Genomic DNA, 72,089 nt, shown 5'->3' with positions numbered 1-72,089 from the left:
ATATCCGCCAGGCCAGCCATGGCCATAGACCAACTTAGGCAAAAGCCTAAGCTTGGGGGAGTACGTATTTCTCACCGACATTACATTTATGTTCACACACTCATTGCTAAGATATCGGTGCTCATACTTTTTTCATTGTATCATCCATGCTAGTTTATTTCCTTTTTATGCTTTCTTCTTGTGTGTTTAATAAACCTTAAGAAAAATAAAAAAAATTAGTTGTAGCTTTTAATTAGTTTACTTTCCATTGTTGTAGTAGTAATTAAAAAGAAAACCCAAAAAGATTTCCTGTTCTTCTTTTGCTTGTTGGGATCTTTCCCGTGTAAATAGTTTTATTTCTTTTCTTTTCTTTGGGGGTCGATAGGAGAAGACCATAATTAAATTGTTGAAATAGCTCTTATATGCATTATTGTTGATCTGACAAAAGATCTCATATTACCTTGTCTTCTCCTGTTTATTGAATGCTTGCAGATTCCAGCTTAGTCCCATGCACGCGCACTATTATTATTATTTACATCATTCGGTCGCGCAAGTGAAAGGCAATTATGACGATATAAGATGGACTGACTGAGATGAGAAAAGCTGGTATGAACTCGACCTCTTTTGTTTTTGTAAATATGATTAGTTCATCGTTCCTGATTCGGCCTATTATGAATAAACATGTTTGCAATGACAACTAGAGATCATAGTTTATTGCGCCATGCTTGATTAGCTATGAGTTATAATGGTTTACCTTGCGTGCCAACATGCTATTAAAATGGTTGTGATGTGGTATGATAGGGTGGCATCCTCCTCTGAATGAATTAAGTGACTTGACTTGGCGCATGTTCACGCATGTAGTTGAAACAAAATCAACATAGCCTTCACGATATTTATGTTCATGGTGGATTATATCCTACTCATGCTTGCATTCGGTGTTGATTAATTTTAATGCATGTTCAAGACTGTTGTCGCTCTCTAGCTGGTCTCTTCCCAGTCTTTTTGCTAGCCATCACCTGCACTAAGCGGGAATACTGCTTGTGCATCCAATCCCTTAAACCCAAAGTTATTCTATATGAGTCCACTATACCTACCTATATACGGTATCTACCTGCCGTTCCAAGTAAATTAGTATGTGCCAAACTCTAAACCTTCAAATGGATATCCTGTTTTGTATGCTCGAATAGCTCATGTATCAACTAGGGTTGTCTGTATCTTCCATGTTAGGCGGGTTATTCTCAAGAGGAGTGGACTCCGCTCCTCACTCACGAGAAAGTGGCTGGTCACCGGGATGCCCAGTCCCATGCTTTATGCAAACTAAATCAAAATAATTGCAAATAGAACTCCCTGTGACGCCCCAAGATCGGAGCTTCAGATGCCTTCCAGGGTTTCCGGGTTTCGTCGTGTGTTTTGTTTGGTTCATTGCATTCATCTTTGCATCATGTGCATTCCATCATGCCATCATGTCATTTCTTTTCATAACTCAACTAAATAAATGGCATGGATCTTTGATCCATTTAAATCGAGGGAATTCACATGGTGATTCTCTTTATAACATATCCTCCCGATATTAGGGAGCTATATTAAATATTCCATCTTTGGAATCACCCATAACACACGTGCAAAATATTTTCCATGTCTATTCCTCTTCGAGTTTGATCTTCAAACCTTGCCAATATTTTCTCATCCCTTTTATCAAGGCTCCTCTAAAAATCTCAGCCCATTTAGAGTCCTTTCGAATGGGTTTCAAAATTCAAACATGTTGAATTAAATTCAACATGTGCGAATCTATTGTTCTCCAAAAATCATCTTGCCATTTTATTTAAATTCCTCACATTTTTGTGAGTCCAAGAAAATTATCCGCTTGTCCAATTTCTTCCCCTAACACCTCCTTCCTTTTTCTTCTCTTCTTTGTTATTTTTTTCCTGTTTCAGATATGAGAGAGAGGAGTTCAGCCTATCTGGCCTTTTGGGCCTCTCAATCATCCGTCAGCCCACCTAAGCCCTCTCTCTCTACTAGGCCTCCCTGGCCCAAGGTTTTCCCGCAGCCCCAGTTCAAACCCTAGGCCCATATTCCTCTAAGGCCCAGCCTCCTTTTCCCTAACCCTAGTCTTCCTGAGCCCGATTCCCTCGATGCCCATCTCTCTCCCTCGACCCTTTCCTTCGCCGCCGCCTCCTAGCGATCCCCAGCGCCCGCGCCAGATTCCCTCGAGCCCTACTCGATCCCCTCGCGCACCCCATCTCCCTCGAACCCCCCCTCCTCCTTCGTCCCTTTTCCCTCGCACCGCCAGAAGCTCCCTCGACCTGCCCGCGCCCCTGCCGGCCCTCCTCCGACCTCATCCTGACGAGCACGGCCGCCGGGACGCCACTTCGCCGGTCCCCGTCGCTCCGCCTCTCCAGGAGCCAGCAGGTGCGCCGCCGCCTCGCCAGGAGATCGCCGCATCGTCGGAGTACGCTGAGCGCCACCACCCCGTTCGGCTCCCTCACCGGAGGCCGCCACCGCGACCCTACCGGCGCCCGCCGTCCTCCACGAGCAGCCAAGCCCCGCCATGGTCGCCCCCATCCTGCTGCTTCACCTCGCCCGGCCCTGTGCCACCTCGTCCACATCGCTCTTCAGTTCGTGGCCGTCGGTGACCACCTCGTCTTGTCGCCACCTTGCACCAGCGCCGCGACTTGCTCCTCTCCTTGCGAGTCCCTGCTTCGCCGCTGCGCCTCCCCTGGCCTCGCTGCAGTGTTCTTCCTCGAGCCACCCCTTCATGGTTCCTCTTTGTTGTGGACCACCAAGTACCACCACCCCGAGTCTTTGTCTTTGCTTCGTTTTGGACTGAAGACCAAGACGAGACCTCCAAGATGCATCCTGGTGTCGCCGAAGACACGTGCACGACTACATGACAACCCGCCAAGACCGACTACGATGCCTGAACGAGCACTGTTTTCGCGGATGGCGCCAAGTTCCACTACCGTCGACCTCGAAGACCTCGGATTCACCAAGTTCCCACGACGACAAGTGTGACCCTTCGGATGCGCCAAGTTCGTCTACACAAAAATGCCTCATGTCGGCAAGACCCGCAAGTCGGACCCCGAACGATCGATGTCTCGTGGACCATGTACAACTACCGTCTTCGAAGACCCGGATAGCAAAACTTCAAGTACCTATGACCGAAGAACGCCATGTACCTCTCCGAAAAACGAACATGTACCACTACGTCCGAAGACCTCGAACACGTCAAGTCCGACAATGATTGTGCACAACTACCGATGACGTGCATGTTGCCAAGTACCCTCTCCGGATCGTCATGTTCCACTACCGTCGCCGAGATCGCGAGAACTGCAAACGTCGACCCTAGAGCGTGTGAGAACGTCTACTTCCACTACCGCCGTCGCGAGAACGTCTACTTCCCTCTACGAACAAGAACCGTCCCCTTTGCACGCTCCGAAGGTATAACCTCGAGACGACGTCCGTGAACGAATACTTGCGATGTTTGAGATGCTCGGGTTTTGAACCGTGTCCAAATTGTCACTCGTTTCCTTGTCGCCAACTCATGGGACACCCGGTAACCGGGATCACCCCACCATCTTTTGCACGCTCCAGCCACACTTTCTTTTGCACCGACGTCTCAATGAGTTGTCGGAACCGGAACGTTGCCGTGGTACCGTTTTGTTATCGTCGTCGTGGCACCCCTTTTGTTTCCGCCACGATGACAAATGCCTCATCTCTTATCATGTTAACTTTTAATAAAACTTGCATAAAACTTGAACATGTCATCCGCATCATGTTAACAACATTTGAATGTTTAAAATTGTTGTCGCATCTAAATGCTAAATGCATATGGGGATTTACCGGATTTGTTGTTTGTTATATCCGGCCCCATTTAAATTGATTAGATGGTATAGTTTTTGTTATATATGCTTCACCTCTTGCCATGTTAACCAACATTTAATATTGTTGAGTACCTAAACGAGAGAGAACTAAATAATTGATGTGGTGTTCCGTCAATATGCAACCCGTTGCATATTGAGCTCCACTTAATTTGTAGTATTGTTTGTTGCACTTTGCCATGCCATGATTCTTTAAACCGGACATGCTTCATACTTGGTTGTGCATCATGCCATGTTTAAGCTTGGTTGTTTACTATGTTGTTTGCTTCTTTCCGGTGTTGCTTCTTCGGGTTAGATCCGGTAACGTTGCGTTTGTGAGGATACGTTGGCTACGTCCGTTTGTCTTCTTCATGGACTCGTTCTTCTTCCTTGCGGGATCTCAGGCAAGATGACCATACCCTCGAAATCACTTCTATCTTTGCTTGCTTAGTTGCTCGCTCTATTGCTATGCCTATGCTGCGATACCTACCACTTGCTATATCATGCCTCCCATATTGCCATGTCAAGCCTCTAACCCACCTTGTCCTAGCAAACCACTGTTTGGCTATGTTACCGCTTTGCTCAGCCCCTCTTATAGCTTTGTTAGTTGCAGGTGAAGATTGGAGCTTGTTCCATGTTTGGAACATGGATATTTGTTGGGATATCACAATATCTCTTATTTAATTAATGCATCTATATACTTGGTAAAGGGTGGAAGGCTCGGCCTTATGCCTGGTGTTTTGTCCCACTCTTGCCGCCCTAGTTTCCGTCATATTGGTGTTATGTTCCCGGATTTTGTGTTCCTTACACGGTTGGGTTATAATGGGAACCCCTTAACAGTTGACCTTGAATAAAACCCCTCCAACAAGGACCAACATTGGTTTTACCATTTGCCACCTAGCCTTTTCTTTCCCTTGGGTCGGCCGGCTCAAGGGTCATCTTTATTTTAACCCCCCCGGGCCAGTGCTTCTCTAAGTGTTGGTCCAACTGAGCGATGTCCGGGGCTACCAGGGGCAACTCTGGGCTAGCCTACCCGACGTCTTGCTCATCCGGTGTGCCCTGAGAACGAGATATGTGCAGCTCCTATCGGGATTTGTCGGCACATCTGGGTGGCTTTGCTGGTCTTGTTTTACCATTGTCGAAATGTCTTGTAACCGGGATTCCGAGCCTGATCGGGTCTTCCTGGGAGAAGGAATACCCTTCGTAGACCGTGAGAGCTTGTGATGGGCAAAGTTGGGACACCCCTGCAGGGTTTGAACTTTCGAAAGTTGTGCCCGTAGTTATGGCAGATGGGAATTTGTTAATGTCCGATTGTAGAAAACCTGAAACTTATCTTAATTAAAATGCATCAACCGCGTGTGTAGCTGTGATGGTCTCTTCTCGGCGGGGTCCGGGAAGTGAACATGGTGTTGGAGTTATGCTTGACGTAAATAGTCTAGGATCACTTCCTGATCATAGATTCTCGACCGTGCTTTGCCTTCTCTTCTCGCTCTCATTTGCGTATGTTAGCCACCATACATGCTAGTCGCTTGCTGCAGCTCCACCTCATACCTTTTACCCTACCTATGAGCTTAAATAGTCTTGATCGCGAGGGTGTGAGATTGCTGAGTCCCCGTGACTCACAGATACTTCCAAAACGAGTTTGCAGGTGCCGATGATATCGTGCAGGTGACGCAACCGAGCTCAAGGAGGAGCTCGATGAAGATCGTGTTCATTATGTTGTTCCATTTCTAGTTGATTGGTAGTGGAGCCCAGTCGGGACGATCGGGGATCTGTGTAGCATTTGGGGTAGTCTTCTTTTATTTTGGTTCCGTAGTCAGACCTTGATTGTATCTGGATGATGTAATGCTTTATTCATGTATTGTGTGAAGTGGCGATTGTAAGCCAACTATGTATCTCTTTCCCTTATGTACTACATGGGTTGTGTGAAGATTACCTCACTTGTGACATTGCTTTCAATGCGGTTATGCCTCTAAGTCGTGCTTCGACACGTGGGAGATATAGCCGCATCGAGGGCGTTACACTCCCCCTGGGACTCTTGTTAGTTGGAGGCACTCGTTCTTTCGAGCAAGCCATGGATTGATGCTTGTTGGTGGAAGGGGGAGTATAAACTTTACCATTCTGTTTGGGAACCGCCTATAATGTGTGTAGCATGGAAGATATTGCCATCTCTTGGTTGTTATGTTGACAATGAAAGTATACCGCTCAAAATATTATTCATCTCTATTTCAAAACCGAGCTCTGGCACCTCTACAAATCTCGGCTTCCCTCTGCGAAGGGCTTATTGTAAGTGCATCTAGTGCCCCTTAGTGATTTTGGTGTATTGAAGACTTATAGGTTAAGGGACTAATGCGTTTGTGAGTGTACACAGGTCTATAAGTCTATGAGGAGTTTGATATTTACAGAGAAAGTCGACCCCTAAAAATGAAGTTCTTCGACTGAAAACTTTAAATCTCTGAAGACCTTCTGAAGACTTTGAAAGTGAAGAAATTGGTGTGACCTTGAAGACTTGGTATTCATTCGAGGAACATGAAGCGTGAAGACTTTTGTTTTCGTAGTTTCATTTTCTCTTTCTTGAGTAATAGGAAACACCGTACTGTTAGAGGGGGTCGAGGAAATACTAAGGAAAAATTTCCATGTGATGCTCAACTCAAAATCCTACACCTACCAATCCCTTCGAGTGAAGCCATTGGAAATCTCATACAGTCCAGTCATATTCTTCAGCGACAGAGACGAAGTTCTTCTGGTCTCCGAGGAATTTTTTCTGACTGAGGAGTTAGGAATTCGCCAGTGCAGATTTCCTACACAGTTAGGAACATGATAGCCCTGAGGATTTTGCTACTCAAAATTCCGACTGTTGTTGTTCTATGCGCCAGCTGTCCCAAAATATCTATCCATCTAACGGTCATATCATTCAAGGGCATTTATGTCTTATCATGTCGGGCTGCTCCCTAGGCTATAAATAGATGCCCCCTACAACCACTAGCTGGTTGGCTGCTTCAAGAGAAATTGATACTTGTCATTTGAGAGCAACCCATCCTCCGAGGACTTTGAGCGAAAATCATCAAGTGAGGAAAAACCCAAAACTCAAACACCTACAAACCCCAAGTGATTGAGCATCACTGAAGAGATTGATCCTGCATGGATCCGATGCTTGTTACCTTTGAAGATTGTGCTTCTTCCAGACGGTAGGTGTCATGGTCTAGAGCTTCCAAGAGGAATTGTGGATCGCCGAGTGACCAAGTTTGTGAAGGTTTGGAAGTCACCTGAAGACTTACCACGAGTGATTGGACGAGGTATGTGTGACCTTAGTTCAAGGAGAATACGGTGAGGATTGGGTGTCCTGAGCTGCGTGTTCAGGACTGGGTGTCCGGGACTGTGTGTCCTCGAGTTTAAATACTCGGCTGCTCCAACCAGACATACAACTGAGACAGCAGTTGGAACTGGTCTACCAAATCATTGTCTTCACCAAGCTTACTGGTTCTATTTCCTCAACTCGTTCATTTCCTCATAACTGTGTTGTGTGTTTGTTCATATCTGTGTTTGAAGACTTTGACTGAAGACTTTCTCAATTTCCTCAGTTCAATTTCTTTAGTCTGTTTGTCTTCATCCTGTGTTATCCTGTGCTTACGCTTCCTGTACTATGTGCCTGTCTTCATTTCATCATGATGACTATGCTTGTATTCTGTTATGTTTACTTTTGAGTACTTATTCCGCTGCTAGTAGTTCTTCGCTAAGGAATTTCCTCACCGGCAAATTCCTCAGTGAAGAATTTCATAAAAATCGCCTATTCACCCCCCCTCTAGTCGATATAACGCACTCTCACTTATCTATTTACTTTTATGCTGAGTCATCATCCTCTTATTAAAAAGCGCCAGTTGGAGAGCACCGCTGCCATTTGCATTAATTATTGTTAGCTTACATTGAGTATGACTTGACTGGATCTCTTTTACCATGAATTACAATGTCTAGTCAGTCCTTGATCTTTGAAGGTGCTCTGCATTTATGTTTTGCTGTCTCAGAAAGGGCTAGCGAGATACCATCTTGTTATATCATATTATGATTGTTTTGAGAAAGTGCTGTCATCTGAGATTTATTATTATTGCTCGCTAGTTGATTATGCCATTGATATGAGTAAACTTGAGACCTAAGCGTTATTGTGAATGTGGTTAGTCATAATCTTTGCTGAAAACTTGAATGCTGGCTTTACATATTTACAACAACAAGAGCAAACAGAGTTTGTAAAAGTTTTTCTTTATCACTCTCAGTTTATCAACTGAATTGCTTGAGGACAAGCAAAGGTTTAAGCTTGGGGGAGTTGATACGTCTCCGTCGTATCTACTTTTCCAAACACTTTAGCCCTTGTTTTGGACTCTAACTTGCATGATTTGAAAGGAACTAACCCGGACTGACGCTGTTTTCAGCAGAATTACCATGGTGTTATTTATGTGCAGAAACAAAAGTTCTCGGAATGACCTGAAACTTCACGAAACAACTTTTCAGAAATAATAAAAAATCCTTGGAAAAGATGAAGGCCAGGGGGCCCATTACCTGTACACGAGGGTGGGGGCACGCCTTCCCCCTAGGGCGCGCCCCCTACCTCGTGGCCCCCCTGGAGCTCCTCCAACCTCAACTCCAACTCTATATATTTGGTTTCGGGGAGAAAAAATCGGAGAGAAGGATTCACCGCATTTTACGATACGGAGCCGCCGCCAAGCCCTAAAACCTCTCGGGAGGGCTGATCTAGAGTCTGTTTGGGGCTCCAGAGAGGGGAATCCGTCGTCATCGTCATCATAAACCTTCCTCCATCACCAATTTCATGATGCTCACCGCCGTGCGTGAGTAATTCCATCATAGGCTTGCTGGACGGTGATGGGTTGGATGGGATCTATCATGTAATCGAGTTAGTTTTGTTAGGGTTTGATCCCTAGTATCCACTATGTTCTGAGATTGATGTTGCTATGACTTTGCTATGCTTGATGCTTGTCACTAGGGCCCGAGTGCCATGATTTCAGATTTGAACCTCTTATGTTTTCATCAATATATGAGAGTTCTTGATCCTATCTTGCAAGTCTATAGTCACCTATTATGTGTTATTATCCGTTAACCCCGAAGTGACAATAATCGGGATACTTACCGGTGATGACCATAGTTTGAGGAGTTCATTTATTCACTATGTGTTAATGCTTTGGTCTGGTACTCTATTAAAAGGAAGCCTTAATATCCCTTAGTTTCCGCTAGGACCCCACTGCCACGGGAGGGTAGGACAAAAGATGGCATGCAAGTTCTTTTCCATAAGCACGTATGACTATAATCGGAATACATGCCTACATTACATTGATGAATTGGAGCTAGTTCTGTGTCACTCTAGGTTATGACTGTTACATGATGAACCGCATCCGGCATAATTCTGCATCACTGATCCATTGCCTATGAGCTTTCCATATATTGTTCTTCGCTTATTTACTTTTCCGTTGCTATTGCTATCATCACTACAAAATACCAAAAACACTACTTTTGCTACCATTACCTTTTGCTATCGTTACCACTACTATCATATTACTTTGTTACTAAATACTTTGCTGCAGATATTAAGTTTCCAGGTGTGGTTGAATTGACAACTCAGCTGCTAATACTTGAGAATATTCTTTGGCTCCCCTTGTGTCGAATCAATAAATTTGGGTTGAATACTCTACCCTCGAAAACTGTTGCGATCCCCTATACTTGTGGGTTATCATTGACATACACCAACTCATTAATGGGACCATTAAGAAATGCACTCTTCACATCCATTTGTTGCAACTTAAAGTTATGATGAGAAGCATAAGCAATCAACATGCGAATGGATTCAAGGCAAGCAACGGGAGCAAAGGTTTCACCGTAGTCGATACCCTCGACTTGGGGGTAGCCTTGTGCTACAAACCGGGCCTTGTTGCGAATGATAATTCCATGAGCGTCTTGCTTGTTCTTGAATATCCACTTGATTCCAATGACATTGTGGTTCCCTGATGGCCTTGGCACCAATCTCCACACCTTGTTGTACTCGAAGTTGTTGAGTTCTTCATGCATGGCATTGAGCCAATCCAGATCTTCGAGCGCCTCATAGACCTTTTGGGGTTCAACACAAGAGACAAACGCGTGATGTTCACAATAGTTTGCCAATTGTCTACGAGTGCTTACCCCATTTCAGATGCTTCCAAGCACATTTGTCATGAGATGGCTCTTGGTTGTGAGCTTGGAAGCGATCTTGGCGGCACGACGCTCCAATTCCTCCTCAGGGGTGAGTTGAGGAGTGGTGACTTGATCATCTTGAGCGCCGTCTTGAGCTTGTTCTCGATCTTGAGCTTGCTCTTGAACTTGCTCGGAGGAGAGAACTTGACCTTGGGCATCACTTGATGATTCAACACCGTCTTGAGATTGGTCTTGCCCTTGGTCTTGTTCATGATGTTGAGGGCCTTCACATTGTTCTTTGGAAGCGTGTGGGCCTTGGGTTTGGTGATGGCTCCACTTGAGTGGAGCATTGTCCTTCTCCTTCAGCCACAAGAGGTTCCTCAATGGGTAGGATAAAGCCAACTCCCATTCTTCTTATGGCTTGGGGAGGAATTTCATCACCTACATCACAAGTGCCACTTTGCTCCACTTGGGAGCCGTTATTCTCATCAAACTCCACGTTACACGTCTCCTCAATGAGTCTCGTGGACTTATTGAGGACACGGTACGCATGAGAGTTGGTAGCATAACCAACAAATATGCCCTCATAATCTCTAGCATCAAATTTAGACAAACGAACACCTTTCTTGAGAATGAAACGCTTACACCCGAATACCCGGAAGTACTTGAGGTTGGGCTTCTTACCGGTGAGTATCTCATAGGGAGTCTTGTTCAAGCCCTTGCAGAGGTAGAGCTGATTGGATGCATGACAAGCGGTGTTCATGGCTTCGGACCAAAAGTTGTATGGAGACTTGAACTCTGCCATCATGGTCCTTGCCGCATCCATCAACGTCCGATTCTTCCTCTCCGCTACACCATTTTGTTGAGGGGTGTATGGTGCGGAATATTGATGCTTGATCCTCTCATCACTAAGGAACTCATCCATGGTGTAGTTCTTGAACTTGGTGCCGTTGTCACTTCTTATTGTCAAGATCTTTGCATTGTGTTGTCGTTGGGCTTCATTTGCAAAGTCAATGATGGTTTGTTGGGTCTCGCTCTTCCTCTTGAAGAAGTATACCCAAGTGTATCTTGAATAGTCATCCACAATCACCAAGCAATACGTTCTACCCCCAAGACTATCAAAGGATGGAAGCCCAAAGAGATCCAAGTGAAGGAGCTCCAAAGGCCTCTTCGAGTAGATGATAGTCGTGGGAGGGTGAGCCTTTTCATGAAGCTTTCCTTCGATACAAGCACTCCAAGCACGATCTTTAGCAAAACTAACATTTATTAGTCCACGGACATGGTCCCCCTTGAGAAGATGCTACCTCTTGAGCACTACGTTGGTTTTTCCCCGAAGAGGAAGGGATGATGCAGCAGAGTAGCGTAAGTATTTCCCTCAGTTTTTGAGAACCAAAGTATCAATCCAGTAGGAGGCTATGCGTGAGTCCCTCGCACCTGCACAAAACAAATAAATCCTCGCAACCAACGCAATAAGGGGTTGTCAATCCCTACACGGCCACTTACGAGAGTGAGATCTAATAGATATGATAAGATAATATTTTTGGTATTTTTATGATAAAGATGCAAAGTAAAATAAAAGCAAAGTAAATAACAAAGTATTGGAAGATTAATATGATGAAGATAGACCCGGGGGCCATAGGTTTCACTAGTGGCTTCTCTCAAGAGCATAAGTATTCTACGGTGGGTGAACGAATTACTGTTGAGCAATTGACAGAATTGAGCATAGTTATCAGAATATCTAGGCATTATCATGTATATAGGCATCACGTCCGAGACAAGTAGACCGACTCCTGCCTGCATCTACTACTATTACTCCACTCATCGACCGCTATCCAGCATGCATCTAGAGTATTAAGTTAATGAAAACAGAGTAATGCCTTAAGCAAGATGACATGATGTAGAGGGATAAACTCATGCAATATGATGAAAACCCCATCTTGTTATCCTCGATGGCAACAATACAATACGTGCCTTGCTGCCCCTACTGTCACTGGGAAAGGACACCGCAAGATTGAACCCAAAGCTAAGCACTTCTCCCATTGCAAGAAAGATCAATCTAGTAGGCCAAACCAAACTGATAATTCGAAGAGACTTGCAAAGATAACCAATCATACATAAAAGAATTTAGAGAAGATTCAAATATTGTTCATATATAAACTTGATCATAAACCCACAATTCATCGGTCTTAACAAACACACCGCAAAAACAAGATTACATCGAATAGATCTCCACAAGAGAGGGGGAGAACATTGTATTGAGATCCAAAAAGAGAGAAGAAGCCATATAGCTAATAACTATGGATCCGTAGGTCTGAGGTGAACTACTCACACTTCATCGGAGGGGCTATGGTGATGATGTAGAAGCCCTCCGTGATCGATGCCCCCTCTGGCGGAGCTCCAGAACAGGCCCCAAGATGGGATCTCGTGGATACAGAAAGTTACGGCGGTGGAATTTGGGTTTTGGCTCCGTATCTGATCGTTTGGGGGTATGTAGATATATAGGAGGAAGGAGTACGTCGGTGGAGCAATAGGGGGCCCATGAGGGTGGAGGGCGCACCTGGGGGGTAGGCGCGCCCCCTACCTCGTGGCCTCCTCTTTTGTGTCTTGACATAGGGTCCAAGTCTCCTGGGTCTTGTTCGTTGAGAAAATCACGTTCCCGAAGGTTTCATTCCGTTTGGACTCCGTTTGATATTCCTTTTCTTCAAAACCCTAAAATAGGCAAAAAAACAACAATTCTGGGCTGGGCCTCCGGTTAATAGGTTAGTCCCAAAAATAATATAAAAGTGGATAATAAAGCCCAATAATGTCCAAAACAGTAGATAATATAGCATGGAGCAATCAAAAATTATAGATACGTTGGAGACGTATCAAGCATCCCCAAGCTTAATTCCTGCTCGTCCTCGAGTAGGTAAATGATAAAAATAGAATTTTTGATGTGGAGTGCTACTTGGCATAATTTTAATGTAATTCTTCTTAATTGTGGTATGAATATTCAGATCCGAAAGGTTCAAGATAAAAGTTCATATTGACATAAAAATAATAATACTTCAAGCATACTAACTAAGCAATCATGTCTTCTCAAAATAACATGGCCAAAGAAAGTTATCCCTACAAAATCATATAGTCTGGCTATACTCTATATTCACCACACAAAGTATTAAAATCATGCACAACCCCGATGACAAGCCAAGCAATTGTTTCATACTTTTGACATTCTCAAAACTTTTTCAATCTTCACGCAATACATGAGCGTGAGCCATGGATATAGCACTGTAGGTGGAATAGAATGGTGGTTGTGGAGAAGACAAAAAGGGAAAAGATAGTCTCACATCAACTAGGCGTATCAACGGCTATGGAGATGCCCATCAATAGATATCAATGTGAGTGAGTAGGGATTGCCATGCAACGGATGCACTTAGAGCTATAAGTATATGAAAGCTCAACAAAAGAAACTAAGTGGGGTGTGCATCCAACTCGCTTGCTCACGAAGACCTAGGGCAATTTGAGGAAGCCCATCATTGGAATATACAAGCCAAGTTCTATAATGAAAAATTCCCACTAGTATATGAAAGTGACGAAATGAGAGACTCTCTACTATGAATATCATGGTGCTACTTTGAAGCACAAGTGTGGTAAAAGGATAGTAGCATTGCCCCTTCTCTCTTTTTCTCTCATTTTTTTATTTGGGCCTTTTTCTCTTCTTTTTTATGGCCTCTTTTCTTTCTTTCTCTTTTTTTCGTCCGGAGTCTCATCCCGACTTGTGGGGGAATCATAGTCTCCATCATCCTTTCCTCACTGGGACAATGATCTAATAATGATGATCATCACACTTTTATTTTCTTACAACTCAACAATTACAACTCGATACTTAGAACAAAATATGACTCTATATGAATGCCTCCGGCGGTATACCGGGATATGCAATGACTCATGAGTGACATGTATGAAAGAATTATGAACGGTGGCTTTGCCACAAATACGATGTCAACTACATGATCATGCTAAGCAATATGACAATGATGGAGTGTCATAATAAACGGAACGGTGGAAAGTTGCATGGCAATATATCTCGGAATGGCTATGGAAATGCCATAATAGGTAGGTATGATGGCTGTTTTGAGGAAGGTATATGGTGGAATATACAAGCCAAGTTCTATAATGAAAAATTCCCACTAGTATATGAAAGTGACGAAATGAGAGACTCTCTACTATGAATATCATGGTGCTACTTTGAAGCACAAGTGTGGTAAAAGGACAGTAGCATTGCCCCTTCTCTCTTTTCTCTCATTTTTTTATTTGGGCCTTTTCTCTTCTTTTTTTATGGCCTCTTTTCTTTCTTTCTCTTTTTTCGTCCGGAGTCTCATCCCGACTTGTGGGGGAATAATAGTCTCCATCATCCTTTCCTCACTGGGACAATGCTCTAATAATGATGATCATCACACTTTTATTTTCTTACAACTCAACAATTACAACTCAATACTTAGAACAAAATATGACTCTATATGAATGCCTCCGGCGGTATACCGGGATATGCAATGACTCATGAGTGACATGTATGAAAGAATTATGAACGGTGGCTTTGCCACAAATACGATGTCAACTACATGATCATGCTAAGCAATATGACAATGATGGAGTGTCATAATAAACGGAACGGTGGAAAGTTGCATGGCAATATATCTCGGAATGGCTATGGAAATGCCATAATAGGTAGGTATGATGGCTGTTTTGAGGAAGGTATATGGTGGGTGTATGATACCGGCGAAAGGTGCGCGGTATTAGAGAGGCTAGCAATGGTGGAAGGGTGAGAGTGTGTATGATCCATGGACTCAACATTAGTCATAAAGAACTCATATACTTATTGCAAAAATCTACAAGTTATCAAAGCAAAGTATTACGCGCATGCTCCTAGGGGGGTAGATTGGTAGGAAAAGACCATCGGTCGTCCCCGGCCGCCACTCATAAGGAAGACAATCAATAAATAAATCATGCTCCGACTTCATCACATAACGGTTCACCATACGTGCATGCTACGGGAATCACAAACTTTAACACAAGTATTTCTCAAATTCACAACTACTCAACTAGCACAACTTTAATATCGCCATCTTCATATCTTAAAACAATTATCAAGCATCAAACTTCTCATAGTATTCAACACACTCATAAGAAAGTTTTATTATTATTCTTGAATACCAAGCATATAGGATTATTTAAGCAAATTACCATGCTATTTAAGACTCTCAAAATAATCTAAGTGAAGCATGAGAGATCAATAGTTTCTATAAAACAAATCCACCACCGTGCTCTAAAAGATATAAGTGAAGTACTAGAGCAAAACTATATAACTCAATTGATATAAGCGAAGCACATAGAGTATTCTAACAAATTCCAAATAATGTATGGCTCTCTCAAAAGGTGTGTACAGCAAGGATGATTGTGGTAAACTAACAAATAAAGACTCAAATAATACAAGACGCTCCAAGCAAAACATATATCATGTGGTGAATAAAAATATAGATCCAAGTAAAGTTACCGATAGAAGTAGACGAAAAGAGGGGATGCCTTCCGGGGAATCCCCAAGCTTTGGCTTTTAGGTGTCCTTAGATTATCTTGGGGGTGCCATGGGCATCCCCAAGCTTAGGCTCTTTTCACTCCTTGTTCCATAATCCATCAAATCTTTACCCAAAACTTGAAAACTTCACAACATAAAACTTAAAGTAGAAAATCTCGTGAGCTCCGTTAGCGAAAGAAAACAAAAGGCCACTTCAAGGTACTATAATGAACTCATTCTTTATTTATATTGGTGTTAAACCTACTGTATTCCAACTTCTCTATGGTTTATAAACTATTTTACTAGCCATAGATTCATCAAAATAAGCAAACATCACACGAAAAACAGAATCTGTCAAAAACAGAACAGTCTGTAGTAATCTGTAGCTAGCGCAAGATCAGGAACCCCTAAAATAAATTTCTGGACGTGAGGAATTTATCTATTGATCATCTTCAAAAAGAATTAACTAAATAGCACTTTCCAAATAAAAATGGCAGCAGTTCTCGTGAGCGCTAAAGTTTCTGTTTTTTATAGCAAGATATCAAGACTTTCCCCAAGTCTTCCCAATGGTTCTACTTGGCACAAACAGTAATTAAACACAAAAAACACAATCTAAACAGAGGCTAGATAAATTATTTATTACTAAACAGGAGCAAAAGGCAAGGAATAAAAATAAAATTGGGTTGCCTCCCAACAAGCGCTATCGTTTAACGCCCCTAGCTAGGCAAGCAAAAGTAATCAAAAGGGCTAAATTTAATGGGGCAAAACTCCCCAAGATCAACCTTGGGAGGTATAGGTTCCTCCTTTGGTCCTTCGTATTGCACAACCAATTCATCATTATAAGCATTCTTTTGACAGAACTTTGTGAGCCTATATTCAAGAGAATATCCTATTTCATTATTTCGAATGGCCAAATCATCATTAAGCTCAGAAATTCTATCAACTAAAACATTGGTAGGAACCCTTTTTCTAAGATTTTCATTGAAAGCAACATAGTCTAGAGATTGAAAACGCATTATTTCTTCTATATCAAAAAGGATAACCTCTATGGGAGGACGGCAAGCGTCTACCCTATAATGCGCAAAGATTTCTTTGGCTTCTCTTATTATGAATCTAAACTCATGAGCCAAAAAGATAGTAGCGGCATGCTTAACAGAAGAATGCTCAATATTAGAAAATTCTAGGAAAATCCTTTGAATGCAAGGATGCAAGTGCATGAATTGTCTTTCAAGTTCAACTATAAGCATGGCAATAGCGTCTGCAAGACTACTAGTTCTATGAAGGATAGAACTACCCATAGAAGGTAAAGCACCGTCACAAGTAAAGAAATCTTGAATAACTCCTTTTCCAATAATATTACCACTACCAACACAGAATTTTTTTTGTATGTAAGATGGGGGGTTCTTTAGCAGGAGCATCAGAATTTTTCATGACATTATTATTGTCCATATCGACAATAATTTCCCCTATTTCAGACATAACGGCAGAAAGTGCAAAGGGCAAAAAAAGGCAAATAGAGAAAGAGAGGGAGGATAGAGAGAGAGGGCGAATAAAACGGCAAGGGTGAAGTGGGGGAGAGGAAAACGAGAGGCAAATGGCAAATAATATAATGCGGGAGATAGGGATTGTGATGGGTACTTGGTGTATTGACTTTTGCGTAGACTCCCCGGCAATGGCGCCAGAAATCCTTCTTGCTACCTCTTGAGCATTGCGTTGGTTTTTCCCCGAAGAGGAAGGGATGATGCAGCAGAGTAGCATAAGTATTTCCCTCTGTTTTTGAGAACCAAGGTATCAATCCAGTAGGAGGCTACGCGCGAGTCCCTCGTACCTGCAAAAAACAAATAAATCCTCGCAACCAACGCGATAAGGGGTTGTCAATCCCTACACGGCCACTTACGAGAGTGAGATCTGATAGATATGATAAGATAATATTTTTGGTATTTTTATGATAAAGATGCAAAGTAAAATAAAAGCAAAGTAAATAACAAAGTATTGGAAGATTAATATGATGAATATAGACCCGGGGGCCATAGGTTTCACTAGTGGCTTCTCTCAAGAGCATAGGTATTCTACGGTGGGTGAACGAATTACTGTTGAGCAATTGACAGAATTGAGCATAGTTATGAGAATATCTAGGCATGTTCATGTATATAGGCATCACGTCCGAGACAAGTAGACCGACTCCTACCTGCATCTACTACTATTACTCCACTCATCGACCGCTATCCAGCATGCATCTAGAGTATTAAGTTAATGAAAACAGAGTAACGCCTTAAGCAAGATGACATGATGTAGAGGTATAAACTCATGCAATATGATGAAAACCCCATCTTGTTATCCTCGATGGCAACAATACAATACGTGTCTTGCTGCCCCTACTGTCACTGGGAAAGGACACCGCAAGATTGAACCCAAAGCTAAGCACTTCTCCCATTGCAAGAAAGATCAATCTAGTAGGCCAAACCAAACTGATAATTCGAAGAGACTTGCAAAAGATAACCAATCATACATAAAAGAATTCAGAGAAGGTTCAAATATTGTTCATATATAGACTTGATCATAAACCCACAATTCGTCGGTCTCAACAAACACGCCGCAAAAACAAGATTACATCGAATAGATCTCCACAAGAGAGGGGGAGAACATTGTATTGATATCCAAAAAGAGAGAAGAAGCCATCTAGATAATAACTATGGACCCGTAGGTCTGAGGTGAACTACTCACACTTCATCGGAGGGGCTATGGTGATGGTGTAGAAGCCCTCCGTGATCTATGCCCCCTCCGGCGGAGCTCCGAAACAGTCCCCAAGATGGAATCTCGTGGATATAGAAAGTTACGGCGGTGGAATTTGGGTTTTGGCTCCGTATCTGATCGTTTGGGGGTATGTAGGTATATATAGGAGGAAGGAGTACGTCGGTGGAGCAACAGGAGGCCCACGAGGGTGGAGGGCGCGCCTGGGGGGTAGGCGTGCCCCCCTACCTCGTGGCCTCCTCTTTTGTGTCTTGACGTAGGGTCCAAGTCTCCTGGGTCTTGTTCGTTGAGAAAATCACGTTCCCGAAGGTTTCATACCGTTTGGACTCCGTTTGATATTCCTTTTTTCGAACCCTAAAATAGGCAAAAAAAATAGCAATTCTGGCTTGGGCCTCCGGTTAATAGGTTAGTCCCAAAAATAATATAAAAGTAGATAATAGAGCCCAATAATGTCCAAAACAGTAGATAATATAGCATGGAGCAATAAAAATTATAGATACATTGGAGACGTGTCAGAAGACTTTGCAAAGATCTCATATTGACATGGGCTAAATGACGATGCCAAAGCCATCCCACGTCAACTTTAGCCATTAGGCATGTCGCAGTCTTAGTTGGTCGCTCCGAAAAGTTAATCACATAGAGACCATTCTCGACATGCCCAACAAAGGCTACTTTAAGAGTCTTGCTCCACAAGAGGGCCACGGTATCAACATCAAAGAAAGTGGCAAAGCCCATGAGTGCAAGTTGACGAACGGAAAGTAAATTGTATGAAAGGGACTCAACAAGCATGACCTTCTCGATCGTGAGATCATGAGAAATGACAAACTTGCCAAGCCCCAATACCTTGGAGGACGAGGCATCACCCCACTCGACATTGGTGGGCATAGATGGAATCTTGTGAACATCCACCACCAAGTCCTTGCTTCCGGTCATATGATTAGTGGCTCCACTATCGAGCAACCATGATCCCCCACCGGAAGCAAACACCTACAAGAGATCAATGTTTGGTTTTAGGTACCCATTTAGTAATGGGTCCTTTGATGTTAGTAACAAGGGTCTTAGGAACCCAAATGGACCATTGAATGTACTCATAAGAAGAGCCAACAAATTTGGCATAAACATGTCCATCACTAGCACGGCACAACACATAAGAAGGGTTAAAGTCGCCGGCTTGGTTGGGAAGGGAAGTGTTGCCCTTCTTGGCATCACCACCCTTCACGGTGTTCTTCTTCTTCTCCTTAGTAGCACCCTCTCCCTCCTTCACAAAGGTTTGCTTGAGAGGGGGAGGTCGTTTGGCCTTATCATTCGTCTTCTTGTTCTTGGACTCGGGTGCGTACCCAATCCCTTCCTTGGCCACAACTCCCTTTTGATTGCTCAAAAAGTCATTGAGGTTTTTCTCGCCTTGTATACAAGAAACAAGGCATTTCTCAAGTCGCTCCTTCAACTTAGCATTCTCCTCAGCAAGATGCACATGCTCACAACATGGGTTAGTAGCATTTGCATTATCAATTAACACCATATGAGGAAATATGGCTTTCTTCTTGGTTAGCTTTACTTGAAGTTGATCATGAGACTCTTTGAGGCTAGCATGAGTACCCTTCAAGACCTTGTGAGCCTTGTCAAGTAGGTCAAACTCCTCTTTGAGTCTAGCAAGGTCAACCCCAAGCTTGGCCTTCTCGGAGTTTAGCACACGAGAAACAACAATAGCATGATCAAGATCTTTCTTTAAATTAGCGTGATCATCGTTTGTGACTCCTCAAGAGCCAAACGAAGACCACGCTCTTTCTCAAGAGCATTGGAAAGATCCGAAATCTCATCGGCATAGTCACGACTATGCCCCTCCATCTTAGAGATGGTATCTTCGTGAGCCTCGATCATGTCATTGGCTTCACCAAGTTGTTCCAAGAGAGGAACGAAGTGCTTTTTGGATTTACCCTTGAGTTTGCCCATAAAGGACTCAAACTCATTCTCCTCCACATTAGGTCCATCATGTTCATCATTGCAATCCGTCAAAGAAGGATTACTAATGATGGTAGTTTTGATGTTGGGGGTTACCTTGTTGGTGGCCTTAGCCATGAGGCACTTGGCGGTGATGCTCTCATTGGGTGAGTAGAAGAGTGACACTCGTGGAGTTGTCACAATGGCAACGGAGGCTATGGCAACCAACTCACCCTCATAATCCTCATTGTACTCTTCTTGTACCACCAACGTTTTGGGAGGAGTCTTCTTGGTGAAGTTGCTCTTGTTTGGGAAAGACTTGGCTTTGTCCTTTCGGATGAGCTTGCCACCATTGTCTTCCGTCTTCTCATACGGGCACTCCGCAACAAAATGGCTCACATTGCCACAATTATAGCAAGTCCTCACACGTTGCTCACAGGATTTTAGGAACAGTCAATTCCAACGCATCCCACAATCCGAGTGTAGCTCAGTTGGCCAGCTAGGTGGGGTGGGGTGGGTGGGGCGGGGGGTGCTCGTTGGTTCAATGGGAGACCATGTTTCTGTCGACCATGACACAACGACACGTCTTTGATGACTGTCTATTTTAAAATATCCCATTCAGTTTTCTGAATATGCTCTTAAAATTAGAGTGCGCGCGGATACATTCACATGAATGGTGAGTATCTGAGCATCCGTGTGTTTATATTGTGTTTCTTGAAACAAAAATGGCAGGTATTCCTACTACCTAATGTGGGATGAGCAACATGTAAATAGGGCTGCAAGAAAAGCTCGAGGCTCGTGAGCTGCTCGAGGTCGACTCGAAAATAAACGAGCTGGGTTTGAACACTTTATATAGCTGGACCGAGAAACAAGCCAATTTTGAACCAATGCTAGCTCGCTCGATAGATCGATATAATATCATTATGTTAAATGATCATGCCATTATTTTATGGAAATAAGACTATTTATTACCCATATATTCTATCCACGATTTTTCTCCATTTTATTTACCAGCAAACATGGAAGATTAATTAAACTAGTAGAATGCCCGTGCGTTGCTACGGGCTACAATGCATATAAATAAATTAGACAAATAATTAAGGTCAATCCTCAATGCCGAAGCTCATTCTTTTCTAGAACGCCCGAGTGTGTTTTGACATCAAACAGTCATCTGGACAGTCCTGTCAACCTTCTATCCAGACCAGGGGGCCGGGGTTGTCGTTTTCCAAACTATCCTCCATGTTATCTCCAACATGCGAGCACAACACAAAAAGCCCTTCCCTTTTCGTGTGTGACCCTCCCCTTCTCACTTAGTTTTACGTCGTAGTGGAACATTTCTTGTTGGTGCCCTCTCCTTGAAAACGAGATGATGCCCAGATCACCTTTGCCAAAGCACCTTCTCTCCTTCACACCATACTTTCCCACGGACTGCCAAAGAGGAGTCCCCCGCCAACTACCCTACTATCTGCCTTGATCCCCTACCCACGTGTTTGTGCCGATCCGCCACCGCCATCAAGGGGGAGGAGGCTTGTGCCGCCCATGACCCCCACCCCCCACCCCCACCAAAAGGAAATGACACAACAAGGAGGCACACCTCAAATTGCCCAACGTTAATCAATGTGGTCTATACATGGGTTATGCTCATTTCCCATTGTCATTGTCGTGCAGAAGCATGTTGGGCACATCACCTCGAAAGCACGTACATGCACGAATTAAGATACAACCACTCCCAACTTGAGTACGATAGATCATCTGCTTGCTTTCCTATCCAATCTTCCAAAAAAACAAATTGATTTGTGAAAATAAAATAAGATTAGAAAACTTAGTTTTTCAAGATTGAATGTTTCCTTCACCTCTCTCACCAAATTATAATTTATCGTGAGGAAAAAATTCTAGAGTATATTAGTCATTGATAAAGCTAAAGTTAGATCGTATGCATCATAACAACAATACAGTCTGTAGATAATTGAATTGTTACCGTTGTGCTTATCAAGATACTAAGCACCAATTTACCTTCACATGAGATCCATAGGACATTGAAAAGGTCGTCCCTGGTCGGGATGATGACCACGCAGCCCCCCTCCTGCGCACAGGGGTGTTGTGCGAGGCGTAGGTTGTGAAGCTGAGATTGGCCGGCTTGAGGATTTGGCATCAGTAATGAGGCCCTTGGTGGAGGATCCCGCGATAACGAGCTCGGTGATGGAAGGATAGGGACCATGATGGCTAGACAAGACTAACCAGGGTGTGGCGTCCATGAGAGATCATGAGCCCTTTCCCATACCCCTCCTCGACGCCATTGGGGAAGTAGCGCGGGGCGGCGATCACCAGAGTATTTCTAAGGTTATGGCAGTGCCACCTCCCGATTAGTAGCACCATTGGGTCCGTCCGTACCCCTTAAGGGTTCCCATCGACCAACGCACCAACTGGTCGGAGGAGGCGACCCCTATAGAGGTGAGGTCTGAAACATTGCACTGCAGTTATACACACACGTTGTGAGCGAGGGGGAAAAGAGGTTGTGATAGTTGGGGTACCAAACTGAAACATGGAAGAAACAAAATGGATGGCGACGACTCAGATCTATGTCTTGGCGTTGTTAGAACTAACAAACGGAAGCCGCACCGGGCCCTCGCCACGCTGTCCCTAGGGACGCCGCCACCTCATCTGATGTCGACGAAGGCGTGGCGGCTGCCCGGGCATGAGCCTCCATCTACATGGAGTGCACGGCAGGGATGGCCCCGCAAAGGCGGAGAGATCCAATCTTGACACCTCTATGGAGCATGGGTTCACTCCAAGGGCCAGGCTTCCTCATCGCCGCCGTTTTTTTAGTGCTCGCAATCTGAGGTGGTGCGGTCATCGGCCGCAGCGAGCTGGATGAGCGGAGTGGCAATGTAGAGCACCCAGCTCTGAGGTGTTCTTTTTCGGAGGGGTAAGTCAGCGTGGGGGTGAGGAGGACAGGGAAACCGATCGTAGACAAGATAATACACAATTGGATCAAACTACAATATATATTCTAGTGATTCAACACAAATCATCTCTAATATGTACGTTTAGGGCACATTAGGTGACATTGCTGATTTTCCACGTCAAATGACTCGTCTTTTTCTTTTTATTCTTCCTCTATGAATTATCTCCATCTCTGAGATCCAATCTCGACAAAAATAAATTATAGGATCGAACTACCTAGCGCATTATCAAAAATATGTTGTCAACACTTTTCCCAACATGGAGCGAATAATAAAAATTGTGGATGATGGCAATTTAGTAGAAATATTACCTCTAAATAAGTCACATGTTTTCATTCTGACTGATTTTTATTATTTAAAAGGCATGTGTGACATGTGAACCTACACTAGTAGAAAAAGGACCTAATGTGAGACACATTAGTCCCGGTTCGATTTTGGTCCGGTACTAATGGCACCATTAGTGCCGGTTCGAACGATTATGCATTAATGCTGGTTCGTGTTGAACCTTTAGTACCGGTTCGTGCCACGAACCGATGCTAAAGGGGTGGTGGCAGGCTGGCGTCAGGCCGGGGCCCCATGATCACCTTTAGTACCGGTTTGTGCCACAAACCGGTACTAAAGGGCTAACCTTTAGTACCGGTTTGTGCCACAAACCGGTACTAAAGGGCTAACCTTTAGTACCGGTTCGTGCCATGAACCGGGACTCCCCCCCCCCCCCCCCCGCGTGTATCGCCATTTCAGTTTTGAAAAAATCGAAAGAAAATGATAAAAACTTCAGAAAATAAAATCCTTCGAGAGGTAGTTATATTACTACACCTACTAGTTATGAAAATTTGAAAACTTAAATTTGGACATGTTTTGCAAAAAGTGTAGGGAAAATATAAAACGGCTATAACTTTTGCATACGATGTCGGAAAAAACGTATAATATATCAAAAAATTCAGCACAAAAATCCGCATCCGATTTTGACGGCCTATGGCCTGTTTGCAATTTTTAGAATCCTCAAATTCCAAAAGGAAAGAAAGATATGCTTAAATTTCAGTTTTTTTTTTAATTTTGGTCAAACTATGGTCAAACTACTTATTCAAGAAGTATTAATGTTACTATATAATTATTCAAGAATATTAGTGTTACTAAATAATTATTTCAATTTTTTGAATTTTGGTCAAATCTGGTCAAACTGTGGTCAAACTTATTCAAGAAATATTAGTGTTATTAAATAATTACTATTTTTTAGAATAATAGTTTCAAACTTAAATGGTGAAACGAGTGACCTAATGCTCAAGCTAAACTGTTGAGCGTTAATAGGATTGACAGCTTACATTTGGCAGGAAAACAACAAGTGCAGACTTGGAAAGTAGGAGGAATAGAACTCCGAAGTTAAGCGCTCAGGCTGGGGGAGTGAGAGGATGGGTGACCGACCGGGAAGTTACACGATTTGGAATGAGTGATCCACACTTGAGCAGTTAAGAGGGGTGATTAGACACTAAATCATCAAATAATTCAATTCAGAAAATTGAAAATCGAAAAAAATCAAAAAAATTCCAAAATTTTCAAAAAAAAAACCTTTGATACACCAACCGGTACTGAAGGCCCCCCATGCCACAGCGCGAGCTCACGCCACGTGGTGGGCCTTTAGTGGCGGTTCGTGCCGAACCGGTACTAAAGGGGGGAGGGGGCTTTAGTGCCCACACTTTAGTGCCGGTTACAGAACCGGCACTAAAGGCCCTTACGAACCGGTTTTAAAGCTCCGTTTTCTACTAGTGCTACTTACCTAAATACCCTTGCATTGCTACGGAATAACATTACGATTTTCAACCATGTTTAACGAACATCCAATTGTTCCTCATATAGATGAATATAAGAATTGTTGATAATGACCTTTTTGGGGCATACAAGGTGTTGCTCTTGCTTTATCCCACTTTAGCAGCCACTATGTACCCTTCTAGCTCCCTTTGAAAGATAGAAAATCAACTGCAGACATAAAAAATAGTAAAGAAAAAGGAGAGCAAATGCTTGATTGTCGGCAAAAATGTACATCCCTTTTTAACTAATAATAGGATATTCAACAAGTTCATGTAAACTATAATTGCACTATTCTCCTAATTGCATACATGACAGTTGAGCTTAAAGTATTATAATATTAAAAAAATCGCTGACGATTGGTGAGGGAAGTCACACGGAAGATATGGTGCACAACATATCCTATGTCCTGCAAAATTATTCGGTGACCTTCTAGCATATTATCTATATCCATGTCTGGTTGCTCTGGTGTAGACTATAACCTAATATATAGGAGAAGAGGCAAATGTTAATAGACATGCTCAAACAAAAGCTAAGTGCAACATATATTTCTCATTATGTTATATATTGCATACCAAGTGGTGAATATAAAGAAGATGCCAAGGATAAATAGAGGCATATTCTTTGCAGCAGTAGCTGAAACAAAAAAAATCTCCAGGAACAAATTCATGCATGATAGCAGTTGTGCAAAATTTAAAGATACAAATGCACAATGGAGTCCGCTCGTACTGTGACAACAACCATTTTGTGTTATCCCCTTTCTCAAGTGATAACAAAATCTCTGAAGTGCACGGCAAATGCATATGTGTGCTAGCTGAACCTCCACTACTAAATATATACCGATCTGCCAGAACAAAGCAATTGTTTTCTCTAGAGGAATATTGAATTCCCAGTGAATATCTATCCTGCAGATAAGCTACATGTATATCGGTGGATTATCAAGCTTGTAAAGCACACTAAAATTTTCAAAAATGTAAGAGTGGTAACAACGCACCATGCAGTTACTTATTCTAGCTCAGAAAATACGTACTTGGCACCCTTCTATGACGAAGAGTCATTGGAGATCAAGTGCCAACTCCACAGTCCACTGTACTAAAATAATTCCCAAGTACCATCTCCAAAAAACGTATTGTCAAGATGAGTACTGAAACTGAGTTATAGAGATAAATAACAAAAAAAATATACGTTTGTACATATGGACAACTGAACAGTTTGTGCACACAGGAAACTTTTTTGCTAAATGTGAATTCGACACATCAATTTAAAGAATCCAAGATCCAGAGAAGGCAAAATATTCAAGCAAGGAGATCCTCATAGAACAGCAGCATTTACGATGGCCAAATTCAGGCTATCATATTACCTAGTTTTGCCCAAGTAAATTCCAGTACGAGAACCAAAATCTCCATCAAGCATGATAGAGGTGTTACTTGTGTGATGTGAGCCCGCCACCCTCATCAATCATCTTCTTGTCCTCCTTAGGTGTTGAGGCTGACATCTCCATCGAGTCCTTAGTCATGTAAGGGGAAAACGATAACCTGCCTCCGTCAATTTGCATGTTGTACGAGCCATAAATATTTCACCAATACAGTGATTGGAGGAGTTGCTTTCTGTAGGCTCCTCTCTTTATTTTAATACAAGATTTTTCACCATTATCAGCTACAGATATCTCAGCAAAGAATGATTAACCAAAAATAAACAAATATGTCATTTTTCCTTCTACTGGCAGATTTCTACCGTGAGTTTCTATATTTATGCAAACTTCACGAATTTCTAAAGTTTCATCAGCTGTACAGGAACAAATAAGGAACCAGCATGCATCGAGATGGGAAGGGAGTAGTAATTACTAACCTTGAAGAACATAATGCTCGGGAATGGTTATTATGCGTGCACGAACAAAAGCAGCTGGTTATAACTTGTAAAATTATTCAGACCTAAATGAATAACTGTAATTAATGTTCAAGCATCAAAAACTATTTAAGCGGGCTCTCATTCTCACGCTTCAAGTCAATCTCAACATTGCTGAGCATGACATCTTCTTGCTTCAGTTTCACAACAGAAGATTTATTCAGATAGGAAGGGGAGAAATAGGAAGCACTTAAAGAAGTATCTGAAACTATTGTACTTGAGTATAGAATAAACACAAGACATATCATACTTGTGTATAAAGGAATGGTGTGAGTCCAGAAAGAAGTCCAATGATTCTTGGCACTTTAGTCTATGATGTGTAAACAGTCCAGAAAGAAGTTCAACTTCATCAAGAGGAAAAAACACAATACCATGCCGTCCACTTGGCCAGTGTTGCCACACCCTTTGCCCACCTCTTCCTTGCTCTGGCCTCCCGGCTCGGCCGTTCATTCAGAACACTGAGTTACCATGAAACTAAGCATGCCAAATTTTCCTTACTAATATAAACAGGAAATCAGTGAATGGTCAGATGCACTAGCGAAACAAGCATTACAGGGAACAAAGGCAATATAGGAGATGAGATGAATTATGCACAACAATCTATGTTGATATGTCGGTCACTTGGTGTTAGCATATTACAAATTACCATGAATTTTAAAAAAGATATATAGAGTTGTATGTTTATGTGTAGATCTGTAAAAATATCAAGAACAAACACACTTTATTTGGGAGATATATAAAAAGGACATAGAAAGAACAATGATTCCACTCATCTTGTTAGATTGTTAAATGTATAAAGAGTGCTACAACCAACACATTTGATATTCCTTCAGAATTGATGCAGTGTACAGAGACATACATGCAAAACATGCAGTGTACAGAGAATTGAACAATTGATGCAGTACAGCAACACATGCAAAAACAACGAGTTAACATCCGTCAATCTCTTAGCACTTTACTCTGCCAAGATTAATTACCCACCATTAAAATTATAAGAAGCCAATAAGAAAATCTCTGTCCAAAATCTCCACAGAGCAAGATTCCCATAGATGGCAAATTAAGGGCGTCATGTTGAAACCATGAGAGCCCAAAAGGTCCATCTACCAGGAAGTGCACTGCAGAAACACACAGCTCCCTTCCCAATCATTTTCTCTATACTTATTCTGGTACAGGAAACTAAAAGAAGATTTCACAAGAACAAAGGCAATAAACAAACGTCATTGCAAGGATCTTTGGATCTGATTTCCACAAACAGGAAACTGAATGTCAGAAAATTTGGGTAGGTCAGAGGGGGCCCTGATAAAACAATGAACTTGCAAAACCTAACCTTTGTATCGCGCCGGTTCAGACGGCGGGCCGAAGGATGGAGAGGATGTCCACCCAAAGTGGCCATGATGGTGGCAGACTGCACCAGAACTACTGTGATGGTGTTGTTCCCTCGGACGGCGGCACGAATGACAACTGAAGGGTGGTTGACGGAAGGTCGGTGCTGAGCGGGGAGGCGTCTCACATGCACGCCCATGGGCGCGACCTGCTGTGGTGGGGTGGGACCGTGGGAGTCGGAGCCGGAGTCGAGCCGCTGGACTCCTCCTCAAAAAGCTCCCCGACGGCCTTGGACACGGCGCGGGATCGGCAGGAAGGTTCTCGCGAGAAGAGGCTGATGTTCTGGAGCTCCTCCAATGTGACTCGGCCGCCGTTGAGACGTCGAGGATCGAGGGAGATGGAGGCGACGACAACCATCTACGGCTAGGCTACCATCACGGCGAGACGGGTGGATGCCATGCCAGCGTGGGAGAGGTGTGTGTGAGAGAGAGGGGCTGATCTTTTTCAACAACCGTATCAATCAAAAACCAAAACGGGAGGTGGGCTCTTTTTTGGAAAGAAATCGACGGGATGATGCATTGCTTCGATCGGTGGGGGTGGAGGCGAACGAACGAAACGAACCGACGTACCAAACGGACCATCACAACCGCCGACTCCTCATAAATGCTTTCATGATGAGGTTTATTTGTCATGATTTACATGTTAATTTCCAGAAAATCCGTTATTGATATTTGCCCAGCATGCCTGCGTTCAATCAGTTTTACAACTTAGTAGGCAGCAATTTTGGAGCTCTCAACACTGCGGTCGTTGCACTACTGCCAAAGAAAGACGGAGCGACGACAATCAACGACTACAGGCCGATTAGCCTCATCCACTCCATAGCAAAGCTCATCTCCAAAGTACTTTCCCTCAGGCTTGCTAGTGTGATCCACACGCTCATCTCGCCAGCGCAATCGGCTTTTCTTAGGACTAAGTGCATTCACGATAGCTTCCTATATGTTCAAAACTGCATCAAGGCCCTGCATCAACGGAGAACACCGGCTCTTCTTCTCAAATTGGACATAGCAAAGGCTTTCGATAACGTGTCATGGGAGTACATCCTCGAGCTTCTGCAACATAGAGGCTTTAGTGCGCGTTGGAGAGATTGGATAGCACTGTTGCTGTGCTCCTCCTCTTCGTCCTTCCTCCTCAACGGCATCCCCGGAAAGAAGGTCCGGCACCGGCGAGGCCTACGGCAGGGCGACCCACTGTCACCTTTCCTCTTCATCCTGGCGATCGACACACTCCACCACCTTCTTCAGGCTACAGCTGAGCAACGCATCATTGCTCCGCTGCCAGGACGAGAGATAAAGGTTAGGATTAGCCTCTACGCTGACGACGCGGTTATCTTTGCAAACCCTGTTAGGGAGGAGATGGTGACGGCGCTCGCGTCCTACACTGACCCTCCGCCTCATATAGGTTGGTCGTTGATGGAGTGGGTTGTGCCGCTGCGGTTTGGGGAGGTGCAATCACGATCTGGTTGGGATCTCAGTGTGGACTCGTTCTCTACGATGAAGGATGGCGCTGCCTCCCTGGCAAATGGGATCGGAGGAAGGGGCTCTATGTCGTGAATGTCGGCGAGGCAGCGGCCAAAGGTGAGCCCGACGGTGAGCACGGGTGTTCGTCCCATGAAATAGGCGGCCACGGAGGGCGGATCTGAGGCCACCCCAATCGCCGGTGGCCCTTCCTCCCATCGCTCATCGCCTCCATTCTCTCTCTCCTCTAAATCTTTGTCGCCCCTGCCTGATTCTGGCCGACGCCATCCGGCTCTCGCATCGACCACCACCAGCACGGCTGCGGACGAGGCGCAACCGCAGACGCCGCCGCCGCCATCCTCATCCACCTCCTCCACCATCCTTCCCAGCCGTCGTCGGGGGCACCCGCCATCTGCGCTCTAGCCCACCCGCTCCCTCCTATCCCCTCCCCCTGCCTGCCAGCCCCGTGATCCATCGCACAGATGGCAGGTACTACAGCGACCTCCTCCCCAGCGGATCCGGACTCCTCCGATGGAGATCCATCCTGGGCACCGCCTTATTCTCATGCGTGCACGTCTATATCAACGTCTCATTCCACCTCACCTCACTTGAGCCTTTACCTTCCCACCTCTGCTTCAGATCCACATCACTTTGCAAGGTATGTGCTTGATTGTTCCGAACTGGATCGATGGATTATGCAAGGTACTTTGGGTGTCGTCATTGACGGCAATTGTCACGCCATGCTACCATCGGAGGGGTCCCTCATCGATGATTAGGGTCTTCCGAACTGCACAAGCTCCATTGAGAAGGATGTTTTTAGTTTTGGTTTTGCCTACATGCTTTCTTTGCCTGTATCTACTTAGCTAATGTCTTCTTATAGATAGTAGCTGCTGAAGTGGTGATCAAAGTTGTTCACTATAAGGAAACAACCATGATAACAAAAGTGTATATTCCCTGACCTTTGACCTGAAGTACTTTTTCATTAGAAACTTGCAACAGCCAGGCATTGAAATTAGCAACAGCTTCGTACGTACTGAACTAATTTGCAGCAACACGTACTGAACTAAGTTAGGTTATGCTCATCGTTCCAACATGCTTAGTGATAACCAACTAGCAAGTTGATCAAACATGAAAAAATTGAAGTGCTACTGCTAATCGTACTATTCTGAATGTGAAAATCTATTTAATTGGCTCTTCTCTAATTGTACACTTGCATAAATCTCAGATCTTGCAAATTACAGTATAACCATAAAAGTCATGCTTTGACTCCTATAGGGCCTTTTGCACTTTAATATGACTAATAATTTGCCTTAATATCACAGATTGTATTACTACCTTTCTAAGTGACATTCAAGAAGGTCATTAAATAAAACCAAGAAATCCTTCTGGTATTGGAGTGTAGGAAAGTTGAGACTATAAAACCAAAAGGTTATATTTACGTTTATTAGAGAAGGTTCTTTACTTTTTATAGGAAACACAAAATGTTGCGATGTAGAGTCTAGGTGGTGGGCCTCCTTGATCCACTTGGTGGATGAGGGCGACTCCGGTCCTGGCACCCATAGTGCCAGTGATCGAAAAATCATAGGGCCTGGATATAGCTCTAGCAGACGTATGCGGCTTGCGCATCGAGCTTGGTCGTCTCGAGCATGGAGATAGGCGAGTTGTAGACCAAGAGCTAGTACAGAGATAGGCGAGTTGTAGACAAGAGCTGGTGGGCAGCAAGAAACGCATGCACACCAAAGAACAAATCTGAGTCACATGCCTACTTCTATTGGTTTCTACAAAGAGCGGCTAGCTTAGATCTTAGACCAGTCGGTCACTGTCGAGGTCGCCAAGGTGATCTTACAGCACCGCCGTGGGGATTTCTCATGATTTTATGTAGGCAAGCCGCAAGCGATGGTGGTGATTGGCTGGATGGTGTCGCTGCCTTGGGAAGAGACGAAGTGATGGTAAAAGTAAGCAGGATCCGATGATTCTTCCGTGGGGATAGCCAAAGTCAAGATGTCGACTACAGACTCGTCGCAGACTTGCAGTGAACCTGGATGCGGCAAGCCTGATTTGTGGATCGATGGCGGGTCTTGACTTTGTTAGGCCGGGATTGGATGGTTGCGGAGGGTGGTGTGCTTGATTGGGTTCCCATGGAAGAATGTGGCCTCCTCGTGGATCTGGTCATGCCCATCCTAGAGAACATTGTGTCCCTAGCTCCCTCGAGGAGCAAGGACAGTGCAAGCGGTAGCAGGGGGTAGGGGTAGATGTGGGGAGGGATGTCGGCGGCTGCTCGAGGTCATCATGATGAAACCCTTGACGTCCCATCTTTATCAATGGAAGTGCAAGAGCACGAAGTCGAGATTGGATAGGAGTTTGAGTTCTTTTTGGCACCGATCGGTTCCCCACTTCAGAGATGTATTTTTTTGCGTGCGAGCAAACAGTGGGTTGATTCTAAAAGGGATAGGCACTTTTCAACAGAAGTGCATGACGGACCAAAAATATGACCTCATTTTATTTGTTTGATAGATATCGTATTATTCGTTGTTGTTCGTTCGGTGAAATTTCCTAATATTTGATTGTTGTGTTTCTAATTAGAGCACCCCATAATCACCCAATATGAGGGGATGATAAATGAAAGATACTGATTATAAATTTTAAAGAGCCCGTGGCAACGCACGGGCGTTATACTAGTCCTTATAGGGATTGGGTGACAGCGTGAGGATCACCCAACCCCTGAGTGGATTGAATCCCCTAGGGGGTTGCTCCCCTGACTACCGAACAAGGCCTCAAGGAGTGCACCACAACAAGAAGAGAAGCTGGCGATGAGGTGATCAACAAGTATCCGGCTTATGGTCCGTCTTATGCTCCCGTGTCGCCGGTATACAACCCAGTATCGCCGGTGTACAGTCCAACATCGCCGGCATATCAACCATGCTCTGTACCTTACCGTCCACAATCGCCGACAGACAGTCCTGCACCTTATACTCCACAGTCGCCGGCATACAACCCGGCAGTTCTGTATGGGTGGGATAGCGCCAGGCCATCACCGCCGGAGTACAAACGCCCCCGCCATACAGTCCAGAGGAACCAGCGAGTGACGGGACAAGATGAACTGCACGCGGAGAAAACAGACTAGATATCATGGAAATGAGCCTATCTATCTATTACGGCCTTACGGGGCACGCGATCGACTATCATGGATGAATTCTCTAATAGTTTCCTGATTAGATGCCTTCATTCAGCAGTTGCATTGCTGCTTGTGTTTTGCAAGTCGTTGGCTCCTTTTATTTTTATTTCTTTGTAATAGCTCTATAAGTTGACTGAATTTTCAATGGGAAATTATTATTTTAAACGGAGAGCAACTACAGCATGACTTGACAAATCCGGTCCCAAGGACGCATCCAGAGCGCCCCTCATATTTCATGCCCAACAACCACATATCTGAAATTCGGACTCTCAAATACCATCATACACGCCAATATCGCATGTATATAACAAATGTTGGTAGCAAAATACATAGTTCTTACATAAAAATTATTAGAAATGCACAACTAAAATATTAACTCTTTGATTTTCATTGTGGGTCCACATATGCTCCACGAGATCACTGCATACCTGCGCGTGGATCTGATGATCTCGAAGATTCTGATGTATCTGTAGAAAGTTCATAAGCTGATTTGCATCTTGATCTTCCGGGATTTGAACTTGTTCTGCAGGTGCTTCAAAATCATTGGTTTGGACTACATCATCACCCTCATACTCGACATCCATATTATGCAAAATAACACAACATGTCATCAGCTGCCACAAAGTTTCTGATTCCCACATCATTGCAACTCCACGAACAATTCCCCAATGAGTTTGAAGCACTCTGAATGCTCTCTCCACATTCTTCCTAGTTGTTTCCTGCATTGTTGCAAAGTGATTTTGCTTGTTGCCTTGTTGTTCGAATATGGTCTTCACAAACGCCGCCCACTGAGAATAGATGCCATTGGCAAAATAGTATCACATGTTGTAGTCATGACCGTTGATAGTGTAATTGCACGACGACAATTCTTTATTACAAAGCCTCCTAAACATGAGAGATCGTTGAAGCACGTTGATGTTGCTATGAGAATCCAGCATTTCAAAGAAAGCATGCAAAATCCACATGTCATGTGATGACATTGCTTTCAGTATGATGGCGGCCTCTTTGGTATGACCTTGATACATTCCCCGTCAGCCTTTGGCCATTTCTTTCATTGCCAAAGCATGCAATCAATTGATCCAAGTATTTTTGGACTCTGGCCTCTCCAATAGCCAACAACTTTTATGTGTCCTGCACATTTGGCTCTCCTTGATGCTCTACTCCAAACACCTGCAACATGACGCGGGTAAATCTGACAGTACTCTTCAGGCATGTGCTCTCCCCCATCCAGACCATCTCACCAACGGTATCAGCAATAGTACCAAGTGCAAGCATCCTCAGATCAGCCGTGCGTTTCTTCTTAGCAGAGAAAAAAAGTTGGCCGCAACAATCCCTTCTGAGCTTCAAGTAGTCATCGTGTGCCTCCACTCCCTCTACAATGCACAAAAACAATGGTTTATGCATACGAAAACAACGAGAAACCATGGATCATCCGAGAAAGTTGGGTCCGGAGCAAACTAATCCTTGTGTAGTAGCCGTGCTTTGGAGACCCTATCCCGATTGATCACTCTTCTTCCTTTGCTTGAGACCTTGAAGTTGAGAATATGCTCCACCTGTCTGTCCATTTCCTCTTGCATGCTCACGAGCATGATCATATCCACTTCGTCGTCTGAATCCAACGTATCGAAGCACTCATCTCCAATCATTTTATCAAGCACCGTCGGTCCATACTCCTCTTTGGGCCCGCATTTAGAATGTTACCATCTGTATTGTATTTATCTTGAAGCACTTGTGCACTTAAAGAGTCTGGGTTATGGATTAGTCACCAACACTGCCTTTGCTAACACGGCAAGATTGAAACTATGAAGGTCCCTAAAACCCGATCCCCAATTCTTCTTCGGTATGCACAGTTTCCACTATGATGGAATCGCATGTGCCATTGACGTACCAAGACCACTTTACCTTGCATTAAGAGTGTTTTTTCCTTCCAACCTTTTAATCTTTGGCATACTCTATCAATGAGGTGTTTGAAAGCAATCGCTCCTATCTGCTCCAACCATTGTTGGGAGACCCAAATATGTGTCTCAGAGGGCTTATGTTAAAATGTTCAAATCTCTATGCACATTTTCCCTCATCATCACATCAGTATTTGGACCAAAGAAAATACTGAAATTAGCATTACTACTAACCAGTTGCCCTAACGATGAAAACTGGCGCCAATTTTTACGGGGAGGAGTGGTATATACAGGATCCGTGAAAAAACCATGTTTCCGGGACTGTTGGAGGATTTTTTTTAACCCTAATTCCCTTTATACAGTAATTGTTTTTTCGGCTTTACTACACATACAGGGTGTTACAGGAATGAGGGGATTGCACGGTGTTGTGGAAGTTTTTAGTTAGCCATTAGTAGAGGCACGGGCCCACCCCCATTAAAATCAGGGGAGTCTGCAAGAGCTTGTGAAAGTCTGTACTAGCATTTTTGTTGTTTTTAATACGTATTTTACATATATAGGGATATAAGGGAACTATTGGAGTTTCTCCTACGTACCCCTACATAAATTTCAGACCGATTGATCTCTGATTCGATACCTTATTATAGGTTTGGCATGGAGCCGCCACAGTCCACCGGCATGGCCGATCTCGCCGCCCGCCTCACCAAGCGCCTCGCGGACGCCAACAGCAACCGCAACCTGGTCTTCTCGCCGCTCTCCATCCATGCCGTCCTCGCGCTCCTGGCCGCCGGCGCCGGCGGGGACACGCTGGAAGAGATCCTCCACGTCCTGGGCGCGCGGTCGCGCCGCGAGCTTGAGGACTCCGTGGCGCGTCTCTTGGACGGCCCCCTCAGAGACAGATCGTCGGAGCCTGACGGCGGCGGGCCGAGCGTGGCGTTCGCGTGCGGCGTGTGGAGCGACCTCACGCTGCCGCTGAAGGCGGCCTTCCGCAACGCCGTCGTCGGCAGGTACAGGGCCGAGGTCAGCTCTGTTGACTTCCGCAACGACCCAGAGCAAGCGGTGCGGCAGATCGACGCGTGGGCCGCGGCGGCCACGATGAACCTCATCCAGTCCGCCGTCCCCCCGGGAGCCGTAGACGAGGACACCAGGGTCGTGCTGGCAAACGCCATCTACTTCAGGGGCAAGTGGGACGTGCCGTTCTACGAGAGCTCGACCAAGAACAGGCCCTTCTACTGGCTCGACGGCACCGCCGTCGACGTCCCCTTCATGTCGAACCACGACCGTCACCTTATCGCCGAGCACGACGGGTTCAAGGTGCTCCAGCTGCGCTACAAATGCAGTTCACTGTACCCTCGGACCCACGGCATGTCTATGTGCATCTTCCTCCCGGACGCGCGCGACGGCCTGGCGAGCCTGCTGGACAAGATCACGTCCTCATCCCCGGCAGGATTCCTGCGCGAGCACCTGCCGACGAGCACAGTCAGGGTCGGCAAATTCGGGGTGCCCAAGTTCAAGCTCTCCTTCAAGAGCAGCCTCACCGGCGTCCTCATCGACCTGGGGCTCCTGCTACCCTTCACCCGAGAAGCCGACCTCTCCGAGATGCTGGAGGACGGCCAGCCGATGATGGTGCCAGATGTGTTCCAGAAGGCCGTCATCGAGGTGAACGAGGAAGGAACCAAAGCCGCCGCCATGACGTTCTGCCCAACCAGTCCGTCATACTCGCCGGACCTGTCACGGCGAGTTGATTTCGTGGCCGACCACCCGTTCGCCTACTTCATAGTCGAGGAGGGGTCGCACGCGGTCCTCTTCGCGGGGCACGTCGTCGACCCTAGCAACGGCGCCGGGGCGGTGATCCCGTCCCCCGCCCCGTTTGAGGAGTGCAGCACAACAAAAAGAGAAGCCGACGATGAGGCGATGAACAAGTATCCGGCTTATGGTCTGTCGCCAGTATACAACCCAACATCGCCGGTATACAGCCCATATTCGCCGGTATACAGTCCAACGTCGCCGGTATATCAACCGTCCTCTGTACCTTGTTACAGTCCACAATCGCCGGCATACTACAACCCGGCAGTTCTGTTTGGGTGGGACAGCGCCAGTCCAGCAGCATATCGGCCATCGTCGCCGGAGTACAAAAAGCCTCCGCCATACAGTACAGAGGAACCAGCGACGGGACAAGATGAACTGCGCGAGGAGAAAACAGAGTAGATATTACGGGAATGAGCCTATATATATATATAGGGTATGTCTAGGTTTACATATGAAGAATATTTGTATGCATAGATTTTGTGCATTGCCACCTGTCTTTTGCAAGTCGTTAGCTGCATTGGCTCTCTTTGTTTTTATTTCTTCATAATAGCTATATATGTAAGTTGACTGAATTTTCAATCTGGATAAGCTAATTTTGTGGGAGGACGGTTGAAGGAGTAAGAAAGACGGAGGAAGAAGTAACAATATGATCATTGGATCTTAATCTAATGACCCAGAAAACCCATTTACCCAAAATTAATTTTGAGGCAACTTATGTACAGCCTAAATTTTGAGGCGACTTATGTACAGCAGATGCCAGACTGAATGTTATTCGTAACATTTGTATTATGCTAAAGAAGAATTGCGGTTTCAGCCATAATCTTTCATATTTCTTATTTATTTGTCTTTGCATTGCGACAAGGGCAATACATATTTCATGGTTCAATAACATACCTTTAGAACCCTCTTGCACATTAGGTGACATTATCGACTTTTTTTGCAGTTGAATTACCCTTTTTGTTATCTTATTCTTCCTCCACCCACAATCTTCGTCTCTCACGTCAAAGCTTGCTAACTCTGTAAAAACAATCAACATGAAAGTATCCGAGCCTGTCCATAGTGATCATGGGCATAGCTACAACTGTCCACCAAGGGTTGCTACGACTCTGCCCGATGATGCTATGACGCTACACGACACACGCCGGAGATGCTATGACGGGAAGATGAGACCCGCTGATGGCGAAGCTGCAACCTTTCTTCCAGCAAAGTTGCAAGCGTAGTTGCGATGGGAAAGCTACAACCAGTTGATAGCGGAGCGGCGACCTTTGTTCGATGAAGTTGTAACTGTTGTCTGGCCTGCCATGCGGTGGCGTGTGCGGTACCCACATGCGGGGTTGCTTTTCTCCCTTTTCTCTGCCCGAGATCGAGTGTTCATGAGAAGAGGAACAACCTACCCATGAGAGAGGGAGAGATTTGACTTGTGCGAGGGACAAGATCCAAATATAATTGTTGTCATTGGTCCAATTGGACGGTGTGGACGTGGACCGATCTGGCGCTTGGGTCCATCAGATCGGCCGGTGCTTAATGCTGCCCATGTCGTGATGGTTGTGAGAAGTTTTCTTTTTTTGCAAGTGTTATTAGCATGTGTAGAAATTAAATGGAAAATGATTCAAATCACCTGACCGATAACAAAGTCTGGGTCCGCCGGCTCCATGGTCATCCGATCGATTTTAATCAGATGGCTCGGGAGCTACATATCACCTAAACTAGTTTTCGCAACTAAGTCGTTGTTGGAATCCCCCCACCGCAACAAGTGATGTGTTGCGGGATCTGGATCTAGATCCTCTCGTGCTCTCGCAAGCTCCCCGTCAAGCCGATGTCTCCATGCGCTGCTCCGACCGTCGCCACCGCTGCTCGCCGCCGGCAGCATGCGAACGAGGTCGCCGACAAACATGGCGATGAGGTTGCCTCTCCCCGTCTCCCTGTGTCCGCTCGCGACTAGTGGCCATGGCCACTCGAGCATGCACGCCAGAGCTCTGCTCCGGCCGCCATTGCTGATGTCACTCCGGCCCCATGTTGCATCACCTCCACCATCACACCATCATCCCATACGCAACATCCCTCCCCCCCCCCCTTCCCCAACAAGGCCGAGCTTCTGCTCGAGGCCATGTCGCCATGACCGCAAGCAACGTAACACGATAACTTTTTGCAACAAGACATCTGTTGCAAGAAAATATTTGCAACAAGAGATTATTTCAAAAAGAAAACTCACTTCTGTTGCAAAAGTGACAACGACGCTTGACCCGGAGATAGCGTCAGATCGAACGGCTCCTACACCGGTGGATCCCTCAGCCGACGCGTAGCGCGTCAAAATTAAATCTGAGTTAATTGACTTAATTAATTCAGTTTTGCTAACATAAGTATTGCACATCTAAGTCCTATGTCATTAGTCTTACATTAAGATTCGTGTGAATATTTTCTTTTTCTTTTTTCTCTTCCTCTTTATGTTTAATTCATTCACTTAGATGTGCAATAACTCTCTAATTCAGTTTCAGGAAAATTTACGGATGAGTAACCACGAATTACCAACTCATGGGGTCCGATGCCACATCAGACTGGAATTACCAACTCGGACTCATAATAACCCTCCGAACAGAGGTTCCAACGGACTTACGTACCCCCTCCATAAATATCAGACCGGTGTGCATCGTCAAAGCGATTGATCTCTGCTCGATAGGTTGCCATGGAGGCGCAGCAGTCCGCCGGCATGGCCGACCTTGCCGCTCGCCTCACCAGGCGCAGCAGTCCGCGTCCTGGGCGCGCGGTCCCGCAGCGAGCTAGAGGACTCCGTGGCGCACCTCCTGGACGGACCCCTCAGGGACAGGTCGTCGGAGCCTGACGGCGGCGGGCCGAGCGTGGCGTTCGCGTGCGGCGTGTGGAGCGACCTCACGCTGCCGCTGAAGGCGGCCTTCCGCGACGCCGTCGTCGGCAGGTACAATGCCGAGGCCAGGTCCGTCGACTTCCGCAACGACCCAGAGCAAGCGGTGCAGCAGATCGACGCGTGGGCCGCAGCGGCCACGGGGAACCTCATCCAGTCCGCCGTCCCTCCGGGAGCCGTGCATGGTACCCTCGTAGTCAGAACCACGGCATGTCCATGTGCATCTTCCTCCCGGACGCGCGCGACGGCCTGGCGAGCCTGCTGGACAAGATCACGTCGGCGTCCCCGGCAGGATTCCTGCGCGAGCACCTGCCGAAGAGGACGGTCTCGGTCGGCGAGTTCTGGGTGCCCAAGTTTGAGCTCTCCTTCCAGAGCAACCTCACCGGCGTCTTCAACGACCTGGGGCTCCGGCTGCCCTTCACCCAGGATGCGGACCTCTCCGAGATGCTGCAAGAGCAGGACGGCTCCGGCTCCGGCTTGCCGTTCCTCGTGCAGGACGTCTTCCAGAAGGCCGTCATCCAGGTGAACGAGGAAGGAACCAAAGCCGCCGCCGTCACCATGTCATGTTTCTGGAATCCGTCAGCAGCCCCTCCTATCTTGCAACGACAGGTGGATTTCGTGGCCGATCACCCGTTCGCCTACTTGATAGTGGAGGAGGCGTCGCACGCCGTGCTCTTCGCGGGGCACGTCGTCGACCCCGGCAACGGCGCCGCGGCGGCGATCCCGTCCCCCGCCCCGTTCCAGGAGCGCGCCACCACCAAAAGAGAACCTGAAAACGAGGCGATGAACGAGCATACGGGTTATGCTCCCGTGTATTATGTTCCCAAACCCGTGTCGCCGGTATGCGATCCAGTATCGCCGGTATACAGCCCAACGTCGCCGGTATACCACCCATATTGGCCGGCATACAGTCCATGTTCGCCGGTGTACAGTCCAGTACCGCCGGAATTTCAACCGGTACTTACTCCAGAATCGCCGACATACAGATACAGCCCTGTAGCTTACAGTCCGCAATCGCCGGCGTACAAGCATCACCGCCAGAGTGCAAGAACCTCTCCCCATGCAGTCCAGAGGAAGCCGCGACGGGGGAAGAGGAAGTGCCCTCGGAGAAAACAGAGCAAGTAGATATTATGGAAATTAGCCTACGCACACGATCAACTATGAGGGGTGGATTCTCCAATAGTTTCTTGATTAGATGCTTTATAATTTACCAGCTGCACTGCACGCTTGGGCTACTTGTCTGATCTCAAACAAGGGTTTCAACTATGCGCCGGTCACCGCCAAAGCCATTAGAAAAGCTTTCCGGCAGGCAATGCCGAGAGAGCAGACATCGATCTTCCTCCTGTGCCAGCTCGGCCGATCTTTAAGCGACCTGCCTGACCATAGTTTCTTACCATCTTTGATCAGCTCGGTGCCTCTGCTATATAAGCTCCCCCAGCTCAGGGAGTTAGAAAATTACCACATCGGTCGTGTATAACCCAAATATTGCAGTAGTGCAAATCCAGGATAGTATGGACATTTTGCTAGAACCCCACAGAATGATCACTTAGACTTCGCTGCCGTATCATGATCCAAGTCCCCTGGCACTGCAATACAATGCAATGTACAATAGTACACAGATTGAAACCAACCTCTGCATCAGCTTACCAGAAAGGAAAGCCAGATCTTATAACTTAGCTTCGTCCCGAATCCGACAGGTCCATGCACATAAAATTAGGCGGGGGATATACATGGGCCTGGTGAAGCACTCGCAACAACGAAACTCCCCTCCGACAAATCTAATTTTCAAAAGTTATGTAACAAGAAAAAGAGCGAGAGAAAGGAAGAAATGGCTGCCACTCGGCTCCTATGGTGTGCACAGGTTCTTCAGGTCTTCCTCCTTGGCGTACGAGTTCGGGATGAGCCTCGCGGCGTAGGGGTACAGGTCCTTGTACGAATTCCTGATGGTGCCTTCTGCCACTCCGGTGGCCAAGGAGATATCTGCAAAGTGCAAGCATCCGAGTGTTAAATGTTACCTCGGCGACAGTGACAGGCACAAGGAGAAAGTAAATGACGGGAAGGGTCAGCGTTCAAACCTTTAAGCGGCTTTTTGTCCTCTGAAAGCTGGGTTATCATATAAATGACAGCAGCCGCTATTGAAATAGGACTCCTCCTGCACGGCAGATTGGAATGAAGTGTAAACATATCTTTCTAGGTCAACAAGTGTGCACTAGGAAATTGACATGCAAAAGCAGGTTCATGTCTAAAGAGTCAAATACTATGACTATTAATATTAGTTACATACATCGCATCTACCAAAGCATGCTACAAAGGGTACACATTAGCCACATTTGTAATTAACTTAAGACTAGTTATATTATTTATTCTAATAGTCTATGACTCCTTACGTCACCCTGCATGGAACCACCTCAAGCATGAATCTACTCCCTCCGTTCCTAAATATAAGTCTTTTAAGAGATTCCACTATAGACAACATAAGGAGCAAAATGGGTGAACCTATACTCTAAAAGGCATCTATATACATCCAAATGTAGTCTATAGTGAAATCTCTAAAAAGACTTATATTTAGGACCAGAGGGAATAGATGCCAGTGATTGAGACTTCCAAGGTCAAAAGTAGACCTGGGACTAATGTTGAGGTTAACTAGAAAAACTTTCATGTCTCATTTAAATCAAGGTGGGAACATGATAGGATCATAGGACCAGTCAATCTCCTGTGTACAAGGTGGAAAAAGGCCTAACCTTATATCAAGCTCCTCTGAGCGCTGAACTGCCTCCTGAGCTGCTTTAACAGCAGTATTGTTCATCCCAAGAGTTGAACAGAAACGCCTCTGCAGATTTCCAAGCTTATAAGTAATCAACTTCCGATTGCAAGTTTATATATGCTAATATAAGTAGCAACAAACCAGGAAATCTCCAGCATGGATGGTTCCCATCTCCATAGATTGGCCCATTTCAACTTCCAGTTGTTTCACTATGAACTCTTTTGCTCGACCAATCTCTTTCTTTGTTGCTCCATTGGCAACTGAGCAAATTTCTGCAAAAAGCAAATACAACAAAGAATGGCATCATATCATGCATTCTGACGGGTTCTAATGTCTACAAAACTAGAAATTTGCTGGAACATCATGTACCTTTTACAGTCCTAGGACGATCTTCTTGTCTACAAGCAATATACAGACAAGCAGCTAATATAGCATCTTGATTTCTTCCCCTGATAGACTTGAGATCTTCCACCTTCTTATAGATTTCATTGGCCCGGTCCTTCAGGAAGGCAACACAAAAATAATAAAATATACTCAGTATACAGTTGCAACAAACCAGTACGATGTTACTGTATAGGGAAAATCTTGAAAATAACCCCAAGGAAGCAGCAATGAACCTTGACAATGAGTACATGGACAAGTGTTGTGCAACACACCATGTATTCAGCATACTGCTAAAGTGCTAATTTTTCTTACAATAAAACAGACCTTGCTACACTACGAAACATGGACCGCTGCTCTTTTAGCATATATGTTTAGGATAAATATAAGTTTGTAAATTGCTCTAGAAATAATCTGATAAACTATGTTTAGGACAAATAAAAGTTTGTAAATTGCTCTAGAAACAATCTGATAAACTTTAAACATTCATTCAATGCGAGCATAAAGACCTGAGCTTTCAGTATTTTCAGGACAACCCTGGGTGTCTGAATTGATGACATACCAAGCTAGATGCATTTAATTCATTCATCAGTTCTCGCATGCAAGTATAACTGTAGTAATAAGTATTTTCGGTTTCCAGCTGTCAACATAATAATGGACAAAAAGACATCAGATTTCTTACCTTAATAGTAGCCACAAGACCCAACCTGCACAAGAGATGTGAATGTATGGTCAAAATCCAAATGTTAGAAACAAAAAGACCCACATAAACTACTTATGTGGTGACAACTTCCCATTTCAGATATACTGGTAGAAGAGGAAACTATCACAATCGCAAATGCCTTGTCAAGAAAAGGATCCTCGGCAGTTCATCAATCAATGATTCAAGTTTGCCATGTTGTAGACACCAGCTTGCTGTTGCTACTTGCTTAGGCACCTATGTGGCTAATATTATGCATGCTTCAAGAAACCAGGTGTTAAATGGTAACACCATCATTCGAGAGCGCGACGAGCCTGACATGTCTGTACCAAACCTATTATACTCACAAAAAGAAATATCTACTAGTAGGATTTTACAAGTATGTAATGAGATCCATTGTATCAACCCAAAATTCTAGATATTTCTTGAGTAGAACCTCCCTCTTCCAGATCCATGTGAAAGGCACGCACCACCTACCCATAAGATCGGTACCCATACTTACTACAGGGTAAAGCACAAGCCCTAACAAACCCCCTCCACGGCGCAATCACACGTTCCGAATCTACAAACAAAACCGACTGAGGCGAGCCAGCAGAGATAAATCTATCACTCGTGGATTCCTAAATCCGGCCATCAATCAAATCAAATCAAATCAGGACGGGGGCCGGGGCACGGGCGAGCGATGGATTGATCCCGCTGCTAACCAGTAGTACTAGTACCGAAGTCTGAGGCAAATCGAGGCGCAATTGGATCGGATCGACCACACATATAAGACGGCATGGGAATGGGGGCAGAGGAGGAAGGGGACCTGTCGGCCATGTTTGCGATGGTGCGGAAGGCGAGGATGAGGGAGCGGTCGGGGTTGGAGCCGCGGTTCTGCCAGCGGCCGAGGGAGGAGGAGAGGAAGTCGCCGTGGGCGCCGTTGGGCTTGGCGATGACGGTGGAGAGGCCGCCGTCGGTGAGGAGCGGGTTGGAGGGCCCGCCGACGCGGACGGGGTCGTTGTCGTTGGACTCGTTGGCGAAGGTGCGCCACTCGGAGGTCTCGTCGACGGAGTGCGCCTCGAGGACGAGGCCGCACTCGGTGCACACCGTGTCCCCCGCCGAGTGGTCGAAGGCCACCTCCGTGTGCTTCTTGCAGTCCGGGCAGAACGTGTCGCTCATCTTCACCGCCCCCCCTCCCGTCCGCCGCGGCCTCCGACGGCGCCTCCCTCCTCGCCGGCGGTGGAAGGCGTGCGCTGCGGCGCGGTGGCGATTTGGGGGGAGGGGAGGGGAGGGGAGGGGGGGTGGGGTGGGGGGGAGGATGGTTCGATCGGTCTGTCGGGTGGGCGGCGGGGCTCTTATTGGGCCGGGGGAGGGGAGGGCGTGCGGTGCCGTGGCGCCGTGGATGGGAATGGAAAATGGATCCATCTGCTGCTGCTACTGCTACGTGTTGTAGCTGCTGCTGGTTCGACCCACTCCGGCTTCAGTTTCGGTTTGGGTTTCGGCTTGGCTTGGGTTTTGGTTGGGGTTGGATTTCTCTTGAATTTTTCTGCAGAGCACGACAGCGAAGTATTTTTGGACTACTACTATAATAAAACATCTTCTTTTGAGAAGAATATGAAGATTTTGCTTTAGGTGGAAAACTGTGGGCTGGGCCCCACCTGTCGGCTAGATATTATGAGATATTTGTTGCGCTTTGCACGCACTCGTCATTTGGGAAATGGGGAGCTAGCACATGCGTGTCATTGGAGATACTTACGCCTTCATAGACACATACTCTTATGCACTCGCCCCTATGAATGCATGCACTCACATCTCAACCCTATGGGCACTTTTGAAAGACTAAGCGGCACATCGTCTTGAGATTGACAAAGTCGTCATATACGCCTTCATAGTCGAATGGAACATTTCTCCCGCTAAATGCACTCTGAAATGTGCTAGTTTTTTGTTAAATACTCTTAGAATGTTATATTTCTTTCAAACATGGATCCATGGCTCTCACATGACGTCGACGGTTTCAGTTACTGCTTGCTATTTCTAAATATGGATCCGCGGGCCCACGTGTCACCGAGGTCACATGCAGTCGGTGCTTTCTGAAACCGGCGTAACTTTCCTGACAGTCGATCAAATTTCTGCACCACCTGCGGCGCTTGGCCGGTTGAGTCAACAGAGACCCGAGGATTTTGCTTGCACACACACGGGGCCGGTGTGAGACGCAGGCCACAAGGCGTGATGCAACGGCCCGCGCATCACTTGACCAGGCTATGATACTTACTATATGGTCTTTCTTCCTCTCATCATAATTTCCACAGGTTCCAAGAAACGAGGGATTTTCCAGAATAGAGGCGACAAACAAGCATACGGAAGCTAAAATTAACTCTCAAGTTAGGTCATACACATACGCTGCTGTTACCAGTCTCTCTCTCACACACACACACACACACCGACAAACCTATGTCTGCTGCTGCAATTTTCTCTCACTAATACTTGTAAGCTGTAACTGAAAATATCCTCCTCTGGTGGGTGACCCGACGAGTCGTTTCTCCCGTCGCAGACATCCTCCTACACCACCCCGGAGGGTAGCCGTAGCACCAGCTGCCCGCCGACCAGGCTGCACCGCCACAAACGCCCACCGTATTAAGCAATGTGCTTCAGGGTCAGATTCTGACATATGTGCATAGTGGATAGATGGTGAACTTACCTCTTCACATAGTAGTAGCAGAAATCCGCGAGGATGAAGGTCTGCACGATTTCTGACAGGAGAACCATGGATGGCCACAGCCCGTAGCCCAGCGCAGTCAACAGACGCCCACGGGTGTCCAGAACCTACACAATTCACACAAGCGTCAATGAGGGTTCTGTTTTCGGAAACTCGCCGACAAGAAAACTTGCAAATGCACATGTATAGCCGTAAATAGAATTTTTCCTGGCATGTTATTAACCATACAAATTGCACTTCTTGCAAGGTGAACAAGAATGATGGAACATGTCCGGTGAATAATGATGCCCCCCAAAATACACACATTGAGGAAACTAAGACATAATAACTCATACCACGTGACGCATGTGGTAAGCAATCTAAACAAGTCAAAATAAAACACATAATAACTCATCACAGACAACGGTGTAAAGACGCAGTTGACAGCAACAAAAATGAAATGAACACAGAATGCCACCATGCAAATCACACTTACGAGATGAGCAACAAACATGACTCATATGTACTGCATAAAATAGGCTCGGGGAATCTTTTCAGAAGACAAACCTGGAGAACCCAGTGGGCACAGCTAAGAAACCTCGCAACCCCCAGCGCAAACACATAGTGAGCTGTGAACGGTTCCACAATCTGCACAAGATGGTTTGTCAGCAAACTTCACCTCGAGTAAGGAATTGCATTTTTATAGTTTACCTTGGTATTTTGCATCAAACGCAGTTGCGGCAGCACTGAGACAGCTTCCAGGTAAACACAGAACGCCCAGCTAAACCGGTTTGCGATGTTGTGAGACGTTGAAGGATGAACAACTAGTGCCAACACAGCACAAGGTATCACCTACAAATAACGTAAAATAAATTGGAAAAAAATTAAGTCCGCATGTATTACAAGTTAAGAGGAAGAGATTTGCAACTGAATAAGCAAAACAATCTGGTAGTTGTTTCAGCGCTTTAAGTTAGTTATACATGGTTTTCTTAACACTTCTACTCCTACTACCCATTAACCAATAAGATTTTACCACCACAAGTCATCCAGGGTGAGAGCCCATTAATTATCTTAAAACATTTTACCAGAAGATATGCAGATAGATCGGGCAAGATTATCACACTATGTTAAAGATGAAGGTGCCTGTATAGCACTATGATTTTCTAACTGAGCGCAAAGCTTACAGATAAGAAAGGCAGCAGACCCAGTAAAACAAAAAAAAGGAGTGATGCAGAGCACAAGTTGGAATAGTTCTATCTTTCATGCAAGGAAGCCACGGAAAGAATATAAATAGCAATTTGAATATGCAGAGAAGTAAGCAACTAATTAGCTGAGCATTGGTAAGTCAATTTTTAGCTTATTTATCAAGCTGCAACAAAAGTGTGAACATCACAGCCCCAGCTTATGAAAACCCAAATTTACAAATTAGGTAAAGGAGTTTGTGTATTCTTACCACATAGTACAATGCAAAGTTGTCCTTGTCCACCATATAAGTTGACCTAAGTTTGAACCGAATCATGTAAATAACAAAAAGTGTAGCCACAAGTGTAGCAGTATCCAACACTGTATGGATGTCATATTCCATGACAAAGCTGCAGTATAGTCTAACAGCTAGAAACAATGCAGTTAAATCCTGAGTCTTAAGGGATAGTCCTGCAAGATTTAAGAGAGAGAAGTCATCAGATACTTAGTAAAACAGAGAGCGCAAGTAACACCACAAAGAAACACATAAATCATAAGAGTGATTATAAATGCTAGCAGGTTTATACTTTATAATATTACCTATCTCACGTGTTTACATGTTTGAAAAGAGAAACTTTTCTGAGTAAAGCAAATACCGTACTCACAAAAATGTAATATATGGTCACAAACCATGTAGACAAAGCACAATAAAACATACACATGGCTGAAGAAAATTACGGAAATTTTGACAGCAAAACTATTTCTATGTTGGGATCAGAAACTAAAATTTTGATGATTCCAAGCTGGCTTATCACAATCATACCAACCATCAAATGTAAATTTATTCATCCACGTGCCAAAAAAGTATGCACATATTATTTGCCAGTTGAGGATTGAAGATATCACTGAAAATTTGTACATTAACAAGGATATGGTTGTTACAAATCAACTTCCTTTTCTACAGATTTAAGTCCAGATGGACCCAAAATGCACTCAGAAGTCAGCACATTACCTACCAACCACACATATAGAACTAAAGAAAATGTGTACGATGCAAATTAAAATTGTAGACTAGTACATTGATATTGCCACATATGATAATTCTAGGAAAAAAGGATAAAGCAGTTGGCTTTGCATACCAACACCAAATCGACCGTAAACATACGGACCTTGAAACAAATCTACATAGTTTCATTGTAAGATCATGCAAACACAATTTCAATACCAAGGCCTCTAAGCAGAAGAGGCTAGAAAAATCAAAAGCTGTAAAACAACATAATCGGATAAAAGGAGACATTTTCTCCATCTTGCATCGGCATTGAATCATTGAGCATATTCCCTCTAATTCCGTGCATAGCCAAGCCAAATCATAGTATCATATACACCTTAATCAAATGCATCCTCGCAGCCATGATTGTTATCACAACTTTCCAACTTTCTAATAGTATACCAGATCAGTGATTAGCTTCTTCTTATACACCAAAATTCGAAACCAACAGGGTGCCTACGCATCACTCCAGCTCAGTGAAGAAATCAAATCTTAGGAAATTGCCACTACCAAACGCGAAATTCAGGCAAGGAAATACTAGATCGAAATAAAATTCCAATCTGGGTGGCTGCCACCACCTAGATTTCACCAGGACAAACCACCAATCCGCCGATTTCCTTTTTCCTCTTACGAACTGCGCCGGAGAAACGTTTCCGAATCGCGCGGCCAGTCAGAAGGCCCCTAAAAAAATCACGAGCGGCGTCCACGGATCGATGCGCGGCCGTGAACGGGAGCGGCAGGGGAGGGGCGGGGGCACTAACCGGCGCAGGTCCTCTCCTTGGTGAGCTTGTAGATGAGCACGGCGATGCCGAGCGCGTGCACGGCCTCGGCGGCGACGAAAAGGTTGTCGTGGTCGTGGACGATGAAGCGGATGAAGACGAGCGCGGCCATGCCGGTGACCACGGCGAGGAAGGCCTTGACCTTGGGCGGCTGCCGGCGCACCCACGCCATCACCACGCCGAGCGGCCGCTTCGACGCCCTCATCGTCGCCCGTCGCCCGTCGCCGCCTCCGATCGGAGAACACGGGATTTATTTCCTTTTTCTTTTCGTTTATTTTTCCACCCTGCCTTCGCTGCGGCGGCGTTCGTACGCGTGAGTTATTTTTGGAGGCTACGGGGGGGAGGAGGAGAGGGGGATAGATCGGGCGCAGTTATGGCAGGACTTCGTAATTTCAGCGTTCCGGACGGTATAGGGGGAGGAAATTAATGGGAGGCGTGAGACATTGATGATTTTGGCCCTCTGGTTTAATAATTCCTCCTTTTATGTCACGATTGTTTGGAAGAAAAAAATTGATAAGAACGCAGGCTTTATTGATGACTTAAGGGCATCTCAACAACGACGGCCCGCAAATTTTCTTCCGCATCCATCCGCCGATAAAGGAGGGGTCAGTCCGTGGACATGGATGCGGGAGGCGGCCATTCAACATTGTCCGCATACATTTGAACAACAATTCAAACTAATTGGACGAAATTCGTTCAAACACGACTGGATTTCATCACATTTCGGATATATTTCAACTAAATGTGGTGCTCGTCCGGCTCTGAAGGTATAATTAATTAACCTAATCTATGATCGCCGGTGCCCGTTCCCCGTGTCCGGCCATGAGCCCTAAGAACTGAAACTTCGCCTTCTTCAGTTCTGCCTCGGCGCTCTTCAGCTCCGCCTCTGGAGCCACGGGAAGTGAAGTTGTCCGTCTCCATGTCGCCGCCAAGCGGCAAATCGGCTGACGATGTTCAGCCCACCAAGCTTGGCTTCCACACAAGGGGAGGAGCTGTGGCCTTCTTGGGACTCGAGCGACGGTGACTGTTGGGGATATTACTACTAGACGTAAACTGGCCAGGAGTAGCCGGATTAACTTTATGAAGATTAGAAGCCCATGAAGACGTAAGAATGATGGCGCTTTATGAAGGCCCAAGGCCCAAAGACGAGTTAAAGCTTGTAGATGCAAACCGACCTTATTATGTAACTTGCATTATAAGGTAGGAAGTATAGAGACCGAACCGGACACGTTTATGATCCGGCTTCGGGACTCTGTAAACCGGTGGACGTCAACCTATGTATATAAAGGGACGACCCGGCAGCGGTTTAGGGACAACACACAACAACTCAAGAGCCAGTCAAAGCGGATTCGCTCCCTGGTCATCGAAACCCTAGCAATACCAATCACAACTAGACGTAGGCTTTTACCTTCATCGAAGGGGCCGAACTAGTATAAACTCTCCGTGTCCCCTTGTCCGGTTTAACCCCTTTAAGCTAACCCGTTGCGATGGCTTCACGACTAAGTCCTTTCACAAGGACATCTACCGTGACAAACCCACGACAGTTGGCGCCCACCGTGGGGCTATCGCATGATGATTTCGAGTTCTTGAAGGACAGCTTTGATGGACTCAAGGGATACGTTGTGGGCCGGATGACGAAGATTCGTCGCGGCAAGCTCTACATCGACAACGCGGGATGGGGCCCCGAGTCCGATTCAATCGAATACGGGTACCGGGTCCCCTTTGGTGGGATTCACGTCTTCATCGGCAAGATTGGCGAACCGGGCCCTGAGCCGGACACCTGCACCGACATCATCGAGACAGCTCAGCGTGCAAACCCTTCCCCGGTTCAGCACATGGCAAAGCATGTTTTCGTAGGTGTCATCCACGGAGCTGAATATGAGGACGGACCGGCATCCAATGGAGAAACCGTTGTATGCTCCGACAACGAGTCTTCTGGAGAAACCGAATCGCTCTATCAGTTGCAGGATGGTCGGATTAGTGGAGGTTCCGAGGGCAACAGTATTCCGGACTCCCCTGATCTGCCAAACGGGCCGCTATCCTCATGGCCGGTACACAATCAGCGCCCCACTCATCAACCGCCGCAGCAATGCTCTCCGGTTCAGCAACAACCACGCTGGTAGGGGCAGGGAGCTTTGCGCCACCTCTGGCTCAAGTTCTGTCTGACTTGTTCGACGCTTTGGCAACATTGATGGCCGCGAAGGTGGACGCAGCAGCCCGGGATCAGCACAATGCGGAGATCGCAAAGGTGAAAGATCAGATAATTCAGGCTAAAGCGGACCTAGCGGCAGAGAACGCTGGGATGGCTACAGAACGGGCCGAGTTGGAAGCTCAGGCCTACCGGCTTAGGCTGGATTAGAATGCTTCAGAAGAAGTCATGAGAAGAAGATACTGATCGCATCTCCCGCCGAGTTATGAGCCAAGAAATCTCTTCAACACGCCAGGAGCAGGAACTAGTATCCAGCCAATATTAAACCGGACGGAGGCGCCGGGAACAGGAGCGCCGGTTCAGTCGTGCACGATAGACCCGCCTCGTCAGAACAACATTGTGCCATAGTATATTCCAACACCCTCCGGGCATTACTCCAACCCGTTGGACAACATTGTGGCCGCCGCTTCACGGTTGGCAGCCCTCCCAACCGACGGCGAATCACCAGTTGTGATTGAGGCACGACGGGCCAGAGATCTCCTTCAAACAGCTCCAAACCAGCAGCAGGCATATTCGCACAGTCGTGAGAGGATTCATTCCACCCCCCGTCCAAGCCGGAGCTACAACAGGCGTGTTGAGAATGAACCGATCGTGTCAAGCAGTGCACGTCACCGTAACTCGCAGCGAGGGCACAACCCGGCAGGGGGAGGTGCTAATGCGCAAGATGTGGTGGATCATGGTCGCGCAAGTCGAGAGGCCGAGTTAGCAGCTCTGCACGGAGCCCGTCAACCTACTCCGGTTCACCCTACCACTTCAGTAGAGCCAGGTGTGGTATTCAGTTCCTTAGGGCTGCCGTGTCTCACCCCCGCTTTGCGTAATGTGCGATTGCCCAAGGATTTCAAAGGACCTCGTAAGGTACCCAATTACACCGCCGATCTGCAACCAGAGGCATGGGTTGAAAGCTACGAGATGGCAATGGAGATGTTAGATGTCGATGAAGCAGTATGTGCTAAATACTTCACCATGATGTTGGAAGGAACAACTCGTACTTGGTTGAAGAGCTTACCAACTAACTCTATCAGATCATGGGCTGAATTGAAGCACCGGTTTATCCAGAACTTCAAAGATACTTGTAAGCAGCCTAGGTCAATTGTGGATCTGGCCGCTTCTGCATTCATTGGATCGTATCAATGCAGATACCGCAGTGCTAACGTTGGAGGGCAATTGCCATTTTCTGCCGCTCAAACAGAAGTTAGGAAGACTCAAACGTCACTGCAATGATATGTCAACACTTATGGCCGTTTTGGTTAAGTATGCCGACTCAGATAATACCAAAGACCCTGACTCAAAGGAGGACAAACTGGGGAAAGGAAAAAAAGAATGGCAACACCAAGGGTCAGCAGCATAATCCGGCAGGCCATGGGAATAATGGTAAGCGCAAAGCCGACAATAGTTTGGACTTTGTGGCTAACACCAATGCTCAGGAGAATGGTCAGCACCGTAAGAGCAAGCAGCCGCAGAGGGGCGGAGGTCCAGGCTCCAATTTGGAGCGCCTGTTAAATCACCCATGTCCAAAGCATGGATCAAAGGAGAAGCCAGCATCGCATCTTTGGAAGGATTGTTATATTATACGAGATTTCAAGAATTCCAATGCGTTTCAGTATGATAATGGCCCGCCCGGCGGTCCAGGAGGTGGTTTCTGTTGGAAATATGCCCTAGAGGCAATAATAAAAGTGTTATTATTATATTTCTTTGTTCATGATAATAGTCTTTTATTCATGCTATAACTGTATTATCCAGAAATCGTAATACACATGTGAATACATAGACCACAATATGTCCCTAGTGAGCCTCTAGTTGACTAGCTCGTTGTGATCAACAGATAGTCATGGTTTCCTGGCTATGGACATTGGATGTCGTTGATAACGGGATCACATGATTAGGAGAATGATGTGATGGACAAGACCCAATCTAAGCATAGCACAAGATCGTGTAGTTCGTTTGCTAGAGCTTTTTCAATGTCAAGTATCTCTTCCTTAGACCATGAGATCGTGTAACTCCCGGATACCGTAAGAGTGCTTTGGGTGTACCAAATGTCACAACATAACTGGGTGACTATAAAGGTGCACTACAGGTATCTCCGAAAGTGTCTGTTGGGTTGACACGGATCGAGACTGGGATTTGTCACTCCGTATGACGGAGAGGTATCTCTGGGCCCACTCGGTAATGCATCATCATAATGAGCTCAAGGTGACCAAGTGTTTGGTCACGGGATCATGCATTACGGTACGAGTAAAGTGACTTGCCGGTAACGAGACTGAACGAGGTATTGGGATACCGACGATCGAGTCTCAGGCATGTAACATACCGATTGACAAAGGGAATTGCATACGGGGTTTGATCGAATCCTCGACATCGTGGTTCATCCAATGACAACATCGAGGAGCATGTGGGAGCCAACATGGGTATCCAGATCCCGCTGTTGGTTATTGACCTGAGGTCTGTTGGAAATATGCCCTAGAGGCAATAATAAAAGTATTATTATATTTCATTGTTCATGATAATTGTCTTTTATTCATGCTATAACTGTATTATCCGGAAATCGTAATACACGTGTGAATACTTAGACCACACTATGTCCCTGGTAAGCCTCTAGTTGACCAGCTCGTTGTGATCAACAAATAGTCATGGTTTCCTGACTATGGACATTGGATGTCGTTGATAACGGGATCACATCATTAGGAGAGTGATGTGATGGACAAGACCCAATCCTAAGCATAGCATAAAAGATCGTGTAGTTCGTTTTGCTAGAGCTTTGCAAGTGTCAAGTATCTCTTCCTTCGACCATGAGATCGTGTAACTCCCGGATACCGTAAGAGTGCCTTGGGTGTATCAAACGTCACAACGTAACTGGGTGACTATAAAGGTGCATTACAGGTATCTCCGAAAGTAGCTGTTGGGTTGACTCGGATCGAGACTGGGATTTGTCACTCCGTATGACGGAGAGGTATCTCTGGGCCCACTCGGTAATGCATCATCATATTGAGCTCAATGTGACCAAGGTGTTGGACACGGGATCATGCATTACGGTACGAGTAAAGTGACTTGCCGGTAACGAGACTGAACAAGGTATTGGGATACCGACGATCGAGTCTCGGGCAAGTAACGTACCGATTGACAAAGGGAATTGCATACAGGGTTTGATCGAATCCTCGACATAGTGGTTCATCCGATGACAACATCGAGGAGCATGTGGGAGCCATCATGGGTATCCAGATCCCGCTGATGGTTATTGACTGAGAGCGTCTCGGTCATGTCTGCATGTCTCCCGAACCCGTAGGGTCTACACACTTAAGGTTCGGTGACGCTAGGGTTATGAAGATATGGATATGCAGAAACCCGAATGTTGTTCGGAGTCCCGGATGAGATCCCGGACGTCACGAGGAGTTCCGGAATGGTCCGGAGGTAAAGAATTATATATAGGAAGTGCTATTTCGGGCATCGGGACAAGTTTCGGGGTTATCGGTATTGTACCGGGACCACCGGAAGGGTCCCGGGGGTCCACCGGGTGGGGCCACCTGTCCCGGGGGGCCACATGGGCTGTAGGGGGTGCGCCTTGGCCATCATGGGCCAAGGGCACCAGCCCCTATAGGCCCATGCGCCTAGGGTTTCCCCCTAGGAGGAGTCCTAGTGGTGGAAGGCACCCCTAGGTGCCTTGGGGGGGAGGGAAACCTCCCCTAGGCCGCCGCCCCCCCTAGTAGATCTCATCTACTAGGGCCGGCGCCCCCCCTGGCACCCCTATATATAGTGGGGGAGAGGAGGGACTTCATACACCAGCCCCTGGCGCCTCCACCTCCCCCCGTTACGTCTCTCCCTCGTAGTCTCGGCGAAGCCCTGCTGCTGTGACGCCCTGCATCCACCACCACGCCGTCGTGCTGCTGGATCTTCATCAACCTCTCCTCCCCCCTTGCTGGATCAAGAAGGAGGAGACGTCTCCCGTCCCGTACGTGTGTTGAACGCGGAGGTGCCGTCCGTTCGGCGCTGGTCATCGGTGATTTGGATCACGTCGAGTACGACTACATCATCACCTTGCAAGCTTCCGCACGCGATCTACAAGTGGTATGTAGATGCAAACTCTCTCCCTAGACTCGTTGCTTAGATGAACTCATAGATGGATCTTGGTGAAACCGTAGGAAAAATTTTAATTTTCTGCAACGTTCCCCAACAGTGGCATCATGAGCTAGGTCTATGCGTAGTTCTCTTTGCACGAGTAGAACACAACTTTGTTGTGGGCGTGGATTTTGTCATCTTACTTGCCTCTACTAGTCTTTTCTTGCTCAACGGTATTGTGGGATGAAGCGGCCCGGACCAACCTTACACGTACGCTTACGTGAGACCGGTTCCACCGACTGACATGCACAAGTTGCATAAGGTGGCTGGCGGGTGTCTGTCTCTCCCACCTTAGTTGGAGCGGAATCGATGAACAGGGCCCTTATGAAGGGTAAATAGAAGTTGACAAAATCACGTTGTGGTGATTCGTAGGTAAGAAAACGTTCTTGCTAGAACCCAATTGCAGCCACGTAAAAGATGCAACAACAATTAGAGGACGTCTAACTTGTTTTTGCAGCGATTGATCATGTGATGTGATATGGCCAGAAGTTGTGATGAATGATGAATTGTGATGTATGAGATCATGTTCTTTGTAATAGGATTCACGACTTGCATGTCGATGAGTATGACAACCGGCAGGAGCCATAGGAGTTGTCATTATTTTTTGTATGACCTGCGTGTCATTGAATAACGTCATGTAAACTACTTTACTTTATTGCTAAACGTTAGTCATAGAAGTAGAAGTAGTCGTTGGCGTGACAACTTCATGAAGACACGATGATGGAGATCATGATGATGGAGATCATGGTGTCAAGCCGGTGACAAGATGATCATGGAGCCCCGAAGATGAAGATCAATGGAGCTATATGATATTGGCCATATCATGTCACAACTATATAATTGCATGTGATGTTTATTATGTATTATGCATCTTGTTTACTTAGGACGACGGTAGTAAATAAGATGATCCCTTATAAAATTTCAAGAAGTGTTCTCCCCTAACTGTGCACCGTTGCTACAGTTCGTCGTTTCTAAGCACCACGTGATGATCGGGTGTGATGGATTCTTACGTTCACATACAACGGGTGTAAGACAGTTTTACACAGCGAAAACACTTAGGGTTAACTTGACGAGCCTAGCATGTGCAGACATGGCCTCGGAACACGGAGACCGAAAGGTCGAACACGAGTCGTATGGAAGATACGATCAACATGAAAATGTTCACCGACGATGACTAGTCCGTCTCACGTGATGATCGGACACGGGCTAGTCGACTCGGATCGTGTAACACTTAGATGACTAAAGGGATGTCTAATCTAAGTGGGAGTTCATAATTTGATTAGAACTTTATTATCATGAACTTAGTCTAAAACCTTTGCAAATATGTCTTGTAGATCAATGGCCAACGCTAATGTCAACATGAACTTCAACGCGTTCCTAGAGAAAACCAAGCTGAAAGATGATGGCAGCAACTATACGGACTGGGTCCGGAACCTGAGGATCATCCTCATAGCTGCCAGGAAACAATATGTCCTAGAAGGACCGCTAGGTGACGCTCCCGTCCCAGAGAACCAAGACATTATGAATGCTTGGCAGTCTCGCGCTGATGATTACTCCCTCGTTCAGTGCGGCATGCTTTACAGCTTAGAACCGGGGCTCCAAAAGCGTTTTGAGCATCACGGAGCATATGAGATGTTCGAAGAGCTGAAACTAGTTTTTCCAAGCTCATGCCCGGGTCGAGAGATATGATGTCTCCGACAAGTTCTACAGTTGTAAGATGGAGGAAAACAGTTCTGTCAGTGAGCACATCCTGAAGATGTCTGGGTTGCACAACCGTATGACCCAGCTGAACATTAACCTCCCAGATGAGGCGGTCATTGACAGAATCCTCCAGTCGCTCCCACCAAGCTACAAGAGCTTTGTGATGAACTACAACATGCAGGGAATGGAAAAGACCATTCCTGAAGTGTTCTCGATGCTGAAGTCAGCAGAGGCTGAAATCAAGAAAGAACATCAAGTGTTGATGGTCAATAAGACCACTAAGTTCAAGAAGGGCAAGGGTAAGAAGAACTTCAAGAAGGACGGCAAAGATGTTGCCGCGCCTGGTAAGCCAGTTACCGGGAAGAAGTCAAAGAATGGACCCAAGCCTGAGACTGAGTGCTTTTATTGCAAGGGGAAGGGTCACTGGAAGCGGAACTGCCCCAAATACTTAGCGGATAAGAAGGCCGGCAACACCAAAGGTATATTTGATATACATGTGATTGATGTGTACCTTACCAGTAATCGTAGTAACTCCTGGGTATTTGATACCGGTGCCGTTGCTCATATTTGTAACTCACAGCAGGAGCTGCGGAATAAACGGAGACTGGCAAAGGACGAGGTGACGATGCGCGTCGGGAATGGTTCCAGAGTCGATGTGATCGCCGTCGGCACGCTGCCTCTACATTTACCTACGGGATTAGTTTTGAACCTTAATAATTGTTATTTAGTGCCAAGTTTGAGCATGAACATTGTATCAGGATCTCGTTTAATACGAGATGGCTACTCATTTAAGTCTGAGAATAATGGTTGTTCGATTTATATGAGAGATATGTTTTATGGTCATGCTCCGATGGTCAATGGTTTATTCTTAATGAATCTCGAGCGTAATATTACACATGTTCATAGTGTAGATGCCAAAAGATTTAAAGTTGATAACGATAGTCCCACATACTTGTGGCACTGCCGCCTTGGTCACATTGGTGTCAAGCGCATGAAGAAGCTCCATGCCGATGGACTTTTAGAGTCTCTTGATTATGAATCGTTTGACACGTGCGAACCATGCCTCTTGGGCAAAATGACCAAGACTCCGTTCTCCGGAACAATGGAGCGAGCAACCAACTTGTTGGAAATCATACATACCGATGTGTGCGGTCCAATGAGCGTTGAGGCTCGCGGAGGATATCGTTATGTTCTCACTCTCACAGATGACTTGAGTAGATATGGGTATGTCTACTTAATGAAACACAAGTCTGAGACCTTTGAAAAGTTCAAGGAATTTCAGAATGAGGTGGAGAATCAACGTGACCGAAAGATAAAATTCTTACGATCAGATCGTGGAGGAGAATACTTAAGTCACGAATTTGGTACACACTTAAAGAAATGTGGAATCGTTTCACAGCTCACGCCGCCTGGAACACCTCAGCGAAACGGTGTGTCCGAACGTCGTAATCGCACTCTATTGGATATGGTGCGGTCTATGATGTCTCTTACCGATTTACCGCTATCATTTTGGGGATACGCTCTAGAGACAGCTACATTCACTTTAAATAGGGCACCGTCTAAATCCGTTGAGACGACACCGTATGAATTATGGTTTGGAAAGAAACCTAAGCTGTCGTTTCTAAAAGTTTGGGGATGCGAAGCTTATGTCAAGAAACTTCAACCTGAAAAGCTCGAACCCAAGTCGGAAAAATGCGTATTCATAGGATACCCTAAGGAAACTGTAGGGTATACCTTCTACTTAAGATCCGAAGGCAAGATCTTTGTTGCCAAGAACGGATGCTTTCTGGAAAAAGAGTTTCTCTCGAAAGAAGTAAGTGGGAGGAAAGTAGAACTCGATGAAGTACTACCTCTTGAGCGGGATAGTGACGCAGCACAGGAAACCGTTCCTGTGATGCCCACACCAACTGAAGAGGAAAACCATGATAATGATCAAGGTACTTCGGATCAAGTTACTGCTGAACTTCGTAGGTCCACAAGGACACGTTCCGCACCAGAGTGGTACGGCAACCCTGTCCTGGAAATCATGTTGTTAGACAACAATGAACCTTCGAACTATGAAGAAGCAATGGCGGGCCCGGATTCCAACAAATGGCTTGAAGCCATGAAATCCGAGATAGAATCCATGTATGAAAACAAAGTATGGACTTTGACAGACTTGCCCGATGATCGGCGAGCGATAGAAAACAAATGGATCTTTAAGAAGAAGACGGACGCGGATGGTAATGTTACCATCTATAAAGCTCGACTTGTCGCTAAGGGTTATCGACAGGTTCAAGGGATTGACTACGACGAGACATTCTCTCCCGTAGCGAAGCTAAAGTCCGTCCGAATCATGTTAGCAATTGCCGCATACTATGATTATGAGATATGGCAGATGGACGTCAAAACAGCATTCCTTAACGGGCATCTTAAGGAAGAACTGTATATGATGCAGCCGGAAGGTTTTGTCGATCCTCGGAACGCTAACAAAGTATGCAAGCTCCAGCGATCCATTTATGGACTGGTGCAAGCATCTCGGAGTTGGAACATTCGCTTTGATGAGATGATCAAAGCGTTTGGGTTTATGCAGACTTATGGAGAAGCCTGCGTTTACAAGAAAGTGAGTGGGAGCTCTGTAGCATTTCTCATATTATATGTAGATGACATACTCCTGATGGGAAATAATATAGAATTTCTGGACAGCATTAAGGCCTACTTGAATAAGTGTTTTTCAATGAAGGACCTTGGAGAAGCTGCTTATATATTAGGCATCAAGATCTATAGAGATAGATCGAGACGCCTCATAGGTCTTTCACAAAGCACATACCTTGATAAGATTTTGAAGAGATTCAGAATGGATCAGTCCAAGAAGGGGTTCTTGCCTATGTTACAAGGTATGAGACTGAGCTCAGCTCAGTCACCGACCACGGCAAAAGATAAAGAAGAGATGAGTGTCATCCCCTATGCTTCAGCCATAGGATCTATTATGTATGCCATGCTGTGTACCAGACCCGATGTAAACCTTGCCGTAAGTTTGGTAGCAAGATACCAAAGTAATCCCGGCAAGGAACACTGGACAGCGGTCAAGAATATCCTGAAGTACCTGAAAAGGACAAAGGACATGTTTCTCGTTTATGGAGGAGACGAAGAGCTCGTCGTAAAGGGTTACGTCGACGCTAGCTTCGACTCAGATCTGGATGACTCTAAGTCACAAACCGGATACGTGTATATGTTGAATGGTGGAGCAGTAAGCTGGTGCAGCTGCAAGCAGAGCGTCGTGGCGGGATCTACGTGTGAAGCGGAGTACATGGCAGCCTCGGAGGCAGCACATGAAGCGATTTGGGTGAAGGAGTTCATCACCGACCTAGGAGTCATACCCAATGCGTCGGGGCCGATCAAACTCTTCTGTGACAACACTGGAGCTATTGCCCTCGCAAAGGAGCCCAGGTTTCACAAGAAGACCAGGCACATCAAGCGTCGTTTCAACTCCATCCGTGAAAATGTTCAAGATGGAGACATAGAGATTTGCAAAGTGCACACGGATCTGAATGTCGCAGATCCGCTGACTAAACCTCTCTCGCGTGCAAAACATGATCAACACCAGAACTCTATGGGTGTTCGATTCATCACAATGTAACTAGATTGGTGACTCTAGTGCAAGTGGGAGACTGTTGGAAATATGCCCTAGAGGCAATAATAAAAGTATTATTATATTTCATTGTTCATGATAATTGTCTTTTATTCATGCTATAACTGTATTATCCGGAAATCGTAATACACGTGTGAATACTTAGACCACACTATGTCCCTGGTAAGCCTCTAGTTGACCAGCTCGTTGTGATCAACAGATAGTCATGGTTTCCTGACTATGGACATTGGATGTCGTTGATAACGGGATCACATCATTAGGAGAATGATGTGATGGACAAGACCCAATCCTAAGCATAGCATAAAAGATCGTGTAGTTCGTTTTGCTAGAGCTTTGCAAGTGTCAAGTATCTCTTCCTTCGACCATGAGATCGTGTAACTCCCGGATACCGTAAGAGTGCCTTGGGTGTATCAAACGTCACAACGTAACTGGGTGACTATAAAGGTGCATTACAGGTATCTCCGAAAGTAGCTGTTGGGTTGACACGGATCGAGACTGGGATTTGTCACTCCGTATGACGGAGAGGTATCTCTGGGCCCACTCGGTAATGCATCATCATATTGAGCTCAATGTGACCAAGGTGTTGGACACGGGATCATGCATTACGGTACGAGTAAAGTGACTTGCCGGTAACGAGACTGAACAAGGTATTGGGATACCGACGATCGAGTCTCGGGCAAGTAACGTACCGATTGACAAAGGGAATTGCATACAGGGTTTGATCGAATCCTCGACATAGTGGTTCATCCGATGACAACATCGAGGAGCATGTGGGAGCCATCATGGGTATCCAGATCCCGCTGATGGTTATTGACTGAGAGCGTCTCGGTCATGTCTGCATGTCTCCCGAACCCGTAGGGTCTACACACTTAAGGTTCGGTGACGCTAGGGTTATGAAGATATGTATATGCAGAAACCCGAATGTTGTTCGGAGTCCCGGATGAGATCCCGGACGTCACGAGGAGTTCCGGAATGGTCCGGAGGTAAAGAATTATATATAGGAAGTGCTATTTCGGGCATCGGGACAAGTTTCGGGGTTATCGGTATTGTACCGGGACCACCGGAAGGGTCCCGGGGGTCCACCGGGTGGGGCCACCTGTCCCGGGGGGCCACATGGGCTGTAGGGGGTGCGCCTTGGCCATCATGGGCCAAGGGCACCAGCCCCTATAGGCCCATGCGCCTAGGGTTTCCCCCTAGGAGGAGTCCTAGTGGTGGAAGGCACCCCTAGGTGCCTTGGGGGGGAGGGAAACCTCCCCTAGGCCGCCGCCCCCCCTAGTAGATCTCATCTACTAGGGCCGGCGCCCCCCTGGCACCCCTATATATAGTGGGGGAGAGGAGGGACTTCATACACCAGCCCCTGGCGCCTCCACCTCCCCCCGTTACGTCTCTCCCTCGTAGTCTCGGCGAAGCCCTGCTGCTGTGACGCCCTGCATCCACCACCACGCCGTCGTGCTGCTGGATCTTCATCAAACTCTCCTCCCCCCTTGCTGGATCAAGAAGGAGGAGACGTCTCCCGTCCCGTACGTGTGTTGAACGCGGAGGTGCCGTCCGTTCGGCGCTGGTCATCGGTGATTTGGATCACGTCGAGTACGACTACATCATCACCTTGCAAGCTTCCGCACGCGATCTACAAGTGGTATGTAGATGCAAACTCTCTCCCTAGACTCGTTGCTTAGATGAACTCATAGATGGATCTTGGTGAAACCGTAGGAAAAATTTTAATTTTCTGCAACGTTCCCCAACAAGGTCGTCTCGGTCATGTCTGCATGTCTCCCGAACCCGTAGGGTCTACACACTTAAGGTTCGGTGACGCTAGGGTTATCAGGAAGACAAGTATGTGATTACCGAATGTTGTTCGGAGTCCCGGATGAGATCCCGGACGTCACGAGGAGTTCCGGAATGGTCCGGAGGTAAAGATTTATATAAGGAAAGTGGTTAAACGGACACCGGAAAGTTTCGGTGGCATACCGGTATTGTACCGGGGCCACCGGAAGGGTTCCGGGGGTCCACCGGGTGGGGCCACCCCTCCCGGGGGGCCACATGGGTTGTGTGGGAGAGGGAGCCAGCCCCTAGTGGGCTGGGCGCGCCTCCCCACCTAGGCCCATGCGGCTAGGGCAAGGGGAGGGGAAACCCTAAAGGGGACGCCCCCCCTAGCTTGGGGGGCAAGCCACCCTTTCCCTCTCCCTTTGGCCGCCGCCCCCCTCTAGGGTTTCCCCTAGAGGGCCGGCCCCCTTGCCCCTCTCCTCCTATATATAGAGGGGTGAGGGGAGGGCTGCTACACGACAAGCCAAGGCGCAGCCCCTCCCCTCCCCAACACCTCTCCTCCTCCGTACGTGCTTGGCGAAGCCCTGTCGGAGTACTTCTGCACTAACTACACCACGCCGTCGTGCTGCCGTTGGAGCTGCCTTCCTCAACCTCTCCTTCCTCCTTGCTGGATCAAGACGGAGGAGACGTCGTCTGTCCCGTACGTGTGTTGAACGCAGAGGTGCTGTCCGTTCAGCACTTGGTCATCGGTGATCCGAATCACGACGAGTACGACTCCATCATCACCATCCCCTTGAACGCTTCCGCACTCGATCTACAAGTGGTATGTAGATGCAAACTCACTCCCTTGACTCGTTGCTTAGATGAACTCATAGATGGATCTTGGTGAAACCGTAGGAAAAATTTTAATTTTCTGCAACGTTCCCCAACAGTGGCATCATGAGCTAGGTCTATGCGTAGTTCTCTATTGCACGAGTAGAACACAATTTTGTTGTGGGCGTAGATCTTGTCAACTTGCTTGCCGCTACTAGTCTTATCTTGCTTCAGCGGTATTGTGGGATGAAGCGGCCCCGACCAACCTTACACGTACGCTTACGTGAGACCGGTTCCACCGACTGACATGCACTAGTTGCATAAGGTGGCTGGCGGGTGTCTGTCTCTCCCACTTTAGTTGGAGCGGATTCGATGAAAAGGGTCCTTATGAAGGGTAAATAGAAGTTGACAAGATCACGTTGTGGTTATTTGTAGGTAAGAAAACGTTCTTGCTAGAACCCAATTGCAGCTACGTAAAAGATGCAACAACAATTAGAGGACGTCTAACTTGTTTTTGCAGCAATTGTCATGTGATGTGATATGGCCAGAAGTTGTGATGAATGATGAATGATATATTGTGATGTATGAGATCATGTTCTTGTAATAGGAATCACGACTTGCATGTCCATGAGTATGACAACCGGCAGGAGCCATAGGAGTTGTCTTTATTTTTTGTATGACCTGCGTGTCATTGAAGAACGCCATGTAAACTACTTTACTTTATTACTAAACGCGTTAGTCATAGAAGTAGAAGTAGTCGTTGGAGTGACAACTTCATGAAGACACGATGATGGAGATCATGATGATGGAGATCATGGTGTCATGCCGGTGACAAGATGATCATGGAGCCCCGAAGATGAAGATCAAAGGAGCTATATGATATTGGCCATATCATGTCACTACTTTATATAATTGCATGTGATGTTTATTATGTTTATGCATCTTGTTTACTTAGATCGACGGTAGTAAATAAGATGATCCCTTATAACAATTTCAAGAAAGTGTTCCCCCTAACTATGCACCGTTGCTAAAGTTCGTCGTTTCGAAGCACCACGTGATGATCGGGTGTGATAGATCCTTACGTTCACATACAACGGGTGTAAGACAGTTTTACACATGCAAAAACACTTAGGGTTAACTTGACGAGCCTAGCATGTACAGGCATGGCCTTGGAACACGGAGACCGAAAGGTCGAACACGAGTCGTATGGAAGATACGATCAACATGAGAATGTTCACCGACGATGACTAGTCCGCCTCACGTGATGATCGGACACGGCCTAGTCGACTCGGATCGTGTAACACTTAGATGACTAGAGGGATGTCAAATCTGAGTGGGAGTTCATTCAATAATTTGATTAGATGAACTTAATTATCATGAACTTAGTCTAAAACCTTTTGCAAATATGTCTTGTAGATCATATGGCCAACGCTCATGTCAACTTGAACTTCAACGCGTTCCTAGAGAAAACCAAGCTGAAAGATGATGGCAGCAACTATACGGACTGGGTCCGAAACCTGAGGATCATCCTCATAGCTGCCAGGAAACAATATGTCCTAGAAGGACCGCTAGGTGACGCTCCCGTCCTAGAGAACCAAGACATTATGAATGCTTGGCAGTCTCGTGCTGATGATTACTCCCTCGTTCAGTGCGGCATGCTTTACAGCTTAGAACCGGGGCTCCAAAAGCGTTTTGAGCATCACGGAGCATATGAGATGTTCGAAGAGCTGAAACTAGTTTTCCAAGCTCACGCCCGGGTCGAGAGATATGACATCTCCGACAAGTTCTATAGTTGTAAGATGGAGGAAAATAGTTCTGTCAGTGAACACATACTCAAGATGTCTGGGTTGCACAACCGTATGACCCAGCTGAATATTAACCTCCCTGACGAGGCAGTCATTGACAGAATCCTTCAGTCGCTCCCACCAAGCTACAAGAGCTTTGTGATGAACTACAATATGCAGGGGATGGTAAAGACCATTCCTGAAGTATTTTCTATGCTGAAGTCAGCAGAGGTTGAAATCAAGAAAGAACATCAAGTGTTGATGGTCAATAAGACCACTAAGTTCAAGAAGGGCAAGGGTAAGAAGAACTTCAAGAAGGACGGCAAGGAGGTTGCCGCGCCCGGTAAGCCAGTTGCCGGGAAGAAGTCAAAGAATGGACCCAAGCCTGAGACTGAGTGCTTTTATTGCAAGGGGAAGGGTCACTGGAAGCGGAACTACCCCAAATACTTAGCGAATAAGAAGGCCGGCAACACTAAAGGTATATTTGATATACATGTAATTGATGTGTACCTTACCAATACTCGTAGTAACTCCTGGGTATTTGATACCGGTGCCGTTGCTCATATTTGTAACTCACAGCAGGGGCTGCGGAATAAGCGGAGACTGGCGAAGGACGAGGTGACGATGCGCGTCGGGAATGGTTCCAGAGTCGATGTGATCGCCGTCGGCACGCTACCTCTACATTTACCCACGGGATTAGTTTTGAACCTTAATAATTGTTATTTAGTGCCAAGTTTGAGCATGAACATTGTATCTGGATCTCGTTTAATACGAGATGGCTACTCATTTAAGTCTGAGAATAATGGTTGTTCGATTTATATGAGAGATATGTTTTATGGTCATGCTCCGATGGTCAATGGTTTATTCTTAATGAATCTCGAGTGTAATACTACACATATTCATAGCGTGAATAACAAAAGATGTAAAGTTGATAACGATAGTCCCACATACTTGTGGCACTGCCGCCTTGGTCACATTGGTGTCAAGCGCATGAAGAAGCTCCATGCTGATGGACTTTTGGAGTCTCTCGATTATGAATCGTTTGACACATGCGAACCATGCCTCATGGGCAAGATGACCAAGACTCCATTCTCCGGAACAATGGAGCGAGCAACCAACTTGTTGGAAATCATACATACCGATGTGTGCGGTCCAATGAGCGTTGAGGCTCGCGGAGGATATCGTTATGTTCTCACTCTCACTGATGACTTGAGTAGATATGGGTATGTCTACTTAATGAAACACAAGTCTGAGACCTTTGAAAAGTTCAAGGAATTTCAGAATGAGGTAGAGAATCAACGTGACCGAAAGATAAAATTCTTACGATCAGATCGTGGAGGAGAATACTTAAGTCACGAATTTGGTACACACTTAAGGAAATGTGGAATCGTTTCACAACTCACGCCGCCTGGAACACCTCAGCGTAACGGTGTGTCCGAACGTCGTAATCGCACTCTATTAGATATGGTGCGGTCTATGATGTCTCTTACCGATTTACCACTATCATTTTGGGGATACGCTCTAGAGACAGCTACATTCACTTTAAATAGGGCACCGTCTAAATCCGTTGAGACGACACCGTATGAATTATGGTTTGGGAAGAAACCTAAGCTGTCGTTTCTAAAAGTTTGGGGATGCGATGCTTATGTCAAGAAACTTCAACCTGAAAAGCTCGAACCCAAGTCGGAAAAATGCGTCTTCATAGGATACCCTAAGGAAACCATTGGGTATACCTTCTACTTAAGATCCGAGGGCAAGATCTTCGTTGCCAAGAACGGATCCTTTCTGGAAAAAGAGTTTCTCTCGAAAGAAGTAAGTGGGAGGAAAGTAGAACTCGATGAAGTACTACCTCTTGAACCGGAAAGTAGTGCAGCTCAAGAAAATGTTCCTGTGATGCCTACACCAACTGAAGAGGAAAATAATGATGATGATCAAGGTACTTCGGATCAAGTTGCTACTGAACTTCGTAGGTCCACAAGGACACGTTCCGCACCAGAGTGGTACGGCAACCCTGTCCTGGAAATCATGTTGTTAGACAACGGTGAACCTTCGAACTATGAAGAAGCGATGGCGGGCCCAGATTCCAACAAATGGCTAGAAGCCATGAAATCCGAGATAGAATCCATGTATGAAAACAAAGTATGGACTTTGACTGACTTGCCCGATGATCGGCGAGCGATAGAAAACAAATGGATCTTTAAGAAGAAGACGGACGCGGATGGTAATGTCACCATCTATAAAGCTCGACTTGTCGCTAAGGGTTATCGGCAAGTTCAAGGGATTGACTACGATGAGACTTTCTCTCCCGTAGCGAAGCTTAAGTCCGTCCGAATCATGTTAGCAATTGCCGCATACTATGATTATGAGATATGGCAGATGGACGTCAAAACGGCATTCCTTAACGGTTATCTTAAGGAAGAACTGTATATGATGCAGCCGGAAGGTTTTGTCGATCCTAAGAACGCTAACAAAGTATGCAAGCTCCAGCGATCCATTTATGGGCTGGTGCAAGCATCTCGGAGTTGGAACATTCGCTTTGATGAGATGATCAAAGCGTTTGGGTTTATGCAGACTTATGGAGAAGCCTGCGTTTACAAGAAAGTGAGTGGGAGCTCTGTAGCATTTCTCATATTATATGTAGATGACATACTTTTGATGGGAAATGATATAGAATTCTTGGACAGCATTAAGGCCTACTTGAATAAGTGTTTTTCAATGAAGGACCTTGGAGAAGCTGCTTATATATTAGGCATCAAGATCTATAGGGATAGATCAAGACGCCTCATAGGTCTTTCACAAAGCACATACCTTGATAAGATTTTGAAGAAGTTCAAAATGGATCAGTCCAAGAAGGGGTTCTTGCCTGTGTTGCAAGGTGTGAGATTGAGCTCGGCTCAATGCCCGACCACAACAAAAGATAAAGAAGAGATGAGTGTCATCCCCTATGCTTCAGCCATAGGATCTATTATGTATGCCATGCTGTGTACCAGACCTGATGTAAACCTTGCCGTAAGTTTGGTAGGAAGGTACCAAAGTAATCCCGGCAAGGAACACTGGACAGCGGTCAAGAATATCCTGAAGTACCTGAAAAGGACAAAGGACATGTTTCTCGTTTATGGAGGTGACGAAGAGCTCGTCGTAAAGGTTACGTCGACGCTAGCTTCGACACAGATCTGGATGACTCTAAGTCACAAACCGGATACGTGTATATGTTGAATGGTGGAGCAGTAAGCTGGTGCAGCTGCAAGCAGAGCGTCGTGGCGGGATCTACATGTGAAGCGGAGTACATGGCAGCCTCGGAGGCAGCGCATGAAGCTATTTGGGTGAAGGAGTTCATCACCGACCTAGGAGTCATACCCAATGCGTCGGGGCCGATCAAACTTTTCTGTGACAACACTGGAGCTATTGCCCTTGCGAAGGAGCCCAGATTTCACAAGAAGACCAGGCACATCAAGCGTCGTTTCAACTCCATCCGTGAGAATGTTCAAGATGGAGACATAGAAATTTGCAAAGTACATATGGATCTGAATGTCGCAGATCCGTTGACTAAACCTCTCTCGCGAGCGAAACATGATCAACACCAGAACTCTATGGGTGTTCGATTCATCACAATGTAACTAGATTATTGACTCTAGTGCAAGTGGGAGACTGTTGGAAATATGCCCTAGAGGCAATAATAAAAGTGTTATTATTATATTTCTTTGTTCATGATAATAGTCTTTTATTCATGCTATAATTGTATAATCCGGAAATCGTAATACACGTGTGAATACATAGACCACAATATGTCCCTAGTGAGCCTCTAGTTGACTAGCTCGTTGTGATCAACAGATAGTCATGGTTTCCTGGCTATGGACATTGGATGTCGTTGATAACAGGATCACATCATTAGGAGAATGATGTGATGGACAAGACCCAATCTAAGCATAGCACAAGATCGTGTAGTTCGTTTGCTAGGGCTTTTTCAATGTCAAGTATCTCTTCCTTAGACCATGAGATCGTGTAACTCCCGGATACCGTAAGAGTGCTTTGGGTGTACCAAACGTCACAACGTAACTGGGTGACTATAAAGGTGCATTACAGGTATCTCCGAAAGTGTCTGTTGGGTTGACACCGATCGAGACTGGGATTTGTCACTCCGTATGACGGAGAGGTATCTCTGGGCCCACTCGGTAATGCATCATCATAATGAGCTCAAGGTGCCCAAGTGTTTGGTCACGGGATCATGCATTACGGTACGAGTAAAGTGACTTGCCGGTAACGAGACTGAACGAGGTATTGGGATACCGACGATCGAGTCTCGGGCATGTAACATACCGATTGACAAAGGGAATTGCATACGGGGTTTGATCGAATCCTCGACATCATGGTTCATCCGATGACAACATCGAGGAGCATGTGGGAGCCAACATGGGTATCCAGATCCCGCTGTTGGTTATTGACCTGAGGTCGTCTCGGTCATGTCTGCATGTCTCCCAAACCCGTAGGGTCTACACACTTAAGGTTCGGTGACGCTAGGGTTATCAGGAAGACAAGTATGTGATTACCGAATGTTGTTCGGAGTCCCGGATGAGATCCCGGACGTCACGAGGAGTTCCGGAATGGTCCGGAGGTAAAGATTTATATAAGGAAAGTGGTTAAACGGACACCGGAAAGTTTCGGTGGCATACCGGTATTGTACTGGGGCCACCGGAAGGGTTCCGGGGGTCCACCGGGTGGGGCCACCCCTCCCGGGGGGCCACATGGGTTGTGTGGGAGAGGGAGCCAGCCCCTAGTGGGCTGGGCGCGCCTCCCCACCTAGGCCCATGCGGCTAGGGCAAGGGGAGGGGAAACCCTAAAGGGGGCGCCCCCCTAGCTTGGGGGGCAAGCCACCCTTTCCCTCTCCCTTTGGCCGCCGCCCCCCTCTAGGGTTTCCCCTAGAGGGCCGGCCCCCTTGCCCCTCTCCTCCTATATATAGAGGGGTGAGGGGAGGGCTGCTACATGACAAGCCAAGGCACAGCCCCTCCCCTCCCCAACACCTCTCCTCCTCCGTACGTGCTTGGCGAAGCCCTGTCGGAGTACTTCTGCACTAACTACACCACGCCGTCGTGCTGCCGTTGGAGCTGCCTTCCTCAACCTCTCCTTCCTCCTTGCTGGATCAAGACGGAGGAGACGTCGTCCGTCCCGTATGTGTGTTGAACGCGGAGGTGCTGTCCGTTCAGCACTTGGTCATCGGTGATCCGAATCACGACGAGTACGACTCCATCATCACCATCCCCTTGAACGCTTCCGCACTCGATCTACAAGTGGTATGTAGATGCAAACTCACTCCCTTGACTCATTGCTTAGATGAACTCATAGATGGATCTTGGTGAAACCGTAGGAAAAATTTTAATTTTCTGCAACGTTCCCCAACAGTTTCCACGGGCCGGGTTACGGAGGCGGCAACTCCGGTTCAGGATTTCAGGGCAATCAAACCAGACACAACAATCAAGGGAACCAGGGCAACCAGGGAGGTTACAACCATCAGGGGAACCAGCAGCAGCAGCGGCAGTCAGGTTATCAGAGCAATCCTAAGTAGTTAAATAGTGGGCAATATCATGTCTTCACCACTAGCTTGTGTAAGCGTGATCAGAAGCTTCACAAGAGGGCGGTGAACTCTGTTGAACCGGCAGTGCCTCAGTATTTGCGCTGGTCTGAGCAACCCATTTTATGGAGTAGAGAGGACCACCCGCCCCGGGTTGACAATCGGGGTCACCTGGCCTTAGTGGTGGCCCCTCAAGTTGGGGGATATAAGTTCACTAAGGTACTCATGGATGGGAGAAGTAGTATCAACATTCTATATTATGATACCTTCCGTCATATGGGTTGACAGATAAGAATCTTAAACTGTCAAACACCATTTCCCATGGTGTGGTGCCTGGTAAGTCTGCATATCCAGTGGGCAAGATAGCCTTAGAGGAGGCTTTTGGAGATGATCGTGATTCAAGATCAGAAACATTGACTTTTGAGGTGGTGAAAATCAAAAGTTCGTATCACGCTTTGTTTGGGCGACCGGCTGATGTCTACTACACAACCTTCTTCTTGTAGACATTGTTGGGCCTTCAAGTGCAGAGGTTTGTAGGACAGTAGCAAATTTCCCTCAAGTGGATGACCTAAGGTTTATCAATCCGTAGGAGGCATAGGATGAAGATGGTCTCTATCAAGCAACCCTGCAACCAAATAACAAAGAGTCTCTTGTGTCCCCAACACACCCAATACAATGGTAAATTGTATATGTGCACTAGTTCGGCGAAGAGATGGTGATACAAGTGGTATATGGATAGTAGATAAAGGTTTTTGTAATCTGAAAATATAAAAACAGCAAGGTAACTAATGATAAAAGTGAGCGTAAACGGTATTGCAATGCTAGGAAACAAGGCTAGGATTCATACTTTCACTAGTGCAAGTCCTCTCAACAATAATAAGATAATTGGATCACATAACTATCCCTCAACATGCAACAAAGAGTCACTCCAAAGTCACTAATAGCGGAGAACGAACAAAGAGATTATGGTAGGGTACGAAACCACCTCAAAGTTATTCTTTCCAATCAATCCGTTGGGCTATTCCTATAAGTGTCACAAACAGCCCTAGAGTTCGTACTAGAATAACACCTTAAGACACAAATCAATCAAAACCCTAATGTCACCTAGATACTCCAATGTCACCTCAAGTATCCGTGGGTATGATTATACGATATGCGTCACACAATCTCATATTCATCTATTCAACCAACACAAAGGACCTCAAAGAGTGCCCCAAAGTTTCTACCGGAGAATCACGACGAAAACGTGTGCCAACCCCTATGCATAGGTTCATGGGTGGAACCCGCAAGTTGATCACCAAAACATACATCAAGTGAATCACGTGGTATGCCATTGTCACCATAGATACGCACGGCAAGACATACATCAAGTGTTCTCAAATCTATAAAGACTCAATCCAATAAGATAACTTCAAAGGGGAAACTCAATTCATTACAAGAGAGTAGAGGGGGAAGAAACATCATAGGA

The 72,089-nt window shown here is 46.0% G+C and overlaps 4 protein-coding genes across 4 annotated transcripts; 2 read left to right on the top strand and 2 right to left on the bottom strand.

The window, feature by feature from the left end:
• Positions 1-35,438: 35,438 nt before the first annotated feature.
• On the top strand, positions 35,439-37,072 carry LOC123104567 (putative serpin-Z8). The gene has a single exon (XM_044526442.1). It carries the CDS (start codon positions 35,480-35,482, stop codon positions 37,031-37,033), a length of 1,554 nt encoding a protein of 517 aa, XP_044382377.1. The 5' UTR covers positions 35,439-35,479; the 3' UTR covers positions 37,034-37,072.
• Positions 37,073-38,526: 1,454 nt separating this feature from the next.
• Positions 38,527-40,637, top strand: LOC123101498 (putative serpin-Z8). The gene is made up of 5 exons (XM_044522925.1): positions 38,527-38,633; positions 39,312-39,690; positions 39,726-39,975; positions 40,008-40,034; positions 40,162-40,637. The coding sequence occupies exons 1-5, from the start codon at positions 38,527-38,529 to the stop codon at positions 40,635-40,637; spliced, it is 1,239 nt and encodes a 412-aa protein (XP_044378860.1).
• Positions 40,638-41,132: 495 nt separating this feature from the next.
• LOC123104566 (transcription initiation factor IIB) lies at positions 41,133-44,659 on the bottom strand. Its single transcript, XM_044526441.1, has 7 exons — positions 44,166-44,659; positions 43,340-43,364; positions 42,646-42,775; positions 42,418-42,548; positions 42,254-42,342; positions 41,588-41,664; positions 41,133-41,492 (listed from the first exon to the last, which is right to left on the bottom strand). The coding sequence occupies exons 1-7, from the start codon at positions 44,516-44,518 to the stop codon at positions 41,359-41,361; spliced, it is 939 nt and encodes a 312-aa protein (XP_044382376.1). The 5' UTR covers positions 44,519-44,659; the 3' UTR covers positions 41,133-41,358.
• A 1,036-nt stretch (positions 44,660-45,695) lies between these two features.
• On the bottom strand, positions 45,696-49,399 carry LOC123104565 (ER lumen protein-retaining receptor erd-2.2). The gene is made up of 6 exons (XM_044526440.1): positions 49,026-49,399; positions 47,488-47,687; positions 46,746-46,886; positions 46,602-46,682; positions 46,038-46,162; positions 45,696-45,947 (listed from the first exon to the last, which is right to left on the bottom strand). Exons 1-6 carry the CDS (start codon positions 49,246-49,248, stop codon positions 45,899-45,901), a joined length of 819 nt encoding a protein of 272 aa, XP_044382375.1. The 5' UTR covers positions 49,249-49,399; the 3' UTR covers positions 45,696-45,898.
• Between the last annotated feature and the right edge of the window lie 22,690 nt (positions 49,400-72,089).

The sequence above is a fragment of the Triticum aestivum genome, chromosome 5A, assembly GCF_018294505.1.
Source record: "Triticum aestivum cultivar Chinese Spring chromosome 5A, IWGSC CS RefSeq v2.1, whole genome shotgun sequence".
NCBI lineage: Eukaryota > Viridiplantae > Streptophyta > Magnoliopsida > Poales > Poaceae > Triticum > Triticum aestivum.
Note: the sequence above shows the minus strand (reverse complement) of the source record. Positions and strands in the feature narration are given on the sequence as shown.

Coding starts and splice junctions, on each gene's coding strand:
- LOC123101498 (XM_044522925.1), top strand. CDS start 38,527: ATGGCGATGAGGTTGCCTCTCCCCGTCTCCCTGTGTCCGCTCGCGACT. Junction 38,634..39,311: donor CTCCGGCCGCCATTGCTGAT/GTCACTCCGGCC, acceptor TCTGCTCGATAG/GTTGCCATGGAGGCGCAGCA. Junction 39,691..39,725: donor CCGCCGTCCCTCCGGGAGCC/GTGCATGGTACC, acceptor AACCACGGCATG/TCCATGTGCATCTTCCTCCC.
- LOC123104566 (XM_044526441.1), bottom strand. CDS start 44,518: ATGAGCGACACGTTCTGCCCGGACTGCAAGAAGCACACGGAGGTGGCC. Junction 43,365..44,165: donor ATCGCAAACATGGCCGACAG/GTCCCCTTCCTC, acceptor TCTCTTGTGCAG/GTTGGGTCTTGTGGCTACTA. Junction 42,776..43,339: donor GTCTTGTGGCTACTATTAAG/GTAAGAAATCTG, acceptor GCCTTCCTGAAG/GACCGGGCCAATGAAATCTA.
- LOC123104567 (XM_044526442.1), top strand. CDS start 35,480: ATGGAGCCGCCACAGTCCACCGGCATGGCCGATCTCGCCGCCCGCCTC.
- LOC123104565 (XM_044526440.1), bottom strand. CDS start 49,248: ATGAGGGCGTCGAAGCGGCCGCTCGGCGTGGTGATGGCGTGGGTGCGC. Junction 46,163..46,601: donor GTGCCCACTGGGTTCTCCAG/GTTTGTCTTCTG, acceptor TGAATTGTGTAG/GTTCTGGACACCCGTGGGCG. Junction 45,948..46,037: donor TGCTACTACTATGTGAAGAG/GTAAGTTCACCA, acceptor GTGGCGGTGCAG/CCTGGTCGGCGGGCAGCTGG.